General features: G+C 42.1%; 1 protein-coding gene across 1 annotated transcript; it reads right to left on the bottom strand.

Annotated features, from left to right (window-relative positions):
• Nucleotides 1–17,121: 17,121 nt before the first annotated feature.
• Nucleotides 17,122–58,483, bottom strand: rhcgb (Rh family C glycoprotein b). Its single transcript, XM_043677255.2, has 11 exons — nucleotides 58,016–58,483; nucleotides 52,573–52,765; nucleotides 48,650–48,800; nucleotides 46,121–46,262; nucleotides 35,490–35,656; nucleotides 34,113–34,250; nucleotides 33,345–33,481; nucleotides 32,258–32,382; nucleotides 28,341–28,414; nucleotides 26,507–26,600; nucleotides 17,122–23,406 (listed from the first exon to the last, which is right to left on the bottom strand). Exons 1-10 carry the CDS (start codon nucleotides 58,197–58,199, stop codon nucleotides 26,508–26,510), a joined length of 1,404 nt encoding a protein of 467 aa, XP_043533190.1. The 5' UTR covers nucleotides 58,200–58,483; the 3' UTR covers nucleotides 17,122–23,406; nucleotide 26,507.
• Nucleotides 58,484–72,089: the final 13,606 nt, after the last annotated feature.

Here is a 72,089-nt window from a genome sequence, read left to right as displayed (position 1 = left end):
CTAGTCACACATGAGAGCACTAGACCCACTAACCTCCAAACATTTTTTTTTATTCATGTACTTATCCAAATGTCTTTCAAATGTTGTAACTGAAATTGTATCCTCTGGAAGTTCATTGCACACATGAACCATTCTCTCTGGAAAAAAATTGCCCTTGTGTCTTTTTTGAATCTTTCTCCTCTTACCTTAAAAATATGCCCCCTAGTCATGAAATCTCCTGCCCTAAGGAAAAAACATCTGCCATTCACCTTATCCGTAAACCTCATGATTTTATAAACTTCTATGAAGTCACCCCTCAACCTCCTATGTTCTAATGTAAGTAATCCCACACAATGCAGCCTCTCTCCATAACTCATAGGAGGGAAGCCTGCTCCATATAATCTAGAGCAGATTCCATGTCATGCTATAACTGACACAGAAACTAGAAGTTTGTAAAATTTTGAGGGACATGGATAGGGTACATAGCCAAGATCTTTTTCCCAGGGTAGGGGAGTCCAAAACTAGAGGGTGTAGGTTTATGTTGAGAAGAGAAGGATTTAAAAGGGACCTAAGAGGCAACTTTTTCACACAAAGGGTGGCATAAGTGTCAAAGGCCAGAGAAAGTGATGGAGGCTGGTACAATTACAACATTTAAAAAGCATCTGGATAGGTATATGAGCAGGAAGGGTTTAGAGAGATATGGGCCAAATGCTGGCAAATGGGACTGGATTAGTTTAGGATATTTCTTCGGCATGGACGAGTTGGACTGAAGGGTCAGTTTCCATGTTGTACAGCTCTATGAATCGATGGACATGACTACTAACAAGGCTGAGATTCTTACAACCTTACAGCAAATAACACTGAAAAGTTAGATGGTTTTTGATAAAAAAGATATACTTGCATTGGAGGTAGTTCAAAAGAAAATGGCTCTGCTGATTCCTAGTATTAAGGGGTTAATTAATCAAGAATAGCTAAACAGGTTAGGCCTTTATTCATCAGGTTTAAAAGAAGTGCTCTTATTGAAGCATACAGGACACTGTGAGGTGTGCTTGACAAGGTAGATATTGAAAAGATATTTCCACTCATGGGGGGTTAATCAGTAAACTTAAAAAGTGGGATATATTTATTGATAAAGAGACACTCAGATGCGAAAGAATTTCATCTCCTAGAGGCAGTGGCTGCCTGGTATTCTCTACCCCAGACAGTTGTGGAGGTTAGATCACTCAAAATATTTAAAGATGAGATAGATTATTTGTAACTTTGGGTTATTGAGAGCTACATTCCCTCCAAGCTGCACAAATGCAAAGCTATTCCAATATTCCAAATACAGAACATCAACATGGATGACAGCATTGACATCAGTTCCAGAAATTGTTGCCCCGCACCAACCTCTGAGTTCTGTGCCCAAGGAAATGAAATTCGAGGGAATGTTGGCCAGGGGCTATGAGGAGCTGGTGCTAAAGAGAAGTTGAGGCCTGATGCAGATCAGTCATGACGTTGCGGAAGGACAGGATAAGCTTTAGAGTGTGAATGGCCTACTCCTGTTCTTATTTCTATGGGTGCTCCTAGCCTTACTTGTTTTACCTTGAGAGATCTTATCATGCAATGTTGGTGCTGCTAGAATGACTTGATGACAGAAGAGGAAAATGTTTAAAATGCACTGCCCCAACTCATCAAGGCTACTTCAATAGCATCACCAGGAACAGTGACCCCTAAAATCTCAAAGAACAAGGAAAGTTTGTGTAACAGAACACTATCACCTTCAAGTTCATATCCAAATGACATACTAGCCTGTCTTGAAAATATGCTATACCCCCTTCACTGTCACTTTATCAAATCCCACACTAACGGCATTGCAGATGTACCAATATCCCATGATATACAGTGACTGACCACCACATTCTCAATCTCAATTAAGGATAGACAGCAAGTTCTGGTCAACCCACCGAATGGCTAGTGGTGGATTAGCCTGAGGGTGACCACACCACAAGCAAAGGGAGAGGTTGAGAAGGTGAATCCTTCGTGGTAACTCAGGTGATGCGGGAAGTGAACCCAACACTTTTGTCATCATACTACATTGCAAACCAGCTGTCCAGCCAACTGAGCTAAATGATCTGTTTATCTCTGCAAATTGTCTCTTGCCAGTGATGCAACCTGCACATAGAGAAGGCTTTGGGAATCTTCGAGGCAGCATCTCGTTCCACAGGAAAACAGATTACCCTTGGAAGAAAAAATGAATTACCCCTCCAATGTCCTAATAAACACATTCAAATTGATTTAAACCCAATGATACAAGTTTTACTGGCTCAGTCATCGTAACAGAACAAGGATCAAAAGAGTGGACAAATGCATGGCAGATGAAGTAAAATCTGGATAAATGAAGTTATCCACTTTGGCAGTAAGTTTAGACATGACATTACAGACTTCCAGAGCAGGTGGAACATGAGCCCTCTAGTCCAAAGGTGGGAACACTACCCCTCCACCACAAATCCCAAAAAAGCCTGACGTGCTCTGTAACAAATTGTGTGATAAGATGCTTAGAGAAGTGTCAGCCACTAGAGGTCCCTCCTCCGGACACTATTGAGTAAATAATTACCCTGCATTAAACAGGAGTATGTAATTCAAATATGGGCTCAACGTTTGAACATATACCCATGGGATTATAATTGGATAGGTTACTGCAGGGGAACTCCTTTACAACCATTCAGATTCAATCACATCAATGTCTAACAACTCTATATACTCTTGGAGAGTCTCACTCTATTATTCAAGGTCCCTGGAGGGTCCTGGCCTACTGACCCCCCATGACCTAAAGGCAAAATCCTTGTGTCCCCACATTAACAAGCGTCTGCTCTCTTTAAAAGGTTCCAATGAATATTCAGTGAGTCTATTGAAGAGGAACAAGGATGGGGGAGTAAGGGATTGTTTGTGGGGGAGGCAAACAGCAAACAACACTTGCGACAAATGAGTGAGAGTGTAAAAAAACTGACCTTTGATTGAAGGCTTTGCACTGAGATTTAACCTGCTATGGGTCTTTGGGGAGGTGGGCTGGGTACATTGATATATCACTGGTCAGAGCTGGGCACAGAAGCCAGCTAGCTGTTTTTTTTCCAGTCAGTACTTGGTCCTGAATGCTGCTGAAAGTTGATGAAATATTAAATATAATAAAAATGAAAAATAACGTATGCTGGAAGCATAGTATAAAAACAAAAAGTGCTGTATATAGTTCATACCTTCTAAGTGAACAAAAAGACTAACACGTCAAGCCACAAATCAAAGTGTAACATCAAAGCTAATCATGATTTTGACAAATTCCACATACAGGTACTCTTGTCTGTAATATCCTTGGCCACTTTTGCATTCATACAACTTCTATATGTGTAAGTCATTTTTATTAAACTTGTCTGTTTTGTTCATTATACTCATGTCTTCAGGTCCCATTTGCTGCTCACACATTTGAGGGGGAGAGTGCACAGCATGATCCCAGCTTCGGGCTGACAGTCCATGTGGTTAGCCAGGGTTCTGAGTTGAAAACTATGGCTCTGAAAAAGCACAGCAGGTCAGATAGCATCCGAGGAGCAGGAGAGTCGATGTTTTAGGCATAAGCCCTTCATCACGAATGTGTGTGTGTGGGGGTGGGGGGGAAGGGGGCGAAGGGTCAGAGAGATAAATAGGAGGGTGGGGTGGAGCAATGGACACAGTAGATGAGGAGGTTGAACAGTTCATCAACTTCACTAATACATTCCATCCTGACCTTTAGTTCACCTGGACCATCTCAAACACCTCTCTTGCCTTCCTGGACCTCTCTGTCTCCATCTCCGGCGACCAACTCAACATGGACATCAACTTCAAACTCAAACCCACCGACTCCCACAGCTACCTGGACTACACCTCCTCCCACTCTGCCGCCTGTAAAAACGTGATCCTTTATTCTCAATTCTTCCACCTCGGCTGTACTTGCTCCCAGGAGGAGCAATTCTACTCCAGGACATCCCAGATGGCTTCCAAATTCAGGGACTGCAATTTCCCCTCCCATGTGGTCAACAATGCCCTCCAGTGCTTCTCCTCCATTTCCCACGCCTTCGCCCTTGAACCCCACCCCTTCCCCCCCAACCCCCACCAGTGCTCACCTTCCACTCCATTAATCTCCGGATACAGCACATTATCCTCTGCCATTTTCACCACCTACAATCACACCCCACCACAAGAGATGTAATTCCCTCCCCACCCCTATCTGTGTTCCACAGAGACCATTCTCTCCATGACTCTCTCATTAGGTCCACATTCCCCATAACCCACCCTTCACTCTGGGTACCTTCCCTTGCCACTTCAAGAGGTGTAAAGCCTGTACCCACACTTGCCCCTCACTTCCATCCAAGGCCCCAAAGGATCCTTCCACATCTGGCAGAGATTTTCCTGCACATTCACTAATCTCATCTACTGTGTCCATTGCTTTCGATGTGGTCGCCTCTATATTGGGGAGACAGGACACCAACTTACAGAACATTTCAGGGAACATCTCCAGGACACTTGCAACAAACAACCCCGCCGCCCTATGGACAACCACTTCAAATCCCCTTCCCATTCCACCAAAGACATGCAAGTCCTGGGCCTACACTGCCAAACTCTAGCCACTCGATGCCTGGAGGAAGAACCCTTCAACCACACAGCATCAACATTGACTTCACTATTTTCCAAATCTCCCCTTCTCACAACTCATCCCAGATCCAACCCTCCAACTTGGATTGACCTATCCTACCTGTCAATCTTCCTTCCCACCTATCTGTTCCACCCTTCCTACTGACCTATCACAATCACTCCTCCATCTGCATGCACCTATCACCTTCCCAGCTACCTTTCTCCCCCAGCCCCACCTCCACCCTCCTATTTATCTCTCAGCCCCCTTTCCCCCTCCCCCAACATTCCTGATGAAGGGGTTATACCTGAAACTTCAACTCTCCTGCTCTTCAGATGCTGCCTGACATACTGTGCTTTTCCAGTGCCACAGTTTTTGACTCTGACTCGCCAGCACCTGCAGTCCTCATTTTCTCCCAGGGATCTGAGTAGAGTTGGGATGCAATTCTTTAATCCTTGGTAACCTCATGTACAGATAACTTCAGTCTGGACCACATTTCAGAACAATATTGAGAGAATACTGGATACTCAAAGATGCTCCTTTTTGGATGTGGTGTCAAACCAAGACTGCACCTGTCCTCTCAGGAGGACATAATGGATCCCGTGTCACTACTTCTGAGAAAGGAAAAGGAGTTGTCCTTGTTATACTGGGAAAAGATTTATCACAAACAAAACAGACTATATATTTGTGATCATGTTGTTGATCATAGGATCTTCCTGCACACAACTTGGCTCTCACAATTCTTACATTTCAACAGTGATTACAGTCCAAAAAGTACATCATAGCCTACAAAGTGTTTTGGACATGAAATAAACGCAAGTCTTTCTTTCTCCCAGTCATAGTCTAATCCTTGTAAATTCTTAAAAGCTTGGAAGTCTGCACCTGTTCTCCTCATTGTAAATTATAACTTTAAGAATATGACTCAGGAACACCTGAGAAACAATTCAAGCACCATTCATTGTACTTTCTTGAGAATTCCATGGTCACCGACTCCTGGTACCTGTTGAAATGTTTTTAATATTCATTTGTGGGGCATGGGTGTCATTTATTGCCCATCACTAGTTTCCCTTGAGAAGGTGGTGGTGAGCTGCTTTCTTGAACCACTACAGTCCACGTGTTGTACGTTGACCAACAATGTCCTTAGGGAGGGAATTCCAGGATTTTGAACCAACAACTGTGAAGGAATGGCAATATATTTCCAAGACAGGATGGTGAGTGGCTTGCTTGGGAACTTACTAGTGATGGTGTTCCCATGTGTCTACTTCTTTTGTCTTTCCAGATGGAGGTAGTTATAGATGTGGAAAGTGCTTTGTCAAGATTAGATTAGATTCTCTATCGTGTGGAAACAGGCCCTTCGGCCCAACAAGTCCACACCCACCCTCCGAAGAGTAACCACCCAGACCCATTTCCCACCTATCACTATGGACAATGTAGCATGGCCAATTCACCTGAGCTGCACATCTTTGGACTGTGGGAGGAAACTGGAACACCCGGAGGAAACCCACACAGACACAGGGAGGATGTGCAAACTCCACACAGACAGTCACTTGAGGCTGGAATCAAACCTGGGACCCTGGTGCTGTGAGGCAGCAGTGCTAACCACTGCGCTACCGATCTTTGGTGAATTCCTACAGTTTATCTTGTAGATAGTATACACTGCTGCTGCTGAGCGTTTGTGGTTGAGGGAGTGGATATGGTGTTAATCAAGCAGGCTGCCTTGTCCTGGCTGGTGTCAAGCTTCTTGAGTATTCTTGGAGCTGCACCCATCCAGGCAAGTGGGAAGTATGCCATCTCACGTCTGATTTGTGCTTTGTAGATGATGGACAGGCTTTGGGGTGTGTGGAAGTGAGTTACTCGCTATTGTACTCCTCGCCTCTGGCTAGCTCTTGCAACCACTGTGTTTATGCGGTGAGTCCAGTTCAGTTCATTGAAGTCAATCAGAAGGCAATTGTAACTCTTTATAAATCTCGAGCTCCAACAAAGGGAACTCCTGTATGATATCAGACATGAGGCGATTTAACAGAACATGTTCAGTCCAGTGCTGGCTGCCTTAATCCTTGCTAACACAGAAGATGAAGTTAACTTGGCAATGCCATGCCAACAGCTACAATTTTCATCATCGAACATTAACTGAAATGATATATGCATCTACTGTAGTTTGTTCAATAGGGCCTTCAAATGTAAAGTTTCCATTCTGTTTATTATTTGTAAAACAATCATGAGAACATACAGGGATGCCAATGAATAGTTTACACAGAATCCTTTAAATACTTTGGAGAAACTCAAATTCTTTTTTTTTGAGTCTGTGCACAACTTTATTGAGAATTTAACTGATGAATAGAGCGCAGAGTACTTTAAAACAAATCACATTGACCATTTATCCAATTCCATCAGTGACACTAGTTCCCTAAAGATGTATCTTTAATTTGTGAAGGCTGCGCATGCTAATGGCTGACACTAGTTCCCACCAGCAACTGTGTTAAAATTATCCAAAAGTATTTTGTACTCAGCAGGTTAAAATACTAAATTATCTCATGGAGCGTTATATCATGACATGTTATAGTGGACTTTTATTGAAAAATGAGTTATAACACATTATGTACTGGATCAGTACATCATTGTAAGTTATTTTTAACGCTGTCCCCAGATGTGTTATAGCACATGCTCGTCAAACTAGAGGCAGATCAGGCATCTCATTAATTTGAGGACCAAGGTCAATTTTGCCCAACAAAACATTGTAAGAATATTTCATGTTGTCTGTAAGCATCCTCAGTGGCATTAATTAGGGACAGAATTCCTACTCTATGTGTGCAGCAGAAGAAACATCCATAATTTAACATGCAATACCAATTTCAGTCAATAAAGTCATTGAACTGTTAATATGATAAATAGGAAAAAGGCCCATAGGTTTGCAGTGGAGGATGGGTGTGATTCTGTTCTGATGAGGTTTGGACTGAGGAATACTGTAGGCTGGTGTTAGCTCATATCTAAACCATTCCATATTGGCTTGGCTTAGGAGATTGATGCGGATATGGGGATAGAGTTTGTTCCATTTCCAGTCTGTGCTACATCTAAAATGGAACTGCTTGATGGGACATTGAACTATATAGAATTACATACATAAAAATTACAACACAGAAATCAATGACATGTCCAAACCAGCCCATGTTGATTTCTGTCTTTCTCACAAGTAGTACTCCTTATCACATGTTCCTATCAGGTTTCCATATCTCTAATCCCCTTTATTTTTTAGCACTTATCTGTTAGCGAGCAATTCCATGAGCTAGCAAGTGTAATATGTTTAGCACTGATAATGTGAAAAAAGAGGATCAATTCCTTGGGGTAATTGTAACTTAATGTGATAATGTAAACACAGCAATGCCAAACTGACTCCTATTTATACACCATTCCCAGTTTACACTTTCATTTGTAAGTGCAAAGTTTCACTCTGGTCACTGACACAGAATGATTTCTGGGCACCATAGAGCCATAGAGATGTACAGCACAGAAACTGACCTTTCGGCCCAACTCGTCCATGCCGACCAGATATCCTAACCTAATCTAGTCTCACTGGTCAGCTCTCAACACCTATCCCTCTAAACCTTTCCTATTCATATACCCATCCAGATGCCTTTTAAATGCTGCAGTTGTACCAGCCTCCACCACTTCCTCTGGCAACTCACTTCATACACACACCACACTCTGTGTGAAAAAGTTGCCACTTAGGTCCCTTTTAGATCTTGCCCCTCTCACGCTAAACCTATGCTCTCTAGTTCTGGACTCCCCCAGCCAAGAGAAAAAGCTCAGCGAGCAAACCTACATCCAGAAAGACTTAGTCTATTTATCCTTCTATTTTGTCTATTTTACCAGTCATGCTACAACAGTGGGAATGATTTTTGTGAAGTTGTCATCTGATTGTTAAATGTAACATCTTGTTACATATATCCCTGAAGATTTCCCTTGGGTAGTATTTCCAACAGAAATCGTGAATCTGGTTTTATAAAATTGCAGCTATTGAGAATTTCCGTGACAGCAACCCAGCTAGCTCGTTGTGAAACTGCCTCACAGTTTCAGTTATAAACCAACTGGAGGAAACCTTTGTGTTTGCATTTGCATTACAACCATTTGTACCAAATCTCAGTGAAATATTTTCCCCCATTTCTCTGCTCTTTGGAATACCATTTATTTTGCAGCAGCGACAGTAAATTGCACTAACTTGGAAATGACTATATATGATGTTAGTGCAAAAGCATTTCAGCCACTGGTATCAAATTCCTTTCAATGCAACATTAAATCCTGTGTCAAAATGGCTAAGGCACGGTTGAACATTTATCCAGTACCTCTAACAGTTATTTCCAATCTATTTGTCTCTCAGTTTATTTGAACGTACACAAGAACACTTTGCAGCATCTTATGGCATTCCAGAATGAACACAGCGGGTATCCAGATACCAATTTAAAACAGTCTACCTATTTACAATTATAAAGAGCTGGAAGATTTGAGTTGCACTGCCAACTTCATATGGTTTCAAAGTGGAGCTCTTACCTTACATGCATGAACAACTTTTTTCAGCAGGATCTGCATTTTAAGTTAAATCCATTATATGCAGGTTAGACCGAATGACTTTTTTTGCATGTCATAACCTTTATGTTATATATAAATGTGAGGTGGCCATTTTAGCACCTAATTTTACATTTGGGGAGCTTTCGACAGTTAGAAGTGACCTCTTTAAAAGACAGAACATCCAAAGTGAATAGCTTTCCACTGGATTGCATTACTATCCTTTTAAATATCAGTCACTTTACTGTTCTAAACTGTTCTAAAGTGACTGTCATATTGAGACCTGATAGAATTTACAACAAAGAAATAAACCAGTTGACTACTAGTCTAGAACATAGAACATAGATCATAGAACATTACTGCGCAGTACAGGCCCTTCAGCCCTCAATGTTGTGCCGACCCATGAAACCAATCTGAAGCCCATCTAACCTACACTATTCCATTATCATCCATATATTTATCCAATGACCATTTAAATGCCCTTAAAGTTGGCAAGTTTACTACTATTGCAGGCAGGGCATTCCACAATCTTACTACTCTCTGAGTAAATAAACTACCTCTGATATCTGTCCTGTATCTATCACCCCTCATTTAAAGCTATGTCCCCTCATGCTAGCCATCACCATCTGAGGAAAAAGGCTCTCACTGTCCACCCTATCTTGTCCTCAGATCATCTTGTATATCTCTATTAAGTCACCTCTCAACCTTCTTCTCTCTAATGTAAACAGCCTCAAATCCCTCAGCCTTTCCTCCGAAGACCTTCCCTCCATACCAGGCAACATCCTTGTACATCTTTTTTGCACTCTTTCTGATGCTTCCACATCCTTCCTACAACATGGTGAGCAGAACTGTATGCAATACTCCAAGTGCGCACACTAGAGTTTTGTATAGCTGCAACATGACCTCATGGCTCCAAAACTCAATAAAAGCTATCACACCATATGCCTTCTTAACAACCCTATCAACCTGGGTGGCAACTTTCAAGGATCTATGTACATGGATACTGAGATCTCTCTGCTCATCCACACTACTAAGAATCTTACCATTCGCCTAGTATTTTGTATTCCTGTTACTCCTTTCCGCATTAAACCCCATTTGTCACCTGTCAGCCCAGCTCTGCAGCTTACCTATGTCCCTCTGCAACCTGCAACATCCTTCTGCATTGTCCACAACTCCAGTCTATGCTAAAGCTTATGCATCACATGTAGCTCCTGCTTGACTTACTTCACCTCACCCTGTCGACATATCTCTTCTTCCTTTGCCTTTTGTTTAGTTCAGAGGTTATGCATTCAAAGTCCACCTAGCAAGTAGTGAAATTAAATTTTAAAAATCTAGTAACCTGTTGATTAGCAATAAAACCTGCTGGATTGTTGTAAAAAGACAACATATGCATGAAAGGAAACCTGTCCACCAGTCTCCCTGGGTTAGGTCTTGCATGTCTCTGACTATGTAATTGACACTTAATGGTCTACGTAGTAGCAAGCCACTTAATTGTAATTGCTACTTCTGGTTCAGGACAAAATCCCCTCTTCAGGTAATGATAAGCAATAAATGCAGTCTTGCCAGTCGTTCCACATCCCATGAAACATGAGTGCAAAGCTGAGACTGAATATAAGTGCCTCCTCTAGCCTCTGCCCGAGTGTGGGCAACTTTTCAGTTTGTTATCTTACATGTTGTGCATAAACGTCAAGTGTGACATTGAAGTAGATTAGATCGTGCATAACTTACCCTGGGGTTTACGAGGGACAGAATCCGGAGGTGGTGCTGTGCTGAATGTGTACAGTCACTTAGGATATTGCCAGCAGATGGGACACTGGACCATATTTGTGTTTACTTGATCTGGTATTCTGAGCTGGTCAATTAAATATTGTGCATTTAATAAAATTCCATACTGTACTGTGAGGAATTCTTTAATGGCTATCGGTATTAGTTTTTGTCAGTTGAATGGCATTCGGAGGCTTCTTCTCTGGGTCGCGCTTGCTGTACTTGGCTCCTCTTGTCTCAGCAGTCTGCGCTAATGTTTTCTTACTGAATTAGCACATGAATAAAGGAGGTGTGCTTTTCAAAGCAAGGCCTATGCCTGAGCCCATCTGAACAGCCCTACTGTCCACTCAAGCAAACAATTTGGCCACCAAATTGACATAATTACAGAGAACAGTAGAAGAAAAGAGCCTCCCCTCAGTGGGACAATTTGCTGTGTAGACTGAGGCAAACCCCCGCAGTGAGATTTGAGGCCTTTATTCAATTCAGTGCCACGTAGTCATTAAAAATCTGGTGTACTCTCAATAGCCATAAGCATGAGGACCGATCTCTTCTAATCTGATTATAATTTAGAGAAATCTTCAGAGGGTCTGATGGTTTCACACACCAAAGGTTTGTTTTAACTGGACGGGTATATGATCTGAGTAGGCTGTCTCAATTTAAGAAGCACTGTGGCAGGCCATTCATGATGACGCAGATCTAAGCCCACCTGCTCTGCCCATTAACTGGAGGATTAAGTGGTACAGCTCTCGGGAGTTTTAATACCAGCCTCAAAACTGACGTCTTTACACGAGAATCCATTGACCTATTTTTCTGCTTTTTTCATAAGCCAAAGATCAGATGGATTAGCCTGAAGGGCAGGGCCCAGGACACTTGAACATCATTCTCCTCAGTTTTGCACCACCATCACCACTCTTCTCCTCCCCCCTCCCATCCCCATGGGAACTTACTCGGGATAGCCTCTGTCAACTTCAACTTCTCCTCCCATCCAATTTGTCAGGCTAATCCAAGCAGCCTGTCGTAGGCCGCTCCTGTTATCGCAGCTACAATGAAAAGTACTCCCTTTGTTTTGTCATTCACAGTTGCTGCCTTTCTTTGTCTCAATCTCAGTTAAAAGCTGTATAGAAATGAGCAAGGGAAGAAAGCTAATGAAATATGTGAGGTGTCTCCCAGCGGTCTTGTCCCTCCAATAAAACAGTGGTTTGAAGCCTTGTTAAATTAGTGAGAGTCATTTGACCTCTTGACCTTTGACCACAGGACACTATTGGGATCTGCAGCCAAATAAATGCAGATTGAAATGAAAGCAGGCTTTCCACCGATACTCCCATACTACTGTGGTAATTAATCACCAGAGAAAAAACAAAAGTAAAATGATTCCAGGCAAAAAAACAAGTTCAATAAATGAATTGAATGGAGCGAACCCTCCTGTGTAAGGGTTTATTTTGATTTGCAAAACTTTAAATCAGAGAAATTTAAATGAGTGACAAATCAAACTTCTCAAGAAACCAAAACCTGATCATCTTTTATAATCTTTATGATCAAGTTATTAATTTTTACTATGCAGGTACATTGTCAAGAAAGATCCTGTCTGGTAATCTGACTGAAAATTAGCATTAAAATCCTTGGTTTGAATGTAACTATAGCCAGGATCTTATTGTTAATGAACAAACATTTCCATTTGAATTATACTTTATTGTATTTCTCTGTAAAATCTCAAAGTGTTTTAAGAACAGTAGTCTCTCTACTCATTTGTCACTGTTAACAACAAGACTGGTGGAATGCTGATATTGTTTAAGCAATGCCTTATGGTTCAAGTAGTCTCCCACAGGATGTCCAGTGGAATCCCACGAACGCTCAGGGCATGAATTACATCTGAAGTGAAGAATTTACCTCAATAAAGGAGCAGCTGTTACAGCCAGAAATTTTTCCCGTCCTCCATCTTCTTTTATTGGTCAGAGTATTGAATGCAGGAGTTGAGAGGTCATGTTGCGGCCGTACAGGACATTGGTTAAGCCACTGTTGGAATATTGCATGCAATTCTGGTCTCCTTCCTATCAGAAAGATGTTGTGAAACTTGAAAGGGTTCAGAAAAGATTTACAAAGATGTTGCCAGTGTTGGAGGATTTGAGCTATGGGGAGAGGCTGAATAGGCTGGGGCTGTTTTCCCTGGAGCGTCGGAGGCTAAGGGGTGACCTGATAGAGGTCTACAAAATTATGAGGGGCATGGATAGGGTAAGTAGACAAAGTCTTTTCCCTGGGGTGCGGGAGTCCAGAACTAGAGGGCATAGGTTTAGGGTGAGAGGGGAAAGATATAAAAGGGACCGAAGGAGCAACTTTTTCACACTCAGGGTGGTACGTGTATGGAATGAGCTGCCAGAAGAAGTGGTAGAGGCTGGGACAATGACAACATTTAAAAGGCATTTGGATGGGTATATGAATAGGAAGGGTTTGGAGGGATATGGGACGGGTGCTGGTAGGTGGGACTAGATTGGATTGGGATATCTGGTCGGCATGGACGGGTTGGACCGAAGGGTCTGTTTCCATGCTGTATATCTCTATGACTATGACTGTATGAAGAAGAAGTGGTGACAGTGGTTAACCTTGCATTGAGAAGCACAGCTCCACCCCCTACAAACTCACCACCCACATCATACCCATCTTAGGACAAGAAAAGTCAACATGGAAAATAAAATAGGGTTTCGGTTGTTGAGGATCATATAGTTGTGATGACCAAATTCCATGAAGGTGGTGTAATGCCATGCCATCTCTTTATCTTCATCATCAAGTCTTCAGATCAATCTTTCTTCCTTTTTATATTTTTAAAGGGCCTATTGAGTTCAGAAAGTTCTGTTTTCCTTCCTAATTCCATAAGTTGCAGGGCAAAATTGTCCTTACTGTCAACCTTCCCCGAAGGCCATAAGGTGGCAGCTATGTTATAATAGGGGACATTCTTCTGTAGGAAGCCGGGGCACATTATTGTAGAAACATAGAGGGTGACATTTTTATCTAATATCTCTAGAATGTGACCTGGAAATTTGTGCTTGGTTCTTTAATCTGCATTTAAACAATGTTGTCCCTGTGTTTGACATTGTGGTGCTCTTAGAGCTGTGCTGCAACTCTAACCTGCATTATATTTTACCTAGGAGTGGTGCTATCGAGAGCATTAATGGGCTGCACTTAATTAGTGCAATGTCAGACCTGAGCAGGTTAAATGGAGAAGTGCTGACGAAACTTTACATTGTAATTCATGAGTGTGTACTTAACCTGAAAAAGCCCATTGAGGCAGTGTAGAAAGGGCTTTATTCTTCACATAAACTATAATGTAGTTGTTGAATTCCATTGGAATTTTTGGACGTTTCAAAAACTTCCTCACAAGTGTTCTGCATTTTATTGCACATATAGCATATTTGATCCATTCCGACTATAGCTGTCTATAGATGAGAAAGTCTCTGGGTTGAATTCCCTGAGCTCAATGGAGGTGGCTTTGGAAGCAGTGGCCATGTAGACATTTGAACACCATGTGTCCAGCTGGCACCACAATAAATCCCTGCTTCTGTCTTGCCACTTTATTCAGAGTTATACTTTCACCAGCAGCTGCAGGTCAGCAGTTAAGGCAATTGCCATGACATATCACCCTTATTTTTGAAATGTTATGAGTGCTACATGGGCCCCATTACTATGTCCATTGTCAACTAGTGAGAGGAGCCTCACTGTGAGAGACTGTTGTAATGTACTGTACATGTACCTCTAAGAGAACATATCTTAAAGTATTTTCCATCACTATCGAAGATGAGACATGGTTTATTGTACTATCCTATGAATCTGTAACAGTCCCACAATCAGACATATCAAAAGAGCCTCTCACTTAACACTGAATTCATACGGACCTTTCTTCAAATAAAGAACCCATATTGTTGTTTTACCAATCCTTGTTGTGTGATTGTAACACTTGCAATAAACAGAAGAACACAATGGTGATGAGAGCCCCATTAGCTTTGGGACTATTGAAGAGTCACCAATAGAAAATGGCAAGCCTGATGTCTGCCCATATCATAGCTTTTTCATTGAGTAATAAATAGTGGGAATAGATATCTCCATTTTTCATCTGCTCCAGTAATGCTGATGGTGAAGTGCCTCCCTGTACCTACCTATCTGGCTCTCACTCACAGTTGGGAGGGTGCTATCTCCACTGCAATGGGCCACAATATTCCTCATTGGATGGCCAAACAGGTAATATGCCACTTATTAGTTGTTGGTATTTAAATGAGGATGTTGTGGGTTCAGGACCCAGAAATGATCTCGGCTGAGGACACAGAGCTTTAGTGTTGAACATGCCACAGGGTGGGACATGGTTGAAGTTGCAAGCTCAGCTGGGCCTCCCTTCAAAACACAGTAAAGGAACTTGTCTGAGATCACAGTGCGAATATTTGAAATGCTGTAGGTGAACTCAAAACTCTGTAAGGACCCTACCAGCCAATACCCTAACATGGACCCACATGAGGACAGCACTGATTCCGACCTTTAGGGACTTGTTTTGCTTATCTGTACCCAGCCACTTCCATCTTTTGCTCCTCCATGTCCCAAACCCATTTCACATACCACCCGCTCATCCAACTCTCTTCCTACTCACTCAAATTTAGAAGAGCAATTATTGAAACATAGAAGGTTTTTCGAGGACTTGACAGGGTATTTGCAGAAAGGGTGCTTCCTCTTGTTCCAGAAGTCTAGGACCAGATGGCATAATAGACAATAGACAATAGGTGCAGGAGTAGGCCATTCTACTCTTCGAGCCAGCACCACCATTCATTATGATCATGGCTGATCATCCTCAATCAGTATCCTATTCCTGCCTTATCCCCACAACCCTTGATTCCACTATCCTTAAGAGCTCTATCCAACTCTTTCTTGAAAATATCCAGAGACTTGGCTTCCACAGCCTTCTGAGGCAGAGCATTCCACACACCCACCACTCTCTGGGTGAAGAAGTTTCTCCTCAACTCTGTTCTAAATGGCCTACCCCTTATGTTTAAACTGTATCCTCTGGTTCAGGACTCACCCATCAGCGGAAACATGTTTCCTGCCTCCAGAGTGTCCAATCCTTTAATAATCTTATACGTCTCAATCAGATCCCCTCTCAGCCTTCTAAACTCAAGGGTATACAAGCCCAGTCGCTGTAATCACAAAATAAGACAGAAATGAGGTTAAATCTCTTCTCTCGGGGATTGTGAATCTGTGGAATTCTTTACTGCAAAGGGCTGTCAAGTCTAAGATAGATTTTTAATCAGTAAGGGAATTAAGGGTTATGGGGAAAAGGCAGGAAAGTGGATTTTTAAAGTGTTTTGCCTTTATTCATTCACAGGATGAGGGCACTGCTGGCTAGGTAGCATTTATTGCCCATTCCTAATTGCCTATAGGGCAGTTATGAATCAACCACATTGCTGTCCAACTCGAGTCACATGGAGGCCAGACCAGGTAAGGATGACAGTTTCCTTCCCTAAAGAACATTAATGAACCAGCTGGGTTTTTTCCAACAATTGGCAATGGTCATCATTGGAATCTTAATTCCAGATATTTATCAAATTCAAATTCCACCATCTGCCTTGGCGGTATTCAAACCCAGGTCCCCAGAACATTAGCTGGATCAACAGTCCAGCAATAATACCACCAGGCCATCACCTCCCCAGCCATGATCTTGTTGAATGGCGCAGTGGTCTCAATGGGCTGAATGGCCTATTACTTCTCCTTTGTCATATAGTACTACTGCCTCACCCTTGCCAGACTGGGACCTCCATGCAAAGTGCCATTCCCTTCTTTCCCTCCATTGTCCCACAGAATTCAAAAAGGAAAACCATTCACCCCAGATATAACGACATGAAGAGAACTAGTTTACACCACCTTACATCTAATGTGAACTCTTGAAAGTTGGATGCAATTTAAAAAAGGCTAATGCTAATCACTATTCATGGCATGTTGGTGTAATACAAGTCAGAAAGTGCCCCAGGAAGGTGTGAGGTGCAAAACATGGAAATCCCCCCCCGCCCCCCCCCACCATTGACCCTTAATCTCTGCCTCTTAAGCCATCGGAAGAAAATTGAAATTTCAGTTCCTGCTAATTAATTTAGTCACTCTGCGTGTCACATGCTGTACTCTGGCAGACTCTCCATAAAAATAAAATTCACATGTGGTAGTGAAAACAATTACATTTTAATAAGTATTTCTCTTGAAGATATATCCTTTGAGTGTATAAAAGCAAAACTTGTGTTACAGTTACAGTATGATATATTTAAATTCAGACTTGCTTTAAAAATGTGCAAATATCTCATATTTTAGAAGGCAAACTTCAATCCCATCACTTGCATTTCCCTTTTGAAAATTTGAATATTGTGCTCAGATTAAAAAAAAGCTATGATGTGAAAATGGCTATGGACTGGGGTGGACAAAGTTGAAAATCACATGACACCAGGTTTTAGTCTAACAGGTTTATTTGAAAATACAAGCTTTCAGTAACTAGCTACCTGACGAAGGAGCAGTGCTCTGAAAGCTTGTATTTTCAAATAAACCTGTTGGTCTGTAACCTGATGTTGTTTGATTTTCAACTTGGTCCAGATAAAAGATGATGGTGGTGAGAGTTGTGTTTACCACAAAGCATAATTAATAAATGTACAAAGTTAAAAATCACACACCAGGTTATAGTCCAACAGGTTTAATTGGAAGCACACTAGCTTTCGGAGCAAGCGAGTGTGCTTCCAATTAAACCTGTTGGATTATAACCTGGTGTTGTGTGATTTTTAACTTTCTACACCCCAGCCCAACACCGGCATCTCCGAATCATTAATAAATGTACACATCCAAGAAACATTCAGACAAAGATTGCAGATTCTACCAATTTACTCTCGTGTCTGTAAAGCCTCCTCCACACACTGATAAATCAGAGGGCCCAAGGTTCAAACCTTGATTTGTGCTCATGTACTAAAAATGGTTGAGAAACTCAGCAGGTCTGGCAGCATCTGCAGAGAGGGAAAGCGAGTCAATGCTTCAGTCCAAAGGCTCTTCTTTGGAATCCAGAAGCACAGGTTTACATCAAAAACATGTTAATAAAATGTTCTTTTGCTGAGTATCCCACACACATTTGCTATAAATACTAATTAGATGAAACCTTTACTACATTTCTAGTTGTGTTCCACCTAATGAGTACAAGAATTCCTCCCAGCTTAAGCACTTGCTGTTGAATAGGAGAAGGATTGGAGAACCCACACGTGAAAACTTCACACTCAGTCCTTAGGTGCAGAATTATGATTATGACAGAGACAACCTCCACCATGTATGATACTACCTCTGCTCAAGTAGGGCACATACATATGAAGATCCAAAGACAATTAAGATGTCAGTTTTTGTCAGACATCAGGGCCAATGAAGCACTCACTCAAATCATGATGATGCCCTTCGTATTGTTTAGTCACTTTGGTTTCACACTAAGATGAATTCCTCTTCAAGTTAAAATGGTTACAGTCTGAAATCAAATTACACATGAGTAATCCAATTATAAGTTGTCCAGAAATGGATTAATTTATTACACTCAATGTTTTCAGCCTAAAATAAAATTACATCTCCAGTAATTTAGAGGCTTTAAGAGATAGACTAGGAACAGGCACATCCAGCATTTTGTCATCTAATTGCTGACTTCCATATAGCATGCACTTGCCTTTTGTTCCAATCTAAGTCACATCACTGACTGACGGAACAAATATGACTGATATAACCAGCTCTGAAAATCTGATTCTATAAGTTAAAGCAGCAATTGACAATGATCACTATAACCTCTTTCAGATTAGCAAGGTTTCTATGTTTCTCCAAATGCAAACCTCTTGCACATCCCGATTATCTTTATTACAGCTGTGCCCTCAATTGCCTGGGCCCTAATCTGTGGAATTCCCTCCCCAAAACTTTATGGCCCTGAACATCCCCCTCTTCTCAAACAGTTTCTCAAAATCAACTTTTTCTGGTCTTGATTTCTAATTTCAGTTGTGAAGCTCACTGTGGGATTCTTTTCCTCCAGATTAAAGCCTCCAAATGACTGGAATGTGTTCTATTCTGGTGCTTAACTTGAATGGATCAGAGAGACAGGTCAAATGTTTTATCTGTCAAATCTGCTGCACAGCTTGGAACAAGAAATCCTTGTTTCAATAGAAATGGAAAAATAAAGATTAAAAATAACAAAAAATGTAGTATTTCAACTTATCACCTGATCACACAATCCATGGACATCTTCAGAATTAAGCAACATGATAAGCATTTAAGGCCCAGACATTTCTAGACTGTTTGGATTTAACTGCAACATAACACGAGATCAGCAATGGATATTTTTCCTCAAAACATTGAGCATTAATTGATTTGCATTGGTTTTATGCTGCAACTTCACAAGAACCAAGTTTCCTTGACCACTTGTGTCACATCCATTGCCCTCTGCTGCTCCTTCACACACCAGGCTAAACAGCGACATGACTAAGCCTCCCACAGTTACTGCAGTAATACTCTAGTGTGTAATTACCTCAATAATTGAGGCATAATGCAGTCACCTATTATTGAACTAACTGGTAGAGTCACTGCATTTCTTAGTTTCAAAGCCTTCATTACTTTGAGGAAACATTACTCTGATAATGATTGATGCTTCTCATTTTGATACACCATCTTTACTTCCTTTCATACAAGTAATTCTAATTGTCAAGTAGAATCAGCATAAGCGATTCAAATACTTCTTCAAACTCCCCTCCAGTGAACCCTCAACTGATTTCAATTAATGTTCAACCTGACTGCATGAACTGCCTCCCCTGATTGAACTGCAAATACATGTAATTTCTTAAGCACAGTGGTCACAGACTTTAATTCTTTACCACTTATCTTTTGTCAACCTAAGCACCTCTGCAGAGATCCTACAATCAGTTATTTCATCATCATTATCTAATTTGTGGAAATGGAGATGAGAGGAACATGACGAGGCCAGTCAGCCCCTTTAAACCTGTGCTAAGTTTGTGGTTGTTCTGAGGTTTCCTCTCAACAAGAGATGGATTGATGTATTACATGGGAGAGTTTTTGAGTGTTGCGCACCTCAAATAAAGATCAGCCCAACTGTGCAATATAATGATAAAGAAAGTTGTAAGCAATTAAGGATTCTGGTTTTAGCTCCTACGAGGGTATGAACATATGAATTAGGAGCAAGAGTAGGCCATTCAGTCTCCTCCATTCAGTAAGACCATGGTTGATTTGAGTGTGTTTAGCATTCCACGTCCCCGTCTATCCTCAATAACCTTTGATTCCCTTGTCTAACAAGGATCCATTCACCTCAACAGATATTTAATGACACACCTCCATCTCCTTTTGAGGCATGGAGTTCCTAAGTTGTACAAACCTCAGAGAGAGAAAAAGTCTCTGTAACATTGATTAGGCCACTTTTGGAATATTGCGTGCAATTCTGGTGTACCTCCTAAAGGAAGGATGTTGTGAAACCTGAAAGGGTTCAGAAAAGATTTATAAAGATGTTGCCAGGGTTGGAGGGTTTGAGCTGTAGGGAGAGGCTGAATAGGTTGGGGCTGTTTTCCCTGGAGGCTGAGGGGTCACTGTATAGAGGTTTACAAAATCATAACGGGCATGGATAGGATAAAAAGAAAAAGTCCTTTCCCTGGGGTGGGGGAGTCCAAAACTAGAGGGCATAAGTTTAAGGTGAGAGGGCAAAGATTTGAAAGGCACCTAAGGGGCAACTTTTTCATGCAGAGGGTAGTGCATCTATGGAGTGAGCTGCCAGAGGAGGTGATGGAGGCCAGCACAATTACAACATTTAAAAAGCATCTGGATGGGTATATGAATAGGAAGGTTTTAGAGGGACATGGGTCAAAAGCTGGCAAATGGGACTAGATTCATTTAGGATATCTGGTCAGCACAGACGAGTTGGACCGAAGCATCTGTTTCTGTGCTGTACAGCTCTATGACTATCTCAATTCTGTGCTGTACAGCTCAATGACTATCTCAGTTAAAAATGGGTGACCCCTGATTTTAAACCAGCACCTCTTGGTTCTGGATTCACCCACAAGAGAAAACTTCTTTTCCATATCATCATATTAAGTCTATTCATGATTTTACAAATTTCGATCAAATCATCCCTCATTCTGCTGAATTCCAATGTAAACAAGCCCTGACCAATTTTGACTGGAAACAACAAACGCTGGGGATAACAGCAGGTCTGGCAGCTTCCATAGAGAGAGAGAGAGAATGCTGGCGTTTTGAGTCTAGACGATTCTTTATCAGAACTCTGATGAAGAGTCATCTAGACTTGAAACATTAGTGTGCTCTCTTCATGGCTGCTGCCTGACCCGCTATTATCTCCAGCATTTGTTGTTTTCAATACAGATTCCGACATCTGCAGTAATTTGTTCCTACCCTGTCCAATCTTCCCCCTATAAGATAAGCTGCTCATTCTGCATATCAGTCTGGTATACCCCCTCTGAAACACATCCAATGCATTCACATCCTTCATTAAATAAAGAGACTAAAACTGCTCAGTGTTTCTAAAAGATTCACAGTTCGGTTTCTTAACAGATTCTACTTATTAAAAGTTAGCATGGTGAACATCCATTTTATTTGTGCTATATTCATTTGTTTAAAGGAAAAAGGGCACAGAATGAAATATGTTAGTGTGTAGATGCGTAACAGCTATTTCGTTTATCAAAGTGCATCCGTAATCACAGAATGTTACAGCGCAGGAGACCATTTGGCCCATAATGGATATTTTTTGAACCAAGCTGTTCAAAGATGTTATTATGCACCTTGGATCAGGTGGGACTTGAACCTGGCTTAGGGGTATGGACATCGCCAGTGCACCACATCAGGCCCCTCCACCAGTTCAGTGTTGTTTGGAGACCCCTGGCCATTAATCAATGCTTTGATTTGCTTACTAACAGGGGTCTATGCAGATCGGACACTCACGGCTGAGGGATGAGGGTATAAACGCAGAACAGGAGCAGAAATTCTCCTCCACATCAGGCCTCCCTCATCTGGCAACAGCCACTGTGCCTCCCTCTTCCTTGCTGTTCCGACCAGAGAAATACTCACAAAGGTTAAATGTGACTCTCCAACATCTGGAGATTTTGAATATAATTTGAAGGTAAGTCTGTTCTGTTTAGATGCTTCTTGCTTTGTGGTGGATCTGATAATAAAGAGCCCAGTGGGAAATTCAGGATATGTGTTTCTATTGGCAAGACTGCTACAGTGCCTGGCATAAATTTGGTGTAATTTACGCAATGCCAACCAAGAAGTTCCAGGCTCGAGAGATGCAGGACTGCTATGGCATAGACAAGCTCAGTTACCAAATAACAATGATTTGCATCTATCCCAGGAGCACAAAGAACTGAATAATAAGAGAAATCTGGTCTTTTGTTGCCAAATAGTGAGTGGGTAGATGGAGAGGAATGCAGTTAAATTGAGTAGAAAATTCTCAGGTTTGTGGACCTGGCTTGGTGCTGAGTCAGTTGACCCTTTTCAGACCAGCTGAAGTGCAACAGGCTTTTGTAGTCTGAACTGGGTAGAGAAGGACTACAATCCAACAAGTGTCCTTTCCCTGGATCATTATCCATTGACACCCAATGGAATACAAGAGTTAAATGACTGGCTTTAAGCAGAATGGGCAAGGTATCCCAAGGAGGTGCAAATCAGCCCGTCCATGTCTTATCACCCCCAAGATATTTTCTAATCAACTTATTTAGAGATATTATTACACAACAGTGGAGCAGGAGGTACTTGAATTTAGGCCTGTGAGGTCAGGACACCACCATCATACCTTCAACAATAATAGGTGGCATTACACCTCTCCACCTCAGTGTGTATGGAATTTGACCGACACTAAAATGAGGCTTAATCGTGGTGTTAAGTAGGATGGTTAATATTTCAACAGTGAATGTACCTCTTAAAAAGGAAAACTTTAATGGCTGTGGGGTCTTTCAGGTGCATAGTGAAAGGCATTCCTGTCATACCCTGTGGGACTAATGAGTTGCAGCAAAGTGATCACCTTCAGGGAAGGTGAGGGGGAAAGACCAATGCAAAATTACAAAATCAAACAACCAGGCAGGAGAGTTGCTGGTGAGAGTCGGTGTCTACGTTGGTGCCCTTGACCTGAACGGATCTGTCCTTAAAACCATAATCGTTTTAAGACTTAGCACAGCCCTAAGGTGATAGCTGATGTTCTCGGTAGGACTAGATGAAAAGTTGGATATGATCCTGATCCCCACCAGGTTATCACGAGAGGATCTCAAAGGATTCCACCACCAGAGGCTTTCATATAGGGTTGAAAGGGAAAACATATTGCACAATTCTGAGTCAGTTCATTGATGGTGCTGTTTTTACTTGTAGCTCAGTTACAAACAGCACAGAAGTCTCCGGCAAATACTCTCCATATGTCTTCATGACAAACGAAGTAAAACAGGCTAAAAAGACAGAAGATCATTTTATAAGCAAAATGGAACTTAATAGGCTATTAACCTTATTTCATCTGATCTCTATTTTTTCTTAATATGAATTGTCACATTTTCCTTCCAGTCTCCTCTCAGATTACAGGTAATTTTCCTTAACCTTTTGCCCCCTGTGTACTACATCCTCCATAGCTTTCCCTTTGTTGCTCAGAGTGGAGCTGTGCTCCCTTGTGGCAGGCCAGTGAAACTGCAGCTGTTTAATCCTTTTGCATCTACAACCTTTACAACTACCCTGAAAAGATATTATTAAAAATCCCAAGAGCTTCTTTGAAGGTCTGATCTTACAAAAGAAGGGGGGGGGGCGAAATCAATAAGTTTAGATCACTTGATAAAATCACTAAGTTTAAAATCCTGCTCTTTGGTGCTCATTAATAATCTGATAAGCAAAGTTAACAATTTAAATCCAGCATATGTTCAGACTTCTCTTTCTCTAATAACAATTCAGCAGTTTTTAAATTTAAAAAATTGTACTCTCAAATGCTCATTTATTTTGGAAAAAGTATATGCTGGAGATAGGGGTCAGATCGATGGCTATGACGAACACATCAGCAAAAAGTGGTTTTCAGCTTTAGCATCTGAATGGTTGCCTGTGGGCTCAGCACAGCAAGAAAAGCCCAATGTTTCTTTCATTTCATTTAAATAGCCAAAAATAAATGACAGAAAAGATGTAGGAGGCTCTCTGGTGCCATGCCACAATGAACCAGTTGGTAAGGTCAAGCTCCAATCCCAGGGTTCCTCTGTAACTCTTTTCTTGACAGTCACATCACTGAGCAGTGATTAACTCAGAGGGTTACACAGCCACCCTCCTATATATAAGAAAACAGATAAATCATTTGCTGCTCCTTCATATCTAGTTTTAATTAAAATAATCGCCATGTTAATTTTTCAAAGAATATTGTTTCTTCCCGATTTACCCCCCATGCATGTCTTGATTATCTCTCAGATTAATGGTTCCAATGAACTCCTGTCTGATCTTGCACATTCTACCCTCCATAAACTTGAGGTTGTCGAAATCTCTGCTTCCTATGTTTTAGTTCAAAGCCAGGCCCTGCTGTCTTGTGCTCACTGACCCAACATGGCTCCTGGTCAAGCAACAGTGAAAGTTACCATCCTTGTTTCCAATTCCCTCCATGGCTTCATTCCTCCCTATCTCTCCATCCTCCTCCAACTCCATAACCATCCAAAATCTCTGCACTTCTCTAATTCTGGCCTTGTGTGTACTCCCAATTCTAGGTCAGAAGTCAAACGACACCAGGTTATAGTCCAACAGTTTTATTTGAAATCACAAGCTTTTGGAACATTGTCCCTTCGTCAGGTGAAGTGACTTCACCTGATGAAGGAGCAGCACTCTGTAAGCTTGTGATTTCAAATAAATCTGTTGGGCTCTAACTTGGTGCCTTCTGACTTCTCACCTTGTCCACACCAGTCCAATAGTGGCACATCCATATCATGACTCCCAATTTTAATCACTTCATCACTGGTTGCCATGCCTACAGTTGCCTAGGCCCTAAACACTGGAATTCCCTCCTTAATCCTTGCTGCCTCTTGACCTTGCTTGTTTCCTGATGTACCTCTGCATCGCACTTTAGTTTATAATGCTCCTGTGATCTGCCTAGCAATGTTATATGACAGGCACATGTAAATACAAGTTGCTTTTATCTCTTTATTTCTCTCTACTGAAGACTGCAAGTATGATCATGTTCTAAGTCCTGTTATATGAAAATTCATCCCCAGGATGTTGGCATTATTGGTACAATCAATATTTATTGCTCACTCCTTGAGAACAGCTAATAATCAATCATGTTACAGTAGTCAGGATTCACATATAGACAAGACTGGGTAGGAAAGGCAGGTCACATGCCCTACGGAATATTAGTGAACCAGTTGGGTTGTTAATGATATTCTGTCAGCTTCATGGTCATATTTTCTTTTTTTCAGACAAACTGTAATATCAAATTTTCAAGTCACCATGGTGAAATTTGAACTTGTATTCCCTGTATAACGACAACATGTTTAGTCGAGAGAAGTAGCTATCTCAATGCTACTCTATGTTATACAAATTGAAGTTCCTGAAAAAGTTAAAGTGAAGTTGCATTAAGCCTTACCCAATGTGCTAATGCCAGATGGACTTTGAGTGGAAACCCGGGCAGTCTACCAGGAGAACCTTATAGTCTTATGCAACTATGCTTAACTGGTCAGTGTAGTTCGTATCTTCTGCTCTCTTACCAATAAAATGTCTCATTATCTAAGGCATGTGCCTTCTTTTGTTAAGATCCATCAACAGTCCATCCTGTACAACTGATAATTAGGTAGGCGCTCAGAGACCATACAATGTGGAAACAGGCCATTCAGCCCAACAAGTCCACATTGGCCCTACAAAGAGCATCCTACTCAGACTCATCCCCCATCCTTTCCCAATAAAAGTGTATTTAACATGGTTAACACACAAAACCTACATATCCCTGAATACTATGGGCAATTTAGCACAGCCAATCCACCTTAGACACACATCTTTGGACTGTTGGGGGAAATCGAGTACCAGAGGGAACGCATGCAGACACAGGGACAATGTGCAAATTCCACACCGACAGTTACCCAGAGTGGAATCAAATCTGGGTCACTGGCGCTGTGAGGCAGCAGTGCTAACCACTGAGCAACCGTGCCCTAACCACATTCGTTAGTATAGAATTTAAAAGAATACTAAGCGGGATTGATGGTAACGAAAATTTCCCAACCACAAGCTGACAGCAGTTAGTAATCCAGAGCCCAATATAACAGATTGATGTATCAGCTTCATAAACCACACATAAATACTTCTGGAGTGAGACACAGGATTAATTGTATGATCATTTTATTTCATTGTGTGCAGGAATTTGATATAAGCTGATGATTCACTTGTACCTCTATAAATAGATAAAGATTGGAACTGTGATTATTGGATTAGGAGATATATGCTTGTGATATGTAATTTTGTTAATAATTATTGAAATGTGTTAAGATTGGTCCAATTCTACCCTTCATTGACTGGTTTTCTGGCATAGAACACATAGCTCACCTTATTGTTGGGTGTCTCCATTTGAATTAGGCTTTTTAAGTTCGTTGTTTTCATAGTGAACATTGCACAATGGAGCTTCTTCATCCACTGGCACCTACAGATTCAAAGATGGTGCCAAGAGTTAATTAGATGGTGGATGCAAAACCATCATGACCCATCAGCCTTTGTTGAAGAGATTTCATTTCAGTGACAAAGCAATATTTGCTTCAAAGACTTGCAGATTTTTATTTACTGACCACCAGCTGTATTATTTGTAGATATCAAGCTCATGGGGTTTGGAAGGAGGTTAGATAGAATGATTAAATTTCATTATCAGATAGTACATACATGGGCAATAAACAGAATAGGCTTTGTGGGCACAGTGATCTTCCTTTATTTTGGGAAGGGCCCTTGGATGGGAATTACGTACAGTTACAAAAATATTAAACAGCGTTACATATGAGCTTATACAAATTCTTAGTTCACAGGCCACTCTTAGAGAATGCCTGGTGAGTGATTCTCCATTGTATTAAAAACATGGTTTCCTTACATGGCCTCTGCTGCTTTGTCTAATCAACCCAGACCACAGGTTTTCTGATGACTGATTCTTCTACTGCTGGGAAGAGATTCTTAATTTAATTAATCAAGAAATAAAGCTTCAAATCGGGAATAGGGAGGAGTGAGACAGATGAGCTGACTGACTTCCCTCAGCTTTATAACAGTAAAAGATTGAGAAGGGTAGAAGAGAAGCCAAAAAGTGGTGCTTGGCTGATGTTGGGTTGAAGCACACAGAATGCAGGATGAAGGGGAGCCTGACTGACACAAGGGGAGTTCCAGAGATTTCAGTTCCTGGGAAAAAAGGAACCTGAGTCAAAAACTATTCTAATCCTACAAATGAGACACTCTGACTATGGTGAGCAGCTACTTACATTATATATGGCTGAATAAACAGAAAACTTTGTAATATGAACTGATACTCAATATTACTGAAGAATATTTTGGAAGAATGCTTTGGAATATTGCGTGCAATTCTGGTCTCCCTCCTATCGGAAGGATGTTGTGAAACTTGAAAGGGTTCAGAAGAGATTTACAAGGATGTTGCCAGGGTTGGAGAGTTTGAGCTATAGGAAGAGGCTGTATAGGCTGGGGCTGTTTTCCCTGGAGCATCAGAGGCTGAGGGGTGACCTTATGGAGGTTTAAAATAATCATGACGGCATGGATTGGGTAAATAGATGAGGTATTTTCCCTGGATTGGGTGAGTCTGGAACTAGACAGCATAGGTTTAGAGTGAGAGGGGAAAGATATAAAAGGGACCTAAGGGCAATGTTTTCACACAAACATTGGTGCATGTATGGAATGAGCTGCCAGAGAAAGTGGTGGAGGCTGGTACAATTACAACATTTAAAAGGCATCTGGATGGGTATATGAATATGAAGGAATTAGAGGGAAATGGGCCAGGTGCTGGCAAATGGGACAAGATTAATTTATGATATCTGGTTGGCGTGGATGAGTTGGACCAGAGGGTCTGTTTCCGTGCTGTACATCTCTATGACTCTAAGACTCATGCAGGGTATTAACTAAAATCACATAAAAACAAACATTTCTCATTAAGACTTTAATAGGTGCACTGATTAACTCTGACAGATGTCATTATAGCAAGAAGCAAATATGTCTTTTAAATGTGCTCTGTTTCAAAATTACGATTATGGGTTCTAGATGGGATTTACACAATTAGTCGAACATTCTACTTTTCTGGCATTCTAAGCCATTGGAAGAAAAAGAAGTTACAGATCCTGATATCATTGATGAGAAGTCACAACTTATGCCATTACCGTAAACACCCTGTTGAACCTACCTTCCAGTACACCTCATCTTCAAAGCAGTTTTCATCTGATGGATCACCCCAGAATGGCAACTTCAGAATGAAACCTTTGGGGCAAAGAATCATCAATATTGATGAGTGACTCTTACATCGATTTTAAACTATTAAACTAGTCTAATATCTGCATAAATATTTTCTAATCAAGAGATGTTATTACACACCTCTGGGGAGGATGGGACTGGTATATCTTGGCTCAGAGACAGGAACACTAACACTGCACCATCATTTGATAAAATTACATAAGGGGATTGTCAGGAGAGACTAATTATGTGGCATTAAAGAAATGGACCAGCATTCTTTTTAAATTAAGCAATAGACCATTCTCTTCCTTAGCTCATTTGGATTCATCCCTCTAGATTGTCAACCCAGCAACTTCTAAACTATAACAACCTCACTGACCACTAAGAGAATAATGACTCCAGAAAAGGGAGGGTACATTTAGCGGCCTCTACCATAAAGAATTTCTTTCTACAAAGTGAGAAACCAGAAGAGAAGCTGGTAACCAGGAAGGTGGATGAACCTATGTACAGCTATAGGTAGGAATGGGAAGGCAATAGGTTTGGTATTAGGAAGAATGAGATCAGCTGCATTTTTACATCCAAATTCAAACTTGCCAAATCAAAGTTACTTTCTACTTGTAATACTTTATTGTAAGCTACTATTCCAAACATTGGAATATCTTATCTCATGCAGAAAATACATTAAACAACAATCTTTATTCATTCTTTCAGATTAAGGTAATCCTAATTATATTCACGTTTCTTCGAGATTCTCATAAATACTCTAATGTGTAATAACTCATTAATACCACTAGGTGTCAGGCAAGACTTTGCGTTCTGATCACATCTTCAGAAACTCAGCTGTGATTTCTGAAAAGTGCAGCGCTTTAATGAAAAAGTCTGCCAATCTACTCCCTCTCTGGCTAACAACCACACAAAACCAAACTGAAAATAAGTAATCTGCCATTCAGAAGTACTGATTCTTAAAAATGTAATTGCTGAGCAGAGCACTCAGGTCTGGATATTGCAATGGTCCGATAATCCTTGGAGCAGCCGAATCGACTGTAGTGCATGGGGTCCCTGCAGAATTCCAGATACTACAGACTCCTTGGGAATTGCCCAGGAGATTGAAGACTTTCCCTGGCAATTCACGTGCTTCGGGAAAGCTCCAAAAGAAACAATTAAAGGATGAAAATTTGGATGGTTCTGCTTCAGTTGATAGTTACTGAGGGAAAGTTGGATGGTTAAAAACTTTGGTAAAAACAATGACTGCAGATGCTGGAAACCAGATTCTGGATTAGTGGTGCTGGAAGAGCACAGCAGTTCAGGCAGCATCCGAGGAGCTTCGAAATCGACGTTTCGGGCAAAAGCCCTTCATCAGGAATAAAGGTAGAGAGCCTGAAGGTGGAGAGATAAGCTAGAGGAGGGTGGGGGTGGGGAGAAAGTAGCATAGAGTACAATAGGTGAGTGGGGGAGGAGATGAAGGTGATAGGTCAGGGAGGAGAGGGTGGAGTGGATAGGTGGAAAAGGAGATAGGCAGGTCGGACAAGTCCGGACAGGTCAAGGGGACAGTGCGGGCTGGAAGTTTGAAACTAGGATGGGGTGGGGGAAGGGGAAATGAGGAAGCTGTTGAAGTCCACATTGATGCCCTGGGGTTGAAGTGTTCCGAGGCGGAAGATGAGGCGTTCTTCCTCCAGGCGTCTGGTGGTGAGGGAGCGGCGGTGAAGGAGGCCCAGGACCTCCATGTCCTCGGCAGAGTGGGAGGGGGAGTTGAAATGTTGGTTGATTGGTGCGGGTGTCTCGGAGATGTTCCCTAAAGCACTCTGCTAGGAGGCGCCCAGTCTCCCCAATGTAGAGGAGACCGCATCGGGAGCAACAGATACAATAAATGATATTAGTGGATGTGCAGGTAAAACTTTGATGGATGTGGAAGGCTCCTTTAGGGCCTTGGATAGAGGTGAGGGAGGAGGTGTAGGCACAGTTTTACAGTTCCTGCGGTGGCAGGGGAAAGTGCCAGGATGGGAGGGTGGGTTGTAGGGGGGCGTGGACCTGACCAGGTAGTCACGGAGGGAACGGTCTTTGTGGAAGGCGGAAAGGGGTGGGGAGGGAAATATATCCCTGGTGGTGGGGTCTTTTTGGAGGTGGCGGAAATGTCGGCGGATGATTTGGTTTATGCGAAGGTTGGTAGGGTGGAAGGTGAGCACCAGGGGCGTTCTGTCCTTGTTACGGTTGGAGGGATGGGGTCTGAGGGCGGAGGTGCGGGATGTGGACGAGATGCGTTGGAGGGCATCTTTAACCACGTGGGAAGGGAAATTGCGGTCTCTAAAGAAGGAGGTCATCTGGTGTGTTCTATGGTGGAACTGGTCCTCCTGGGAGCAGATACGGCGGAGGCGGAGGAATTGGGAATACGAGATGGCATTTTTGCAAGAGATAGGGTGGGAAGAGTTGTAATCCAGGTAGCTGTGGGAGTCGGTGGGTTTGTACCTAATTCTTGGATAACTATCAAGCTAACTCTTCAACTCACCATACACACAATCCAACTACAGCTCCCTTGACCAGTTAAACTCCCCAGACCCCTGATAACCATCGCACCCCATGGTCCTTTTATTATGATTCCCCACAGTGTGGAAACTGACCCTTCGGCCCAAACAGTCCACATCAGCCCTTTGAAGAGTAACCCACAAAGACCCATTTCCCTCTGACTAATGCACCTAACACTATGGGCAGTTTAGGATGGCCAATTTACCTGACCTGCGCATCTTTGGACTGTGGGAGGAAACCCACACAGACACGGGAGAATGTGCGAACTCCACACAGTCAACTGAGGCTGGAATCAAACCTGGGACCCTGGTACTGTGAGGCAGCAGTGCTAACCATTGGGCCACCATGTCACCAATGTGATGCAATGTATGTGATGTGTAAATGCTAGTGTAATTTATATACAGCTTGGATTTTAAAATAGTGATATATGGGATTGATTATTTTTCTGTAGGGTTTAAAAACAATCGAGGTCAGATAGTCTTCTGGAACAGTTACCCACTCCAGTATGTGTTAGACAACAGGAAGAATGAAAAGAAAATAGGAATACTACATTGAGATACAGGGTCAGCCATGGTCATGTTGAATGATCGGGCAGGCTTGAAGGGCCCAATTCTGGATCAGTGGTGCTGGAAGAGCACAGCAATTCAGGCAGCATCCGAGGACAGGCAAAATCGACGTTTCTGGCAAAAGCCCTTCATCAGGAATAAAGGCAGAGAGCCTGAAGCGTGGAGAGATAAGCTAGAGGAGGGTGGGGGTGGGGATAGAGTAGCATAGAGTACAATAGGTCAGTGGGGGAGGAGAAGAGCTTCAGGGCAGAGGAAATGACCTGGGAGTTGCAGTGGGAGAGAGACTCCCTGAGATTCTTGTAGAGAGAGGAGGAAAACTTCTTCAAGGCAGGCATCCTTGCAAGAGGATTCGCAGTAGGGTTAAAATCAACTAGGTAAAAACAATGACTGCAGATGCTGGAAACCAGATTCTGGATTAGTGGTGCTGGAAGAGCACAGCAATTCAGGCAGCATCCGAGGACAGGCAAAATCGACGTTTCGGGCAAAAGCCCTTCATCAGGAATAAAGGCAGAGAGCCTGAAGCGTGGAGAGATAAGCTAGAGGAGGGTGGGGATGGGGATAGATTAGCATAGAGTACAATAGGTCAGTGGGGGAGGAGAAGAACTTCAGGGCAGAGGAAATGACCTGGGAGTTGCAGTGGGAGAGTTTTTACCTTGAAGGACCCAATGGCCTACTCCTGTTCCTAGTTTTCATGACTCAATATGCTCCCATTAATTAAATGTGCTTACTGGCCTTTGCATTGTGTTCTGCTTCATTCCCTAAGATCAGGATCTGGGCAACTTACCTACAACAGCTCCCCCACCCACACTCAGAAGGAGTGTGACACACAGAGCCGCAGCCTGATAACCTCCCTGGACACTCGGCGTCCGATCCGCAAATCGCCCCTCAAAACCAAAAGCCTCGATTAACCTGAAGAGAAGGAAACAGATCAGTCACAATGCGATGCAGATTGCAAACACAAATAGCTCTCAAACAGGAAGAACTCGGGGTCCTTCTGGTGCATGCATGGGGCCATGACACATTGGCTAATGGATGACATTAGCTAATGGACCGCACGAGATTATCATACTGGGGCCCTAACACATATAAACAGGATGTGATGGAAATACTATGCAGGTCTGGCAGTATCTCTGCAGAGAGTAAGCTCAAGAGAGAGACACACAGACACAAAAACAGACAAAATTAATGGCTCACGTCAAACAGGACTCTGTGAAATTCTTTTTCTGCTCTGAAGAAGGGTCATAGCCAATTTGAAGGGTTAATTCTACACAGATGTTACTGATCTGCTGAATTCTTTTGATGTATTCATTTCAGATTTCCAGCTTTTGCAACATTTTCATTTTACCTAACTTTAAATCATTGGTTAGTATGGAAGGGAATAGTAAATCTATTTCTCTAGTGACAGTATTGTGAATACGAGGTACAAGGAGAAGTCATATTGAACTTAAAACATTAACAAGGCTTTTAATACATTATTCTACATAATATATACCAGAGAGATCTGGGTTCTTATTGAGACAGATATCTAGATGTTCATTAACTAACTACATGCACTAATATGACATCTCAGACTTCCACATATAGACTGGGTTTTATGCTTACATGGATCGCAATGACATCCCACACATAGTTGATTGTTTACAGCTTGATAACTCTACAGAGAGTAAGATGGTGACCTTTTATATTGAAGTGTCACATGTTATGATGTTCTCTAGCAGTTTTAAAGGTGGAGAACCTTTCTGAGATCCATGCAATTATACAACTCAGCGCATAGGGTCTCAGTGATTCTACTGAATCACATGCTGATTACACAAACATATCCTTGTTTACTAGATACCCCCTTTACTATAGTGCTGTCTGCTCCACCTTACCCTTCTCTGCCATACACTCCTTCAGTGGCGGCTGCAGCAGTGACAGCTCCAACAATGGCTCCCATCACGCCCGGCATACCATGCAGGTTGTGGATACCACAGGTATCTTGTATCTTAAGGTATTTTTCCAGGAGTGGCTTGAAACAGAAAATTACATCATGAGATCTTGCAAGAACTTTGCTATAAGTCCATGTCATCTCAGGTCATTGAGTTTGAGAATGGAAACGAACACCATGCTTCCAGGTGGTAAGGCTTTTTGCAGTTCGAGAGCTGCAAAAGACTTGGATTAGATTAGATTCCCTACAGTGTGGAAACAGGCCCTTCGATCCAACCAGTCCACACTGACCCTCCGAACAGCAACCCACCCCCCTCTGATTAATGTACTTAACACTACAGGCAATGGAGCATAGCCAATTCACCTGACCTGCACATCTTTGGACTGTGGGAGGAAACCGGAGCACCAGTAGGAAACCCATGTAGACACGGGGAGAATGTACAAACTCCACACAGACAGTCATCTGAGGCTGGAATACGAACCTGGGACCCTGGTGCTGTGAGGCAGCAGTACTAACCACTGTGCCATCATGCCGCCCGAATTTATTCAACAATATTTCAGAGAGATATCAATATCAACTTCAAAAGTGAACTAGCTGTCCCACAGGATTAGGGATTTTGATCACAGACATAGGCCTCACCAATTTATTTTAAAAAACATTATTACTATTAATCCTACAGCCCCACTAGCAAAGCTGAGATATCAGAACTCACCGAGAGGAAGATGAAACCTAATGTTGACACGGCTCCTGACAGAACTCCAACAATCAGTGACCCGTAGGGAGTAAGCATCATTTCAGCAGCTGTGCCTAGAGCCACTCCTCCTGCAAGGGTCGCATTCTGAACATGAACCTGGTAAGGCAAACAACACACAATTCCCACAATTAGGTATTCTTCATGACACCCATGCTGGCCAGTCTTTCAGTGAACACAGACAAGCATGGTCCTGTCCATGGTCAATCCTTGGTCACCTACGTGCATGTGTACACTTGAATAATGCACACACACACAGACATTTGTGGCAGTGTGTGTATATGTGCTAATGTGTGTATTTAAATGTGTCTATGTGTTTGTGCGCACACTTATACAATACACACACACTTACATGGACACACTCTCACATATACACACAGCCCCACCAATAAACCCATGCATAGACACATACATGCACATGCAGCTGGACATATGTGCATGCACACACTTGCAACCAAATGCATATATACACCTATACAGGTGTGCACACGCACACACATACAGACATGTTCATGGCACATACACATGTACACAATTACTTTTATGTGGGCTTTGAGTAAACGATCAGTAACACTAGCTGATTAGCCCCTTTCTCCTCCCTGTCCTGTCCTGTCCAATACGTCCCAATGGTTAAACAGGCAGTACAGCTCCCTTTTCCTTATTCCAATTTTGACTCATTGGAACAACAGGAGATCATTCAGCCTCTTGAGCCTCATCTGCTGTTAAAATGCATCGTGGCTTATTTGCGCCTTAACTGTATCTTCCCATTTCAGTGGCCTTGCTCAGTGATACGCTCCAACTCAATCATAATGGGCAAGATAGAGAAACATTGGAGTCATGAATTTGTCAGGGAGAAGAGTGTGTCGTTCCATTGGCTTGAGACAGAATTGAACATGGATCCTGGAGTGTTTGTCTGGGCCTAATAACAGGGGACAGGGGCTCTCGCAGAGGCACAGTGTTCATGTCAAGGGTGAGGGGTAGGGTCATGAGCCCTGCGTCAGGAGCAACAATGGGATCCATGATTTCAGCCCTCGCCTCTGCCCCTGCCTGGAGGTGAAAGGTCAGTGTCACGCCATAGTTTTCCATAAAATGGCATGGGTGCTGAATTTGATGTCTAGTAACATTCAGTCCCAATCCCAACGAAAAGACATATTGGACTCAAAACAGTTAGCTCTGTTTATGTTTTCACAGATGCTGACAGATCTGTTGAATTTGTCCAACATTTTATTTCAGTTTTCAGCATCTGCAGTGTTTTGCTTTTGTCTGTAAGATTTGGCGTGGTGTTAAAATCGAGTTATGACACTCTGTCCACCCAGGCCCAGTAAGGTGCTTTCTTACCATATCAATTTTGCCCTTCTTCTCAAAGAGGCTGGAAATGGCGATGGCAATGAGGACACTGGATGCCAGTGAGCAATAGGTGTTGATGACAGCACGATGTTGGGCATCCCCATGGTTTGAAATTGCTGAGTTGAAACTGGGCCAGAACATCCAGAGGTAGAGAGTACCTGAGGGGGAGAGCAAATCCCTTGTGAACCCTGAGCACAATGTCCACATTGTTGTACATTAAAAGGTAAAAACTTTCAGACAAAATCTACTTTCTGGATTCAGCTGACTCCATGGAACTTGCTGATAAAGTCGAATCTTCCGATGGGCAATTCTCTTGCATCTTAAATGTTATATTTGTACCAGCCTCCACCGCTTCCTCTGGCAGCTCATTCCATACATGCAACACAAATCTGAAGCCCATCTAATCTACACCATTCCATTTTCATCCATGTGTTTATCCAATGACCATTTAAATGCTCTTAAAATTGATGAGTCTACTACTGTTGTAGGCAGGGTGTTCCACACTGAAAATGTGTTGCTGGAAAAGCGCAGCAGGTCAGGCAGCATCCAAGGAGCAGGAGAATCGACGTTTTGGGCATGAGCCCTTCTTCAGGATTCAGTAGGGGTGTTCCACATCCCCTACTAATTAATTCACCAAAACCTGCTTGCCTTGTTAATTTTAATTCTTAGGCATTTAGCATCCTATTAACAGAATTAAATATTAATACAAACATTATAATAAGGTTTCTTACAGCTTTGTCTCTTTTAATAAAATCTATTCGGAATAAAATATGGAAAATGATAAAATATTGTAAGCTCAAAAGTGTCAGTAGGTCTGATTTTGTTAAATCATTAAACATTAACCCTGATTTCTCTCCATATTTGCAGCCAGATGTGCTGACCTTTTCCAGCAATTTCTGTTTTTTTTTTCTGATTTCCAACATCCACAGTTCTTTTGGGTTTTTAAAAAAGTAACAGATGATGTGTTGCATCATTATGCAATCGTTAACAAACCCCATATTCTACTGCAGCTTAAAAATGAATTTTTTTTATTCTTAGTTTAGAAGGCAAGGCATTTATCCCACTTCAAGGACATTTTTTTTGAATAAGCATCACTTCTTGTAAAGCAACCCAGTACAGTCAGAGTCATAGAGATGTACAGCACAGAAAGAGACCCTTTGCTCCAACCTGACCATGCTGATCAGTTATCCTAAATTAATCTACTTCCATTTGCCAGCACTTGGCCCATATCCCTCTAAACCCTTCCTATTCATATACACATTCATGCAGAATCCTGGATTCAGTTGACTCCATGCTCAAAGTCAAATCTTCTGATAGACAATTCTCGTACATTTTAAATGTTATAATTGTAGCAGCCTCCACCGCTTCCTCTGGCAGCTCATTCCATACACGCACCACCATCTGTGTGAAAACATTGCCCTTTTATATTTCTACCCTCTCACCCTACACCTGGACTAGTTCTGGACTCCCCACCCCAGGGAAAAGACCTTGCCTATTTATCCTATCCATGCCCCTCAGGATTTTATAAGTCTCTATAAGGTCACACCTCAGCCTCCAACTAGCAGATTATATTTGTCAAACCATTTTTTTTTAAAATCTCTTTTGTTTCAAACACTTTGAGTTGACAATGACCCAGGGTAACAATGATCAATTTAGCATTCTACTAGTACATTTTTTTCCTGATTGCACCCCCCCCCCCACCCCATAGAATTCCTTCAAAATTCTAATAGCTATATTGGTTGCTTCACCCAGTATAAGTGCCTCTTCAACTGAGATGCTTTTAATTACTCTTTTTCTTTCAATTTCTAATCTAATGGACATTTACCATTTTTTCCCATTAATAAAACATGAATCCTGCTGTACTTGAAAAACCGTTGATAAGATGAGCATGTTTAGGTGACACTAACTCCCGTTGTTTCAGGATCACCCAGGGATGGAAAGCAGAGTGTACACTGTTCTAAATTTAATGGCTCTAATGCCCCAATGGCCGGAGAATTGTTAGGGCAGTGTAGACTAGAGTGCCCATCGGGATCACGTGGAATCCTGGATTCAGCTGACTCCATGGAACTTGCTCACAAAGTCGAATCTTCTGATGGGCAATTCTCTTGCATCCAGAATCCTCCAAAGGAATCCTTTGAAGTCACAGGATTCAGACTCAATTGAACGTAATCAATACCCAGGAAAAATTAAAGGATTAAACACCTAGTCTGACTCCTGGCTAAGTACTAAACACTCTTCCTGGCTCACCACTGCCCCTGTATTACTACACCTCCTCACCGATCCCTTAGAAACCTCAGAGCCATGTCAACCAGATTCCCTAAAGACCCAAAACTATTCCAATCCCACTGGCACTCACAATGTGACCCAATCCAACCCTCCCCACTAAATCAACACTAACTGAAATATCCAAGTTAATATTTTGCATGTCTAATTTTCCTTCAGTACTTCTGCTACAGTAGCATGTTTTAACATGGCTTTCAATTCTAAAATGCATACATCTGGTCTGATTTGTATATGTAGCCCAATCAAACTTCTCAGCTGATCTGCCTCCTACTGAATTTAGCATCTTCCCTTTGTGAAGATCTGTTTCAACTTATCAAGATCCTACTAACATTCTCTAGACTAAGACTTGATTTGAAATTACCCTGAATTAATTTGTCTCATCTTATCTCATAACCTCTATTTTGAAAAGTTCTTGATGCCTGACTTACAACTTTGAATTCTGCTTTAAGTCCTTAAATGGTAATGTTTACAGATTTCCTACTTCCATTCCATGAAAAAAAAATACATGCAACATAAAGATGCCTGAAAATTTCCTCCCACAATGCCAAAACAACATGGCAGGGTATGCGTTTAATTGGAGACCATCAAACTTTAAAAGGACAGACCTTACTGAGATGTACCAAACTCTAAAGGCATGACTTACAGTAGAGCATTTGGAAGTTTCACAAGTGAAAATGAAAGTTTGGGCAAATGGAATTAGAAAGTTTCAAATGGGAAATTGGGTATTGGTATTGTTCCTTTTATAAGATGAATCTGTGAAAGTGAAAGTCAGTGGAACATACATGGTTAGGAGAATGAGTAAAATGATTTATCTGATCAAAATCATATTGTAGGAAGAAGGGTTGGGTTATGTCACATAAACATGCTGAAAAGCTATTGTTGCAGAGAACAAGAAAAGGGAGAAGCTAGCATGTCAGATGGTAAGAGCAGGGAAGGTGACGGAGACAATAAGAGTGATTGGAAAGAGAGGTAGGCAGTTTTCAAAATAAACATCATACAAATCTATTAGCTAACATAGAAATACTGGGACAGTTAGATGATGTGTACTCATATTTAGAGAAAGCACAATGGTAGGACCTTCTACAATAACTCAGAAAGTAATCTGTAAAGATACACCTGGATATGATACAGTAGCTGGGCATGACGTGTCACAGGAGTGTCAGCACCAATAAAACAGCATCCTTGTTGGTTGAGCCCAGATAAACATGTTTCGGTGAATTTTAGGAATGTTTAGGGTTTATTGGAAATTTGTGCACAATTTCAGCACTGTAGTTGTAATATTAATGTGTTTGTTGGAGGAGCAAGCAAACATGGTCTAGCGAACAGAATGCCAAGTTGCCCTTGAGAAGCTGAAGGTAATCCTAATAAATGACTACTCTTGATTTTTTCCAGACCTTTCAAAAGGGTGATTGATGCTAGTGATTTTGGGGTGGGTGCAGTCTTGATACAGGATGGTGAGTAGGGAATAGGTAAGTAAGTCAATGGACATTCCTCTAATAAACTTTTCAGAAGAAGTATTCTACTGTGGAAGAGAAGACTTTGGAATTATTATTGTCCTTCAGCACTTTGAAGTCTATGTCCAACATGGCAACAGAGAAATATTAATCTGCACCAATCATAATCCAGTGGTATTCACTAAATACACAAAATGTGAGAGTATTTAGGTATTTATACCACTACTTATTGTAAAACTTATTCACATTACTGGAAAAGACAATATAATTGCAGATGCATTGTGCCAATTATAAGATGATGAAATATGGTAAAGGCTTAAGAAATGTGAAGGTTGTATAAGTGGGATGAAGGATGAAGGGATACAAGCTTCAGGTTTTGTGGTTTTTGTATCACATATTGTGTGATGAGGTGTCTTTTTGACATGATATTTCATTTTATGAGGATGGAGGCATGCAAAGACCGTCTCTTTATTTTGTCTATATTTTGATTGTGGACTGAAATGATAAAAAGGAATGTTTTACAGCACTGAACAGAGGGAGAAATTGCTGTACTTTTAAAAGAAAGTTACTGAAACTCATTGTAAATCTCATGTTTACACAGCTGCTTTGGTCAAGCATTTGGGGAGGCTGTTTGTAAGCAAAACTGGCACCTGAGTACAGGTCACTGAATTTATTTGAGGCAAGGTTAGATGGAACTTTAATACACAAGAGAAATAGGGATTATTGGTGGAGGATGTAGAGGCAGGAGAGTGGATTTGAAACCATAACTTTACCAACCATGATCTATTGATGGTGAAGGAGGCTCAAAAGAGCAATGGTGGACTCCTGTTCAGTGTTCCCATGTTCCTAGTTCCACTCTATGTGAATTTGGCTGCCAACTGCCTACACTTGAAATATACCTTTCCGGCCTTGTTATGGAACTAACTTACCTGATTCTCCAATGATGTTTGCTCAGGTGAAGGTTGAAAACAATGATTGCTCAATGGACCAAGAATCTTGGCCCATTCACATTTCATTGTAGGATTTTCAGCCATTTAGCCTTTGCTCAGAGGCTGTTTTCTTTCCCTTTATACATTTCAAGTGACTGATCACTTGGTTCATTGGGAGTACACTGGTGTGGTGTGAAAGCCAGGAGTCATGGGACCCAATCTGGGTCCAATAAAAAGGGAATCAGCAGAAGAAGTGGCAGCCAGGTATCCAGGAATTATTTGAGAAAAAGATAACAAGCAAACCAGAATGGGGTAGAGACACAGAACGGCAAAGCCACCACTCACAAGATATGACTGATAGAGAAGTCAAAGAAGAGGTTCCAGGCAGCAAAGCAGTACCTTGTACTAGCTCCAGGTGAGTGGGACCATGAGAAGCCCTGGGGAACGCAGAAACTGGTGTCTCAGTCTTGGAAATCAGTCTTGAAAGATGAGGGTAAATCACTAGGAGGTGCACAGGTGTTCAGGCACTCCAAGACTGAGAGACTGGGAGTGGTGTTCAGAAATGGAACCTTCAAGAGTGCAGAAATCCTTCTGAAGAATGAGTAAACATTCAAAAATTGTTCTACCTCAATGATCACTGACCTTTGGTGATCTGCTAACAAATATAAGATAAAGTCTGCCATTTAATATGCAGGGTATTGCATTTGACCACAGCCTGCTTACTAATTCATATTTACCTTGTGCTAATGTTGGATGTTAGCATGAGACTAATGAGACTAATATTGTAAGTTATTTTACTTTGATTCGTTATGGTAATGTTTACGGTTGGTAACTCAAACCAATGGAATCCTGGATCATTATTCTGTTGCTAAGGATTTGGGATTGCCAAACTTCATCGAACCGAATGAACTAGTTAGTAGTTTCTAACCAGATCATAACCAAACTTGGGGATCTAATCTGGAGTCATTCACCCTATTTTCTCCCATGGTAAACTCACTTCGTAAATCTTATTGATTAATTCCTCAATCCAAGCTGAGAACTTGCACAAGCAAAGATGAGCTGTCCAGCTATGGTTTCTGAGATTTCAGTGAAAACATCATGATTAGGGATAACTAGTGATTTTCATTTTGAATTGAACCCCAACAATTACTGTCCATAATTTGTGTTTTGTGCTGACTTACAGAGTTAGTAATTGCAGATGTTTGCCTGCTTTAAACATAAGAACAATAAAGCCAGGAGATGTATTCTCATCCGAACCTCACGTAACATGGTCAGTTGAAGTAACTGGTAAGTGGGGCTAAATTTTACCAGCCTTTCAATGGTAAATTAGGAGGCAGGAAGGTTGACAAAATGGCATGAGAAAGAGAGACCTGGGCTTTTTACAGAAATAACAGAGGATGTGTGACACAGAGATATGCCCTCTACACTGCAAAGGCCGTGGGATCTGACAACATTCCGGCCATAGCACTAAAGACCCGAGTTCCTGCACATGTGCACCCTGAGCAAAGCTAATCCAGTAGTTACATTGTCTACCTGACAATGTGGAAAATTGCCAAGGTATACCCAGTACAAATCCAACCCAGCCAATTACCGCCCCATCATCAGTAAAGTGAATGGAAGGGGTCATCAACAGGGCTATCAAGCAGCACCTGCTCAGCAATAACCTGCTCAGTGATGCCCAGTTTGGCTTCTGGCAGGGCCACTCAGCTCCTGACCTCATTACAGCCATGGTTCAAACATACACAAAACAGCTCAATTCTAGTGGTGAGGTGAGAGTGACTGTCCTTGATGTCATGGCCACATTTGACTAAGTATGGAATCAAGGAGCCCTAGTAAAACTGAAGTCAATGGGTATCGGGGGAACATTGGAGTCATGCCTTGCACATAGGAAGATGGTTGTGATTGTTGGAGGTCAATCATCTCAAGCTCCAGGACATGTCTGCAAGAGTACCTCAGGGTAGTGTCCTAGGTCCAAGCATCTCAGTTGTTTCATCAGAGACCTTCCCTCTGTCATAATGATAGAAGTGGGAATGTTCGCTGAAGATTGCACACAATGTTCAGCTCCACTCATGGACTACTTCAGTTTCTGAGTTATGTCCAAATGCAACAAAATGTAGACAATAACCAGGCTTGGGCTGAAAAGTGGCAAGTAACATTTACATTATACAATTACCATCTCTAATAAGAGACAATCTAATCATAACCCCTTGATATTCAACAGCATTACCATCACTAAGTCCTTCACCATCACTATTTTATGAATTGCCATTGACCAGGAACTGAACTAAACATACCATATAAACACAGTGGCTACAAGAGCAGTTCAGAGACTGGGGAAACAGTAGGAAGTAACTCACCTCCTGATACTCCAAAGCCTGTCCACGATCTACAAGACACAAGTCAGGAGTGTGACGGAATACACTTCACTTGCCTGGATGAGTGCAACTTCAACAATGTTCAAGAAGCTTGACACAATTCACGAAAAAGCAATATGCCTGATTGGCACCACATCCACAAACATTAGCCAATACACTATTGACACTCAGTAACAGCAGTGTGTACTATATACAAGATACACTACAGAAACTCAAAGATCCTTAGACAGTACCTTCCAAACCTACCCCACTTCCATCTTGAAGGACAAGGGGAGTAGAAAAATGGGAACACCACCACCTCCAAGTTCCCCTCCAAACCACTCACCATCTTGACTCAGACATACCTTTGCCATTTCTTCAGTGTCACTGGGTCAAAATCCTAGAATTCCCTTCCTAAGGGTATTATGGGTCAACCTACAACACATGGACTGAGGTGGTACAAGACACCTACCACCAGTTTGTCAAAGGCAACTAGGAATGGGCAATAAATGCTGACCAGCCAGCAACACTCACACATCCACATTCTATGAGTGATGAAACAAAAGGGCTACATTGACAAACTGTAGCATAGTATACTACTATCCATCAAAGAGGCATCCCCACCAACCCCCACATTGCCACACTTTCAATAACAGCAGTGCAACCTTTGACACCCACACAAGCAAAAAGCCATCCCAAGGTTTTCAATTGGCAAATCAGGACTTTGTCAAAACTGAGGGACAAATCTCTTTGGTGTTTTGAATTGGATGCTAGTTAAAACTTCAGAGGCCTTCACTGGTCATGTAAATTAATTAGAGATTGCCCAAGTTGTCAATGAAATCTTTCAGTTCATCTAACTTTTGCATTATGCATCAAGAGGAAAATGGTGTATGATGAGATCTGGCAGAGTTACATTAAAAGAGTGATTAGAGTGATTGAAAAGTGTCAAAGATCAAAATTTCTTATTGAAGTATGGGCTTCCTGAACATATATTCTGCCTTATTGGAGTTCCCCTTTCTCTTTGAAAGTCCTTAAATTCACCACGATGTAAGTGAGGAAGTTGCAGTAGAAGGTACAATGAAAGTGTCAATATTTGTCATCATTACTGCTCCAAAACCGATAGTAATGCATGGAGTCCCGAAAAGCACAGTTAAATGTGAAAATCTAGAAACTGCTGATTTCCAGCTGACTGCAAACAATTAGAAATCACAGAACTTACAAGAAATACTCCTCTTACACAATAACTTCACTGTTAAAAACCTCCAAAGAGTTCTGTTCTGGTAAATAAAGCAAAGTACTGATAACAGCGTTTCAAGTTATAACTACTGTTGAAGAAACTCATTGGCCCTGAAAAACTAATTTTACATCTTTTATTCTGTGTAAAATTCTAAGGTTATTTTGTTCATTTATGATGCTTCAGTTTCTAATACTCAAATATTCATATTACTCAGAACACATTTTATAGCAAGTGAAATATAATTAATTATTCATATGCTTTGGTGTGGTACATGTGAAAAGACTGCTTAACCTGTTTGACAATATCATATTGATGAACACCTGGATTCCCTTGACTTGACAGCAGAATAAAATTAAGTTGCATTTAGTGGAAAACCACACCCTGGCGATCATAAGAATCGCTTTAGGAAACTTTCTTTAAGGTCAGCAGTATGTGCAGTCTTTTCACCACTGATGGCAAAATCCAGGTTATTACATTTTTGGCATTTCTGACTTTACCCCCTTTAGCTACCTTCTTGTACAAAGAATAAGAAGGTCCCATGCTCCTTGAAAACTAAATGGGGTGAAGGAACAGAAGGATCCGGAGCTAAAAATGCATAAGTCATTCAAAACAAAACACAATTTACTCATAACATAAAAAGCGAACAATGCGCTGGCAATCATGTCTTAAAAGTTGGAATGAGATTCAGGGAAGTTTTATGTTTGGATTAGAATGTGGAACTCACAACTACATGATAATAACATAGATGATTTAATGACCTGTTTAATAGGCTCAAAGGACGGAGTGACCTACTCCTTCTTCCGAGTCCTAACGATTTAAAAGAAAATATAAACAAACACATGAGGGAGAAAATAATAGGAAGGTATGATGATGGAGATAGATGGAGAAGTGATGGGGAGTGCTGCATGAGAGGATTCTGATGGAACACAAACTCTGTCATGGAGCTGTTGAGCTGAATGGTCTGTTTCTCTGTTGGAAATACTTCATAAAATACATTACCAATAACTTGGAGGGAGTTACGGTGGCATTGTAGTAATGTCTCTAGACTAGTAATCCTGAAGCCAGGCTATTACTCTGTGGACACTGGTTCATTTCCTACCACAGCAGCTGGTGAAAATTACATTCAACTAATAGCTCTGGAATTGAAAATTAATCTCAGTGACCAAAGAACAATCTTTCACTGCCAGGGAAAACCTAACTGGTTTACTAAGTGAAATAAACATGCCATTCTTACCTGGTCTGGTCTACATGTGACAACATGTCTGGTCTACATGGTCCACAGGAATCTGGTTATCTCTCAGATGTCCTCTGAAATGGGCATCAGATGTTAACCTTACCTGCAGGATCGATGCCCCACATAAGAAAAAAAACTGGTGGAAAATTGAACATAGCTGCAAATTATGTTACAACAGATTCCTGATACACTATAACTATGCCTTGTTGAATGCTTCACAAGAAACAATTGGGGCTTCACTTAGCAAAGCGAAAAGAATTAGGGGATGTAATCCTGAAGTCCATCATTACTAAAAATATTTTATTAATTCAGTCACATTGAAGCAGTGGCTTGGTCACTGATATTTGATCCAGAAAGTTATGGCTTTCAGTTTTTCTAAACGTTTAGGAATCTTCCAAGGGTTGTTGCTTCATATCTTAGTGGGAGGCTCACAGAGAAATTGCGAGGATACAGTGATTAAACCTTTACCCCTGGATGGCTAATAACTAAAGACAATTAATGAGCAAGAACAGATTATCCACAGCAAACAAGTACAAACATTTGCTTTTCTCTGCAATACCTCCCTGCAATAAACTCACCATAGGTAAAAACAATGACTGCAGATGCTGGAAACCAGATTCTGGATTAGAGGTGCTGGAAAAGCACAGCAGTTCAGGCAGCATCCAAGGAGCAGTAAAATCAACGTTTCAGGCAAAAGTTCTTCATCAGGAATAGGGCAGAGTGCCTGAAGGGTGGAGAGATAAATGAGAGGAGAGTGGGGGTGGGGAGAAAGTAGCATAGAGTACAATAGGTGAGTGAGGGAGGGGATGAAGGTGATAGATGAGGGAGGAGAGGGTGGAGTGGATAGGTGGAAAAGAAGATAGGCAGGTAGGACAAGTCATGGGGACAGTGCTGAGCTGGAAGTTTGGAACTGGGATGAGGTGAGGAAGGGGAAATGAGGAAACTATTGAAGTCCTCTTTCTGTGCCTCAGAACTGTGCAGTAAGTTATCCCTCCCTTCACCTACGATGAATTAACGCTTTTAAAAACTCAACCAGACAGAACTGCTCCACCAGACTCCTCTTTGTAGATTTGGTGATGAGCCAAGAACTGACAGCTAGCATTCTCAAGACTAAAAGGACAAAACACTCACCAATCATGGCGAAGAGGTCAGAGTGGTAAACTGATTCATTCTTCGTTTGATCCAAATTTGTCCTGTATAGGATACGTGTGATTGTCAGTCCAAAATAAGCACCAAAAACATGGATAACCATTGCACCACCAGCATCTTTAGCCTTGGAGAGAAAGAGATTTGAGGAACTCCGTGTTAAGTGTTTGTTGTTTATTGACTTATGGGAAAGCTTCTTCTCCTCAGTTTCCCAAAAGTTTGGATCTTAACTAGAACAAGAGCCATCACTCTATATCTCCTTAAGAGATCAAATCCAAAATGTGTGCAACACTAACAGGCATTTGTATAGGGTGGGGCTGAAAATAGGCTGCAGGTATCTCAATTGACTACCGTGAAAAGGACACTACAGGAATGAGCCATGAAGGTGGCTCAGTGGTTAGCACTACTGCCTCAGTGCCAGGGAGGTTCGATTTCCCCATCGGGCAACTATCTATGTGGAGCTGGCACATTCTCACCATGTCTGCATGGGTTTCTGCCAGGTGCTCCAGTTTCCTCCCACAGTCCACAAATTTGCAGGTCAGGGTGGATTGGTCAAGCTAAATGATCCCATATTGTTCAGAGATGTGCAGACCCAGGTGCCTCACTCATGGAAAATGCAAGGATACGATGGGGGGCAGGGTTTGGATGCTCTTCGGAGGGTTTGTGTGGATTCGATGGGCTGAATGGCCTGCTTTCACATTCTCGGGGTTGTATGATTCTATGAAAATGCTGATGAGGGTTTTAATAGCAGTAAAGAGAAGTAGGAACATGAGAGGTCAATCTATCAGAAATGAGAGGTAGCAACATCAATGACTGGTCAGACGTGAACTGTAAAGTTCAATTTGGATTCAAACAGGATTCACAGAATGAGTTTAAGACTTAGGAGTTTGAGTCCAAAACAGTCAGATAAACATATGAGTACAAAACAACATTGCTCTTTGAGCTTTAGGATTTGATGCTGAAATTCTAGAGCTTAGGGACTATGCCACCAATGGTTTAGTAGTACAAGGGAAAGCCTAATGTTGGAGAGCATGAGAGGGAAAAGCACAGCTACACTAGACAAAAATTGCAATAAATTTGAAGACGAGGATTAAAGGTCCATCTTGTACCTTTCTTGTCATTAGTTTCTAGGTATTTCATTCAGAAAATAGGTCTTTAGGAAAACCAGGGTTTTTTTGTTCCTTTCGATGAAGAGCTGAAAGACCAGTAGACACAAGTTACAAATCGAGCAACTAGGGAGAAGGGATTTTCAAAGAAATATGCCAATTGAAAAATAATTAGGCTGGACTTCCTTGTAGGTTTTGGGATCCCAGCATCTGATCCAATGCTGGCCCCCCTGGAGGGAGCAGACCTGGAGAGCAGGTTTACTGGAAGAATACGCCTAGTTCGCCACCTCAATGTTCACTGAATAGTTAAGAGCACTAGGTAGGTTCCCAATGCTGCTGACCAAATCACAGGGAGCTCAACAGTCCCAACAAGAGTGAGGTGGCACCTGAGATAGATTGGAGAATGTGAGGGCCCTTCAAAACCCAGACCCCCTTGGAGGCGGTGAGAATAAATAAATTTCATTAGGAATCAGGCCCTTCAGAAGAGAGGGAAAGCCCCTCCAGCAGCAGATTTTGGGACAGCCTTTGCTGTTGGTAGCCCTCTCTCTTTGGGGGATGGAGCCTCTGAGTTTAGTGACCCCTTTCCACATAGAAAGGCTACCTCCACATTTGCCAGTAAGGTGGGATGGGCTGCAAAATGTGGGTGAGTTTTCTTAATGAGACCTAATTGTAGCCTTAAATAAACATATTGGCTGACCCAAAGCTAGGAAACTCTGCAAATAGAATTTGTGCAATCAATACCGCAGAAGGACACTGAAGCAGACACCGCAGATGTCCCAGGTACAAAATGAGCAAAGAGCAGCATGCAATGTAATCGAACTATGTACAATGAAATTGGGCAGAGCCAATGCTGTGATGAATCACATTCAATGAAATGGGTTTCTAGAGACAGATGAGATTGAGGGCAATGCTTGGTCCTTAGAGCCAGTCTGGCAGACAGCTGATTTCCCCTAACAATTGTTACATGTTCCAACATTTCTCATACTCTGTGATCAAAATCTTCAATTGGTTCCTGCAGTGTCACTTGTGACAGGAAAGACAAGGGTAAGTGATGGCCTAGATAATTAATTAAAAGATAATCAGTCCAAAATATTAATCCAGAGATTAAGGTAATTTTCCTGGGACCCGGGTTGGAATCCCACCATGGTGCAATTTGAATTCAATAAAAATTAAAATCTGGATTTAACTATCTAATGACGACCATGAAACTGCTGTTTGTTGTCAGGAAAAACCCATCTGGTTCACTCATGTCCTGGCCTACATGTAACTCCAGACCCACAATGTGGTTGACTCTAAACAGTCCTCTGTGCAATTAGGGATGAGCAATGCATGCTAGTCTGCACAGTGATGCCAACATCCCACGAATGAATGAAAACAAAACAGAAAATTATAAGGTAAGATAACTCACCCCTAAAACGGTCAGGATGATAAATTCGTTCACTGCATACAGAGTTACTTGAAACAGTGACATGATCAGCAGTTGGACTGGACTCACTTTTCCAATAACAGCTCCAAATGCGATTGCCACTGAGGCAGCAGAGAAATCAGCATTTATCAGACTGGGAAAGAGAGAACAAGATAGCGTGAAGGCACAGATACATCAGGGCTGTATTGGGACAGGGTAAACTATTCACCATGTTTTATCAATGGCCACAGGCCAAGCCTCTGCATCCAAGAACCAGAGATTGCAGAAGCTATTGAATGAATATTTAACACGATTGCCTCAAAATCCTCTTTCTGCTATATCTCTTAATAAAGTCTGGATTGTTACCAGTAAAGCAGGTTGAGAATTGAATTTGACAAACACGTACATCACCAACAATTATTTCCAACCTTCAACATTGCTGCCCACTTTAGTTTGGTCAATCTCTTTCCCTTTCTGCCGAACAGCTCCCTTGGTCTCCTTTCTAACTCATCATTTCACTCTGGCTTTCTATCTGTAGCTTCTGCTTTCTGTCTCTTACACTGTCTTTCCATTTCTCTCAGTTTACAGTTTTCCCTCAATATGAACACATGAATTACGTGCATGAGTGAAGATCATAGCAGATTGTAACCTCAACTCCTCTTTCCTGCCCACCCCAATATTCAATGACCCTGCCTCCAGTCCTCTCCAGGAAAACAGAATTCTGGAAACTAATGAAATGAAACAAAGAATTGTGGATGCTGGAAATCTGAAACAATAACCAGAAATTGCTGAAGAACCTCAATAGATCTGGCAGAATCTGTGGAATAGAAACAGAATTCGTGTTTTGAGTCCAGTGGCCCTTCTTCAGAATGTTAATTTTGTTTCTCTCTCCACAGATACTGCCAGACCCACAGAGTAAAGACTGTCTCTTTGTTCATCTGTCTCTCTCTCTCTCTCTCTTTCTCTTTCAATCCATCACTCCTTCCACATTTCTGATTTATTTTCCTTGTTACTTATCTTTCTCTCTGCTTCATACAAGCTCTGTCATGGGCCTCAGTAATGCTTTAGATTTCCAAAATCAGAAAGAGCAGAGGGCAGCATGCAATGTAATCTAACAGTATACAGTGAAATTGAGTGGAGTCCATACAGAGACAAACCGCATACAATGCAGATATAGCTTTATAGATAGTGACTGCATCTTATTTTGCTGAAAATAATAAAATCATGGAACAACTGTAAAATAAACCTCTGAATTCATGTTTCCAGCCTGGGCTAAGTCACAGAGTAGCAGAAGTTCTATTTCTAATAGACTGGTCCAGCATCTACTGCAGCCACTCTTTGGCCAACTGTGAAGTCAGCAGGGATCAAGAACTTGCCTGCTATACCTTAGGAGTGCTTTCTTTAAATGCAGAAACCAAAACCAAAATCAGCCAGCCATAATACATGGACTTTTATCACCAACGCCAAAACGCAGCATCTCTATAACCTGCCCAGCACTTCCCAATAGTCATTCACCAATGGCAGTGCAGTTCTTGAGGCACCTTGAGCTACTAGTTTGAGAAGTGGCTGTCTAAATTCACAATGACTTGATGGCCATCCATCCTTTGTGTGGTTCATGGACACCATTTGTGGTTTCCAAATTCAAAAATGTTGTGTGTAATAATTTGGGTGATCTTATTCTGGAGTGCGAATATAAATGAAAACCACCAGTCTTTCAGAGAGGAATCGGTGAATGGAATCTTGGGTGCTGTCTCCGCCTAGTGGTTGAATTTGGATCCTACAAGGAAATTTTCAATGCTCACACAACCACTCCCTCACTTCATTCCATCATAAAATGGGTGTTGATAGAAAGCAGTTTAGTTTTAACGGGAAATCTCTTGAATTGAACATGGGCAGGAATTAGTCTCACCTTCAAACCAGCCTCTGCAAAGCTGCAAAAGGTCATCTGCAAAGTGTTACAGAGAACTGTAGTCTAGAAATGACTACTGCATACATAGGGGACTGATTTTAAAAAAATTATTTCAAGGCGACATGACCATCATTGGCAAGGCCAGAATTTGTTGCACATCTCTCATTGCCCATGAACTGAGTGGCTTACTAAGCCAGCTGACAAACCACACACCACTTGGGATGAGGAACCTAAATGGACAATGGAGATATAAATTATAAGGTTACAAAACTAGAAATCTTGAGATCCAAGCTAATGCTTTGGCACCAGGTCAAATCACACTTTGGTAGGTGGTGAAAATTAAATTTCAACAATAATCTGGGAATACAGATAAAAATTCACAGGTGGTCGCATTAGAGAGAGAGAGAGACAGCTGATGGTGATTTAACCTGAGAATCACCATACTTCATGTAAGGGGTGTGATTGAGAATTACAGTCTGTTGTGGTAACCTCAGTCAGTGTGGAAATTGAACTTATGCTGTTGATATCACTCTGAATTGTAAACTAGTCATTCAGCCAACTGAGCAAACCAACCCACACCAGCTAAGGTCATGTGAAAGTTATGCCTTCTCAATCTCATCCCTTGCTTGAGAAGTGGTGACCCTCAGCTTACACACCTCACCACTAGTCATCTCTCTCTAATGAGAGAATAGTCCAATGGGCCTCTCCATCTTTGGCGCCTTTATAAATGGGGAATACATCACTGGTCGCAGTAAAGGTGAATTAATGCCGGTTAGGGAAGGAAATCTGCCATCCTTTCTTTGTCTACACTGTAGGTCCATAATAACGTCACTGACTCCTAAATTGCATCAGAGTCACTTAATTCAAGGGGAATGATGGATGGGTAACACATGCCTATGTCAAATGCAAAGAGGAGAATTTTTTTATTTTAGATCAGCCAATCTGATCTGTAAAATAGCAGGAGGACAACTGATTGTCAGCTGAGGTGAATTTCAGAAACACTACATTTGAACTCACGGAATAAAAACTACAGCTTGTAAGATGCTGCAGTCTATCTCTGATATGGTCAATGGAATTACTGTTTGATGGAGGGCTGCCTTGCCCTCTGCTGGATGGAAAAATATGACATTGTTCCTGTCTGGAAAACCAGGTTGCCCATTCAAACACAGATATTTTCTAATTAACATCTTCAGAAATGTTGATACTCACACCTCTGGAGCTGGTGGGGCTTGAACACTGGCTCATAGATGTGGACACTTCAATTGCACCTCAAGACCATCACTAAGAGTTGCTAAAGTCATCAAACTCCTTCTTACTCTGCTCTCTGGATAACAAACTGCCAAGTACATGCACAAAAACAAAAGCATAAGTTGTTGGAAAAACTCAGCAGATCTGAGCATCTCTGGAGAGAAAGCAGAGTTGACATTTCAGGTCCACTGAAATGTTGCTCGACTTGCTGAGTTTCTCCAGCAGCTTATGCTTTTGTTTCTGGATTTCCAGCATCCACAGTACTTTGGGTTTTTTTTGGTTAAGTACATACTCAACTTAGGTTCTGAATACTTCCAATTAAATATTAATTGAGGATTTTTACTTTTTCTATTGATAACACTGATTTCAAATTTTGGCTTCTTTTCCCACATCAGCAGCAAATCATTTCTCCCCATTAGTTTCCCAACTGTGATGTGACCAGGGTCTAAATCATTGCTTCCAATTTATGGGTTAAAACAGACACAATGATAATCACTTTTGCACAGCACAGGCTCATGTCTGATCCAGACAGGAATATGGATCATTATTTAATTGGTCACAGTCTTTTATTTAATTTGCTCATTGACATTCCTGTTTTCACTTTGGATCCAGACTCCTGGATCAAAACTTGGGACACAGAAACTGAAGCTGGCATTTTTTGGGCCCTGTCTATATTTTTCTATGCATTTACAGACCACACTCTTGACCATCTTTCTCAAAAACTTCAAGCTCATAGTTGCCTGCCTGGCGATCAGCTTTCATCACTTACCTTTCCACACCAATTTTGATTTTCCCATCGCTAAAGTCTAAGGAGTGAAACCAGCCCTGCATCAGCAGAGCCCATTGGATGCTGAATGAAGCAATGAGGAAGTTGAATCCAACACTTCCAAATCCGTATCTCTTCAGGAAGGTCATCAGGAACCCGAATCCCACAAAAATCATCACGTGGACATCTTGGAAACCTGAAATCAAAGCAAAGGAATGATCTGAATTCCAATTCAAGCTCTTTATAAAGCTCCACCCCCACCCCCAACTTCAGAAAATGATCACTGTCTGCAGCTGTATAATGCTGATGGCAAAAGAAATATCTTCACATCATCTTTACAGATTGAAGGGCAGCTAACTTACATGCAGCAAGATCTCACAGAGAGCATGTGATGACAGTGGAGGGATAAAGCTGAGCCTGGACACCATGGGGAACTCATTTCACTTTGAATGTTAGCTTGGCATCTCTGATATCCATCTGAGAAGGCAGACTGGGCCATGAATTAATATTTCATCCAAAAGAAAGTCTACTAAGATCATATGCTAACATCTGAGGTCAGGAGTGTTTAAGTTGTCCAATTTCAATCTGAGAGCAGCTATTTCCTAATTAACCTGTTCAGAAATACTATGACAGGTCTGAAGCAGGTGGGATTTAAAGCTTGGTCTCCTGGCTCAGATGTAGGGACACTACCACTGCAACACAAGAGCACCCTCCAAGTTGAGAGCATTATGCTGAGTCATGCTGACCCTTCAGACATGCATCAATTTGTCAGATCTTTGATTAGAGTTCAGGATGAGGAAGTAATTTAACGGACCATTGCCTCAAGTGATTAAATGGGTTGGAACAGAAAATGTGATCGGGTCAGCTATAAAGGTGTGTTGAAGCAAATTAAACGAATGGTGGCAGACACAATTTCCTACTTTAGAAAAAGACATGGACCATCTCACTGATCTTCCAAAGCAGAATTTGTTCCAAAACACAACTTGTTCAAACCACAGCAAAGTCTTAGGTCATATTCCAAAATGGAATTGCTTGATTGCTGTGATTTAAAGCAAGTTTAACAGTTGCTAAAAACAATTCCACTATGTTCTGATCTCTTACTTTCACTCTCTCCTTCTATCCAATTGTCTATTGATATCACTCTCTCAGACAGCCTCACTCTTTCTCTAATGCTCCCTCTACGTTATCTGTACCTTGCTCTTTCTCCCATTTCTCCCTCCTCTCCTTGTCATTTTGTCTATCCCATTATGAACACTAACATTCTGTGGCATTTTCTGTTACACTGTTTCCCCCCCGCCTCCCCTTCTTGCCTTGATTTCTTTTTAAGGGTGTACATTTGGTGATGCTTCTTGCAGTCCCTGGACTGTTTCTTCCTGACATTGCCTTTCTCTGTCATATTCTTTCTCAGTGTATCTTGCTATTTCCTTTACTCAGTGATGCTTTTTGCCTTTGACCCTGCTCTGCCTTCCTCATGTCATGTCCTGCCTTGTACTCAGAGCATTCAATGGTGTTTTAGTGTGCATTCTTGCCTTTGCTATGGAGTCTCTGTCCCTCTCTGATATCCCAAATCTTTCAGAACAATGTCTGCCCTGCTTCCACTTCCACAGAACCCCCATGTTTTAGCACTTTTACAGTCAAATTCTTCAAATGTGCCTGTAGCACCTTCAGGGTCCACTATTCTAATGCTGCCTTGGTCCAAATCCCATCTTTCACCCTGCATCAGTTCATTAAAACTGTTGCCTACCATATCCCGCTCACCACCAAGTTTCTCTCCCTCAGTACTCATTTCCACAGTGCCCTCCCAGTCTCTCAGATTCCAAATCAAATCTTTTGTGTTCAAATTCAAAAAGTGTGGCGCTGGAAAAGCACAGCAGGTCAGGCAGCATCCGAGGAGCAGAAGACGTTTCAGGCATAAGCCATTAAAGCCTGAAACATCGACTCTCCTGCTCCTTGGATGCTGTCCAACCCGCTGTACTTTTCCAGCACCACACTTTTCGACTCTGATTCTCCAGCATCTGCAGTCCTCATTTTCTCCTTTGTGTTCAAATCTCTCCTGTGTGTCAGAGAAACAGGCCCTTCAGCCCACCATGTCAATGCCAACCCAAAAACTCTAATCCCATTTATCTGCACTTGGTCAATAGCCTATTATGGAGAAAGTGAGGTCTGCAGATGCTGGAGATCAGAGCTGAAAATGTGTTGCTGGAAAAGCGCAGCAGGTCAGGTAGCATCCAGGAAACAGGAGAATCGACGTTTCGGGCATAAGCCCTTCTTCAGGAATGAGGAAAGTTTGCCCAGCAGGCTAAGACAAAAGGTAGGGAGGAGGGACTTGGGGGAGGGGCGTCGGAAATGTGATAGGTGGAAAGAGGTCAAGGTGAGGGTGATAGGTCAGACTGGGGTGGGGGCGGAGAGGTCGGGAAGAAGATTGCAGGTTAGGAAGGCGGTGCTGAATTCGATGGATTAGACTGAGACAAGGTGGGGGGAGGGGAAATGAGGAAACTGGTGAAATCCGAGTTCATCCCTTGTGGTTGGAGGGTTCCTAGGCGGAAGATGAGGCGCTCTTCCTTCAACCGTCATTTTGTTGTGGTCTGGCGATGGAGGAGTCCAAAGACCTGCATATCCTTGGTGGAGTGGGAGGAAGAATTGAAATGTTGAGCCACAGGGTGGTTGGGTTGGTTGGACCGGGTGTCCCAGAGGTGTTCTCTGAAACGCTCCGCAAGTAGCCGGCCTGTCTCCCCAGTATAGAGGAGGCCACATCGGGTGCAGAGGATGCAATAGATGATGTGTGTGGAGGTGCAGGTGAATCTGTGGCGGATATGGAAGTTTCCTTTGGGGCCTTGGAGGGAGGTGAGGGGGGAGGTGTGGGCGCAAGTCTTGCACCTCCTGCGGTTGCAGGGGAAGGTGCCGGGAGTGGAGGTTGGGTTGGTGGGGGGTGTGGACCTGACGAGGGAGTCACGGAGGGAGTGGTCTTTACGGAATGCTGATAGGGGAGGGGAGGGAAATATATCCTTGGTGGTGGGGTCCGTTTGGAGGTGGCGGAAATGACGGCGGATGATGCGCTGAACATGGAGATTGGTGGGGTGGTAGGTGAGGACCAGTGGGGTTCTGTCCTGGTGGCGGTTGGAGGGGCGGGGCTCAAGGGCGGAGGAGCGGGAAGTGGAAGAGATGCGGTGGAGGGCATCGTCGACCACGTTGGGGGGGAAATTGCGGTCCTTGAAGAAGGAGGCCATCTGGGTTGTGCGTTTTTGGAACTGGTCCTCCTGGGAGCAGATGCGGCCACGAGGAGGTTGAACAGTTCATCCACTTCACCAACACCTTCCACCCCGACCTCAAATTCACCTGGACAGTTTCAGATTCCTCCCTCCCCTTCCTCGACCTTTCTATTTCTATCTCAGGCGACCGAATCAACACGGACATCTACTACAAACCGACCGACTCCCACAGCTACCTGGACTACACCTCCTCCCATCCTGCCCCCTGTAAAAACGCCATCCCATTCTCCCAATTCCTTCGACTCCGCCGCATCTGCTCCCAGGAGGACCAGTTCCAAAAACGCACAACCCAAATGGCCTCCTTCTTCAAGGACCGCAATTTCCCCCCCAACGTGGTCGACGATGCCCTCCACCGCATCTCTTCCACTTCCCGCTCCTCTGCCCTTGAGCCCCGCCCCTCCAACCGCCACCAGGACAGAACCCCACTGGTCCTCACCTACCACCCCACCAATCTCCATGTTCAGCGCATCATCCGCCGTCATTTCCGCCACCTCCAAACGGACCCCACCACCAAGGATATATTTCCCTCCCCTCCCCTATCAGCATTCCGTAAAGACCACTCCCTCCGTGACTCCCTCGTCAGGTCCACACCCCCCACCAACCCAACCTCCACTCCCGGCACCTTCCCCTGCAACCGCAGGAGGTGCAAGACTTGCGCCCACACCTCCCCCCTCACCTCCCTCCAAGGCCCCAAAGGAAACTTCCATATCCGCCACAGATTCACCTGCACCTCCACACACATCATCTATTGCATCCTCTGCACCCGATGTGGCCTCCTCTATATTGGGGAGAAAGGCCGGCTACTTGCGGAGCGTTTCAGAGAACACCTCTGGGACACCCGGACCAACCAACCCAACCACCCTGTGGCTCAACATTTCAATTCCCCCTCCCACTCCACCAAGGATATGCAGGTCTTTGCAGGTCCATCACCAGACCACAACAACACGACGGTTGGAGGAAGAGCGCCTCACCTTCCGCCTAGGAACCCTCCAACCACAAGGGATGAACTCGGATTTCACCAGTTTCCTCATTTCCCCTCCCCCCCACCTTGTCTCAGTCTAATCCATCGAATTCAGCACCGCCTTCCTAACCTGCAATCTTCTTCCCGACCTCTCCGCCCCCACCCCAGTCTGACCTATCACCCTCACCTTGACCTCTTTCCACCTATCACATTTCCGACGCCCCTCCCCCAAGTCCCTCCTCCCTACCTTTTATCTTAGCCTGCTGGACAAACTTTCCTCATTCCTGAAGAAGGGCTTATGCCCGAAACGTCGATTCTCCTGTTCCCTGGATGCTGCCTGACCTGCTGCGCTTTTCCAGCAACACATTTTCAGCTCCAATAGCCTGTTATGTCCTTGCACTTTAAGTACCCATCCAGAACCTTCTTAAATGCTGTGAGAGTATCTGCCTCCACCACCCTCTCAGGTGACATGTTCCACCTATCTACCTTTACATCAGATCTCCTCTAAACCACTTACTCCTCACCTTAAACCTCTGGCAACCTTAAGGAGAAAATATATCAGAAACCAAATCATAGAAGCCACTCAATGAGCATCAAAACATAACATTAAAATATACACAAAATTAAACTGGACAGAAATGCAGATAGCTAAGACTGCAATTCGACAACAGGTCCATTTGAACCATCAAGATTAGAGAGCATGCTGAGATTTCTCCTTCTCTTGCCTGTGGCTCTGAACCTAATTATAGAAATTCAAACCATCAAACAGTGCCTTGACTACAATCCAAGGACAGAGCCTGGTAACTCCCTGCTCTGCTGTGGTGTAATATTACAAATAGAGACAAAGTCAAGATAATGCAGATGCTGGAAACCTGAAACAAACAGATAATGCTGGAGAAATTGTTCGGAAGAGCAGTCAGACCAGACTCGAAACGTTTGTCTCTCCGTAGATGCAGCCAGACCTGCCGAGTTTCTCCAGCATTCTCAAATGGAGAGTTTACCATGGATGTAAGAGGTACACCTGGGGCATTTCCTTGTCTCGATTCCCTCTCCAGCAGTTGCATATTTTTATTGAATTGTTCAAACTCTATTTCTGGGAGGTGAAGATAGACAATGGATTAATAACAAAGTGGACGAGGGTATCTAGACCTGAGTTGGAGACTGAATGGACCAGTTAAGGGAGAGCGGTCAAGTCTAAGAATGACACTGTACTTACTGGGGTACCTGAAGTAGAAATCGTTTTCCAACGCGCTGGTGATATTCCGAATTCTTCTGATGGCATTCCAATGAGCGTTGGCTTCCTCGTCGTATCGAATGAAGACCCCGAAGAGGATAATCATTGCTAGCTGCCAGATGAAGCAGATTATGGGCAACTTCCATCGCATCAATGTGTCCTTCATTCTTTCAATGACCAGGTAGAGTAAACCAAGGAGCAGCTTGGGGAGACCGTGGGGTGCAGCCTGCAATATGAGGGGGTGCTGGTGGTTTGAGAAGAACTACTCACGGTCCCAGCAAATTTAAAGTTTCTGAAGAGGGAGGCGGAGACTGTAGTTGCATTCCATCAAAAGAATTAAATCCGACTGGCTGACCCAAAGTGCTTTATTTGCCACTCAGAAAATTGATGAATTCAAAAACAAATCACAATTTAAAAGAAAACAAACCTAAAGCACTTTGGCTATTGAGTCGCAGTTTGGTTGGGTAGGTCCTTGTGGGGTGGGGGCGGGAAAAAAGAACTTGCATTTATGTAGCGCCTTTGATAACCTCGTGAACGTGCCAACGGGTTCTGCAGCCAATTATACTTCTCTCTGATGACTTAGTCACTGTTGTTATGTAAGAAGCGCGGCAGCTAGTTTGAGGACAATGAGCAACCACTGAAGAAAAAAAATGTTTGACGGTAAAATGATGATCAGAAACCGGATTGGGTAGGTTGCCTGGGCGGTGTAGAAAAGATCTCTCCTGTTGCTCTTCCAAGATGCGACTTTAATCTTTTAATGTATATGTTACTACAGGACATAATGACAGGCAAGAGTATTTACTAAGACAGGTCTGAATGAGTCGTGTGTGTACATGGGTTGAGACTTCACATTTGACCCAAATATCAGCAGCTCAACTGCAATATCCGACCACCAGCATCCCAATCCCCTCCCCAGCTAGATTTAGCACAGAATTTGTGCTTAATTGTCAAAAATTATATTCACACTTTGACTTAGCAATAAAGACACTCCCCACAGTGCTAGGCATCAAGTGTTCACCTGCCTGTACTTGTTCAAGATGGCTGCCTGGCAACACTCCACCTAAGCTGCGGTCATATTGACAAAGCATTGAATAAATCGTTGGAGTTTTGCTGTCCAGAAGATCTAATTGGCAAGCTGGAATCGCCAGTTTTAATCAAAAGCCTCCTGGCATCTGCCTGTAAGACACTGGGCCCCACCGGTGGTGGAAGAAGAGCCTTAACCAAGACCCCAGCCAATGTCCATCAGCATTGTCTGAACGAGCATCGGATGAGGAGCGGGACTAAACCATTAGACAAACAACTGGGCACTGAGAAGAAAACAGAAAAGACGAGCTGCTGAACCAGAAATACCTTAGCTATTGCTGTAATTTCGTGTAATATAATCAGAGATCCAAGATGGGAGTGGGGACTGGTGTCTTTTTGCGAATAATGCACAAAACAATACTTTGCACTGTATTTCGGTTACATGTGACAATAAATCTAATCTAATCTAATCTAATATCATTTATGTATGAATCAGAAAGTCAAAGGCCCATGACCTACTCCAAGACTTCAACATAAATATCAAAGCTTCCAATCCCAATGTCATGTTGTGTGGGTGCTGCCTTTCCAATGAAGGTCTATCTGACCTCTTATCTAAAAGAAACTGTGGAACTTTGAACAGAATAGGCAAATTCTTGTCAGTAACAAGCATAAAGAATGGTGGAGAAACTCAACAGGTCTGGCAGCATCTGTGGAGGAAGAAACGATTAACATTTTGAATCTGGCATAACTTTTTCAGAGTCATACCAAGCTCAAACCGTTGCCTTTGTTTCTGTCTCCTCCGATGCTGCCGACCTGCTGAATTTATCCACCATTCTCAGATCTCCATCATTTGCAGCATTTTGTCTTTATTCAAGTTCTCTGATAATTATTCTTCAATCAACATCACAGAACTGATTATCTGATCATTAGGACAGTGCTGCATGCAAATTGGCTGCTGTATTTCCTACGACTGTGACAAAACTTCAAATAAAGTGCTTCATTTGCTTTAAAATACTTCAGGGGACTGGTGGTTGCACTGTGGGGGTAGCATCCTCTGGATACGTAAGGTGCTACACAAATGCATATTTTCTTTGAATAATGTCATAAATGCTACCTGACCTGCTTGGTGTGTCGGGCATTTCTGTTAGTGCGTCAGAATACACAGTAGTGACTGCACATGGTTTACCTGGAATGCTACTCCTGTAATTCTCAATTTTATACATTTTATTGTTGTAGATTACTTCAGCTACACTGACTGACAAGAATAAAGGTCTTTGCACCAGGAACAATCATCATGCATTTTTAAAACAAACATGTTTACAAAATATGAATAATCTAGATTCCAGCAGATTGTTAGCAACAATATTGGGTGAGAGAATGTGTAAAATTATTTTATTTTAGTGTAAAATTTGTAATTGATCTTTCAGATATTTCCAGAGACTTTAACTTACAGAGTAGCATTCCAGGTAAACCAATTAAAGCCATGTCCAATAATGCCATAATGCGAATTGAATATTGTTTAGGTAAGAGGCTGAGAGTTATAAGTGCAACTTGGAGATTACTGGGGCTGTAGAGACCTGACAACAGCGGTGTAGTTAGTCATAAAGTTACACTGCATTCCTCTGAATGCCCAGAGATTTCCCACAGTGATAAGGGGTGGAAGTTAAAATTTTCTACAACACGCTGTGTGGTTAGTCATGGGTCTGTGATGCATTTCTCTGACAGCCTAATGACTATCTACCCAATGTGATGTAGAAAATTGCAACACCCATTCCTTAATCATGGTGAGTTCGCTCAGCTCATAAAGGGTAGTCCTTGGGATGTTATATTTCACAAGATAGGATTCTCAGTAAGAACCCTTCATGGGACATGGGTTTCACCTTACAGCAGAGGTTGGTTACATCCCTGTTCTTGCCTGATTCTGCAGGGATGGAAATGGATTTTGAAGGGGAGAAAAAAATTAGGTGATGGCATCTTCTTTCCCAACTTTGCCCAATGTTCTTTCAGTACTGGAAAATAAGACACCCTTCTTATTTGCTTTTGCTGACTCTGTACTAATGTGTTTGTAAACTGTACAAACTGTGGAGTTTGTAAACTCCACACAGTATGTGTGGAGGATGGAGGGGAAATGAAAAATCATGTTCCATTGAGATAATCTCCATATTTGAGTACCTGTCAAGCAGCTTATCAACTTGCTTTGTCAGCACTTTCCAAACCCACAGTCTCTACCAGCTAACAGGACACGTAAAAATGCCACCTGCAAGTTCCTCTTCTCGTCACACACCGTACTGATTTAGAACTATGTCACTTTTCTTTCTCTGTTGCTCGGTTAAAATCACAGAACTCCCTCCCACAGCACTGTTGATGTACCAGCTCATCACAACCTTCTCAAGGGTAATTAGGGATGGACAACAAATGCTGGCCCAGCCAGTGAAACCCATGTCCCATGAAAGAATGAATTCAAAAAGTCCAGTTTACAAACACATTAGTACAGAGTCAGAAAAAGCAAATAAGAAGGGTGTCTTATTTTCCAGTACTGAAAGAACATTGGGCAAAGTTGGGAAAGAAGATGCCATCACCTAATTTTTTCTCCCCTTCAAAATCCATTTCCATCCCTGCAGAATCAGGCAAGAACAGGGATGTAACCAACCTCTGCTGTAAGGTTGTGGTCCTGGATGTGACTAGCGCTGTCCAAATGCACAGAGGCTTTTATTTCCCAGGAGAGGTGAAAAACCTGTCTAGTCCCTTTCCAATCTGCTTAAGTGATCAAATCTAGCCTCAGCATCAACTAGATCCTGAATTATACTGTAGGAAAGTGTGGTGCTGGAAAAACATAGCCTGTCAGGCAGCATCCAAGGAGCCCCAAGTGGTGTAGTTAGTCACACACTTACACTGCATTCCTCTGACTGCCCAGTGACTTGCCACTCAATAGGTCTGACAGCATCTGTGGATCTGGCATAACTTCTTCAGAATCATACCAAGCTCAAACCGTTGCCTTTGTTTCTTTCTCCACAGATGCTGCTGTCCTGCTGAGTTTATCCACTATTCTCAGATCTCCATCATTTGCAGTATTTTGCCTTTATTCAAGTTCTCTTCAGTGTCCTGGCTGATAATTATTCTTCAATCAACATCACAGAACTGATTATCTGGTCATTAGGACAGTGCTGCATGTATTGGCTGCTGTATTTCCTACGACTGTAGGAAACTGTAGCTACGAGGAGCTCCTTGGATGCTGTCTGAGTGGCTCAGCCTTTCCAGCACTACACTCTTTGACTTTGATCTCCATCATCTGCAGTCCACATTTTCTTCTTATACCGTAGGAGTTCTAACTTTGCAGAAGATTCTTATCTGGCCAGACACAGGTCCTAAATGAACAGACTGATTCAGCATTCGCTGCACAATATTGATTCAGGGCAGCACAGTGGCTCAGTGGTTAGCATTGCTGCCTCACAGCACCAGGAATCCGAGTTTGATTCAGACAACTGTCAGTGTGGAGTTCGCACATTTTCCATTTGTCTGCATGGGTTTCCTTTGGGTGCTCCGGTTTCCTCCTACAGTTCAAATATGTAATGTTTAGGTGGGTTGGCCATCCTAAATTGCTCAGAGAGTCTAGGTTAGGGAGAGGTTAGATGGATTAGGCTTGGGAATGTAGGGTTACAGGGAGTAAGGTTAGGGGGGGCTGGAGTGTGGGTGGGATGCTTTTCAGAAGCTCGCTGCAGACTCCAATGGGCCTTCGGGTAATCAATAGACTAACTTAGTTCTGCTCTTGCGTGACTCATAAGAATTTGCTGAGAAAATACTGTGATGTACCTTATGAAATTTTTTCTGGAAATCCAAACGACACAAGTCTGATGAGTTACTCTCATCCACTAGCTTGGTAACTCCTTCAAAAAAATTCTACCAAATTTGTAAGACAGGTCACTTTTTTCAAGAAGCTGTAGTGACTGCCTTTGCACAGGGCTTCTCTATCTCATTGGTTTTATGGGGTATCTCTAGTGATTCATTCAAATGTTTTGCCTCTCACTTGGAGTCAATTCAATAGGTCTATGGATTACTGACTAAAATTGATTACTTTTTATGTAGAAGTGATAAATGTTATGAAGACAAATAAAACAGTAGATATTAGAACACCAGTTTTCTTCATTGTTCGGCATTTGATATGGTTGGTTACTTTTAGAATATAAACATGTTGAACTCATGACTTATTCACCCAGCCTCACAGAATGTTCGAGACAGGTGAAAGACTTTTAAAATGAGTTCCTATTGGCTACAGACCCGTGATGCAGGAAGAGATAAAATGAATCATGAGGATGAACACACACTCAAAAGTCAGAGCACTTTTATCATTTGAAAACATGGCATTTTGATTTGGAGGAATGTCCTCGTCAGCCAATGGGGCTTAGAGCTTTTTTATAATATGCTATGTCAGAAATTCATGGTATGTAGTCTGGATCATAACATATACAAACATGATGCAAAGATACATAAAGCCAATGTATAAGACACTGTTAGAGATCATCTATTAGAAATGTTAGAGATAATCTTCTACTGTCCTTGCAATTTGACAGGGCAAATGGGCGCAATGCTTCCTACATGCTTAGTGAGGAAGATTACCCTTTATGGGACTTGAGAGATCTATTGTTAGCCTGTCAATTTCCCATTATTACATGGACCATTCTTACCTTCTTGGATAGTGGTCTCAGTGTGCAACGGATTGTCTGAATTGTGTAGTCTGCAGAAGGATTGGCTAAAATCAATGCTAAAGCATTGAGTTTGATCTTGTCACCACTCCCCACTGATGTGCAAACGTAGCAATCAGAAGTAAGCACCCTGGCTGATTTTTAAGTTCAAGTTCCAATCCACAGAGCATAGTTGCAAATTTGGATTTGTCATAGGCGCAACCTATGTTTCAGTGGTGTTAAGCACTCCCAAGATTTTATATCTTAGTTTTACAAGTGTACTAGTCACGCTGGCTTCTAACTATTTGTTCAGCAAATTTGTTCAACCACAGAGACATAGTAGTAGTATCGTCGAATCATATAAAGTGAGTATTCATGCCTTCAATCCCTCTGAAGGCAGACTGAGATGGCATGCTGGTTTAAAACAATTTTTTTCACACAGCAAGTCAGAAGGGCCTGGAATGCATCACCTGTAAGTTTGATTGAAGTAGGTTCAACTGAGAGGGCATCAGATGATTATTTAAATACAGGTTGTTCTGCTATATTGGAAGTTGTGTTCCTCTGCAATCTCATGCTAGAGAAAATCATGCTATGGGAAACCACTACAGAAGTTGCGCTGTAGAAGATCACGCCATGGAAAACCCAGTATACCCGTTCATCAGAAAATTTGCATTATGCAAACAATGTCCATAATTCATCACTTGTGTTATAGCCAATTTGCACTGACAAAACACATGTTATAGAAAAACCATCTGTAGAAACAATGTGCAGGACAACAGGAAAAGGCAGCACAAAGACACCAAGTTGAAATGCTTGGTGAACTAGTGCAGACAAAATGGGCCAAACTGCATCTTTCTGTGAATTTGAATCATTGTTTAATTGAACATTGATATGTAAGGTACAGAGGGGCAGGTATGATCAGTCATTTAGTATGTTTGGCAGATTTTAGGTTAACATAGTGATATAAAGTGAAGAATACCTCATAAAGCCATTACACTGGTGACTCATCTTATATGACTTCTGTTCAGGCCCTAGGAATAATTCTGTCTTCTTGCATCTGCCTTGTTTTCTGAAGTACTTTTGTGCCTGTATAACCTTTTGTGTCTTCACTTTATAGGTTTATGGTTCTGTTTATGTCAAAGTGGTTATCTTGTTGCTACCTCACAAACCGATGATCAAATTACTTTCAACACAAATGGCAAAAAGTACACAGACAAATTAATGAATCAATCATTGTTTGGTCACTTGGAGAAATCAAACATGTAACTTATTAATCATTAGTTCTCTGTGCCCAGGACTATTTTGACTTAGCGCATTTATGTTAGTAAATTGAAGTTCATCACATTAAGAAGCAGGAGAAATGGAAAAGAGGCCTCCAACTTTCAATTGCACAACTTCAAAAGCACCCCCAAATTGTGAGAATATACATGTATTTTTAAACCCTAATAGTTAGAGTATACATTCTGTACAAAAAATGCCAAAATATTCACAAACATGACCTGCATTGAGGCCAGTTTTAAGTCCACAACTATTGACTCAGTGAGATCAGCTGACCTCAACATGTGACCAATACACATTCTGATTCCTGTACAGGTAGTTCTCCTATAACATGCGTTTATTAAATGTGATTTAGTTGCAACATGATTGGTGAATTGCGGATCTTTTTCTCATAAAGTGAACCTCCGTTCGCTGTTACGCAACTCCATCCCTGGCACTAGCTGAACTGCAAAACCCAGCCTCAAGATCCTCTGTCTGCAAATTCAGTATGTTCAGCTAAAACAGAAATGCAATTAGCTTTCCAAGCCTTGAAACTTAATTTGAAACTTGGAATTGTAGTCTACATTTAGAAGGAACTTTATTTCAAACCAGGGGGAGAATCTTGGGGAGAACTAGAATTCCGAGTTGGCATCGTGTGGTCAGTCGGCTTGTGCACTTTCTGGTGAAGTGCTTCGTAAAAGCTACAGTGCTGTTGTCAGTTATTTTAGTGTTAAAATGTTAAATCTACTGTATTATTTCATTAAAATATATGATTTAAAAGTTTACTTAGACCGTACTATCATTTGTGTTAGGCTAACTACTATTTTTGTTTCGATTTTTACAGTTATTTTTAGTGGTTCACCCCAACTCTGTTTTTCCCATAGGCCCCATTATTATGGTTATTGCGCAATTTTCTATAATACGCCATTGCACTGAAACCCAACTGCCATGTTATAGGAGAACCATTTGTAGCTTGTTACTGGGTTGTGTCAAGTTTTTTCCTACGTTGCCACCAGGGGGATCCACAGCAAGCTACCATTTCTCCCTGAAAATAGTTGAGAGGTTGTTGATCATTTGGAAGGAAAATTAAATTCAATCCTCAAGGACAATTGTGTCATCAAACTTGAAGGAATTTTAGCATCTTATTTCTCAGAAGTACTGCATCTTTGAAATGAAAGATTGAAAATAAATCAAGCTTACTTGTTGGACTCAATTGATCGAGTACCTCTTTCCCTGCAGTTTAATTCAATGACAACAACAACTTGAATTTATACAGTGCATTTAATGCAGTGAAAAATCACAAGGAGGTGTAAATGACATTGGGTCACAGAATGGGGTATAAAAGACCAGAAAATTGGACAAAGATGCCAGTTTTGAAGAAGTGTTTTAGTGGTGGATAAACAGTCTGCAGGAGTGAAGAGTTTGGGTAAGGGGCAGTGAGGGTGAGAGGTCTAGAGCTTAGGGCTTCACAATTTGAAACCCTAGCAGCTAAAATGGGAAGGCCCAAGAGGCTAGAGTTGGAGGAACATACATTGCTTGGTGGACTATAAAGCTGAAAAACACAGCAGGTCCATCAGATTCTGGAATTTCACCTTGTGTATAAATGCTTTCATCTGATCTTGCATCAGATCTTGAATTTTTCATTTGGGTACCATGGAGTCAGAGAGCTGTACAGCATAGAAACAGATCCTTCGGTCCAACTTGTCCATGCCGACCAGATATCCTAAATTAATCTAGTCCCACCTGCCAGAACCTGGTCCATATCCCTCTAAACTCTTCCTATTCATATATCCATCCAGATGCCTTTTAAATGTTGTCATTGTACCAGCCTCCACCACTTCCTTTGGCAGTTTATTCCATACATGCACCACCCTCTGCATGAAAACGTTGCCTCTTAGGTTCCTTTTAAATTTTTCCCCTCTCACCCTAAACCTACGCCCTCTAGTCCTGGACTCCTCCACCGCAGGAAAAAGACATTGTCTGTTTACCCTATCCATGCCCCTCATGATTTTATAAACCTCAATAGGGTCATGCCTTAGCTTCCTATGCTCCAGCGAAAACAGCCCTAGCCTGTTCAGCCTCTCCCTCTAGCTCAAATCCTCCAACCCTGGCAACATCCTTGTAAATCCTTTCCGAACTCTTTCAATTTTCACAACACCCTTCCAATAGGAGGGAGACCAGAATTGCACACAATATTCCAAAAGAAGCCTAACCAATATCCCTGTCCAGCCACAGCATGACTTCCCAATTCCTGTACTAAATGCTCTAACCAGTGAAGGAAAGCATACCAAACACCTTCTTCACTATCCTATCTACCTGCAACCCCACTTTCAAAGAACTATGAACCTTCACTCCAATATCTTTTTGTTCAGCAACACTCCCCAGGACCTTACCATTAACTATATAAGTTCTGATCTGATTTGCCTTTCCAAAATGCAGCACCTTGCATTTATCTAAACTTCATTTACCACTCCTCAGCCAATGGGCCCACCTGATCAAGATCCTGTTGTACTCTGAGGTAACCTTCTTAGCCGTCCACTACACCCCTAATAATGCTGTCATCTGCAAAGTTACTAATTATACCTTCAATATTCACATTCAAATCATATATATAAATGACAAAAAGCTGTGGACCCAGCACCGATCCTTGTGGCTTCCGGTCTGAAAAGCAACCCTCCACTAGCACTATCAGTCTTCTACCTTTGAGCCAGTTCTGTATCCACATGGTTAGTTCTTCCTGTATTCCATTAGATTCAACCTTGATAACCAGTCTATCATGAGGTATCTTGTTGAACGCCTTTTGAAAGTCCATGTATATCACGTTCACTGCTCTGTCTCCATCAACCCTCTTTGTTACTTCTTCAAAAAACTCAATCAAGTTCGTGAGATATAATTTCTATTATTTTGCTGATCATGTTCCCTAACTCTAGCAGAAAATTTGTTGAAAATGCTTAAAGTTATGTCAGTAAGGCATAAATAGAAAAACACTTGCCTTTGATAGAAGAATCAAGGGATGAGGAATCGTGGCTTTAAAATGAAAAGCCAGGAGAGAAATTTGGAAGCACCTTTTCACCCAAAGAGCAACAGAAATATAGATTTTCTTTTCATTATAAATCACTGAATGTTGAGATAATTGTGTTTTCAACCGTAAGATTGATAGCTTTTGTTCAGTAAAGGCAGCAAGGCATATCGACTCAAGTGAGGCCAATAGGGTGAACATGCAGATCGGTTAAAGGTAGGTGATGGACAAGTGGTATTATTGCTAGACTATTAATCCCAGAGACCCAGGTAATTTTCCAGGAAATGCTAGGTTCAAATACTGGCATGACAATGTTAAAGAATCTGAATTCAATAAAGTATCTGTAATTAAATCTACTGATGACCATGAAATTGTTGCCAATTGTTGGGGAAAACTCCATCTGATTTACTCATACACTTTAGAGAAGGAAATTGTCTTCCTACCTGATTTGGCCTACATGTGACTTCAGACCCACAACAATGTGACTGACTCTTAACCATCCTCAGGGCAATAAATTGACTCAGTTGGCAATGTCCATATCCTATGAATCAAGGGGGAAAAAATGATCTAATTGAATGATAATTTGAGACAGCACAATGGAAATATTGTTTCACAACAGTATGAATTGAAGTTTGATTTAGTTGCTGTTTCGTCAACAAAGAAAGCATAACATTTGTGTGGAAAGTTGCCACATTAGATTCTACCTGGCATGAGATGACTACTAGTTCAAAACTAGACACGGGATAAAACCTTCTGAAATCCTTACACTCTCCCATCATGGTCTTGCCTTGAAAGAGATTGGAAATGATTTTATGTGCACAAGTAGATGTCAAGTCAGCAATCCAATGAATCATGTTGGAACGTTTTAACCCTGATCTATTCATTGCTGCAGCACTAGTAGATATCCCATGGCTCACTCCAAACATGGAGAACTAATTAGTCAGAATTCAAGACTGCTTGTGTGTGTGTGTGCGCATAGTATATTTATGTCACTTGCACCAGAATAAGAGGAACTAGAGTTGGGTCTATTTCTGCTGTCTTGTTTTTCATTTTTTAAAATTTATTAATTTTTGTGGTAAATGGGCAGCATTTATTGCCCAACCCCAGTTGCCCCTTGAGAAGTTGGCGGTGAGCTACGTTCTTCAACCACTGCAGTCCACCTGATGTGGGTTGACCCACAATGCCATTAGGGAGGGATTCCAGGAATTTGATCCAGCGGCAGTGAATGAACAGCAATATATTTCCAAGTCAGGATGGGGTGTGGCTTGGAGGGGAATTTGAAGGTGGTGGTGTTTTCATTTATCTGCTTCCCTTGTCCTTCTACGTGGAAGTGGCCTTGGGTGTAGAAGGTGCTGTCTGACAACCTTTAGTGAGTTTCTGCAGCGCATCTTGTATATAGTACACACTGTTGCTACTGAGCATCAATGGTGGAGGGAGTGGATACTTGTGGATGCAGTGCCAATCAAGCGGACTGCTTTGTCCTGGATGGTTAAAGACAAAAACAAAACTGCAGATGCTAGAATCCAAGGTAGACAAGCAGGAGGCTGGAAGAACGCAGCAAGCCAGGCAGCATCAGGAGATAGAGAAATCAATGTTTCAGGTGTAACCCTTCTTCAGGACTGGGTGGTGTCAAGGTTCTTGAGTATTGTTGGGGCTGCACTCATCCAGGCAAGTGGGGAGTAGTCCATCAGTTTAGCACTGCTGCCTCACAGCGCCAGGGATCCGAGTTTGATCCAAGCCTCAGGCGACTGTCTGTGTGAAGTTTGCACATTCTCCCCGTTTCTGTGTGGGTTTACTCTGTGTGCTCCGGTTTCCTCCCACATCCAAAGACATACAGGTCAGGTAAATTGGCCGTGCTAAATTGCCCACAGTGTGAGGTGCATCTTTCAGAGGGAAATGGGTCTGCGTGGGTTACCCTTCATAGAGTCGGTGTGGACTTGTTGGGCCAAGTGGCTTGATTCCACGTTGTAGGGAATCTCATCGTCTCACTCCTGACTGTGCCTTGTAGATGGTGGACAGGCTTTTGGGAGTGAGGAGATGAGTTACACGCCACAGTACTCCTAGCCTCTGACCTGCATTTATGTGGTGAGTCCAGTTAATTTTCAAATAAATGATAACTCCCAGAATGTTGATAGTGCGGAATTCAGTGATGGTAACACCACTGAATATCAAGAAACGATGGTTAGCTTGTCTCTTATTGGTGATGGTCATAGCCTGGCATTTATGTGGCACAAATGTTACTTGCCATTTGTTAGTCCAAACCTGGGTATTGTCCACATCTTGTTGCATTTGGACATGGACTGCTTCAGTATCTGAGGAGTCGTGAATGTTGCTGAAATTTGTGCAATCATCAGTGAACATCCCATTTATGACCTTATGATGGAGGGAAGGTCATTGATGGAGCAGATGAAGATGGCTGGAGAAAGTGAGGACTGAGTATTTTGCATCAGTGTTTACTGTGAAGAAGGACATGGAAGATATAGAATGTAGGGAAACAGATGGTGACATCTTGAAAAATGTCCATAATACAGAGAAGGAAATGCTGGATGTCTTGAAATGCATAAAAGTGGATAAATCCCCAGGACCTGATCAGGTGAACCCTAGAACTCTGTGGGAAGCTAGGGAAGTGATTGCTAGGCCCCTTGTTGAGATATTTGTATCATCGATAGTCACAGGTGAGGTGCTGGAAGACTGGAGATTGGATAACGTGGTACCACTATTTAAGAAAGGTGGTAAGGACAAGCCAGGGAACTACAGACCTGAGAGCTTGATGTCGGTGGTGGGCAAGTTGTTGGAGGGAATCTGAGGGTCAGGATGTACATATATTTGGAAAGGCAAGGACTGATTAGGGATAGTCAACATAGCTTTGTGTGTGGGAAATCATGTCTCATGAACTTGACTGAGTTTATTGAAGAAGTAACAAAGAGGATTAATGAGGGCAGAGCAGTAGATGTGATATATATATAGACTTCAGTAAGGCATTTGACAAAGTTCCCCATGGGAGACTGGTTAGCAAGGTTAGATCTTATGGAATACAGAGAGAACCTGCCATGTGGATACAGAACAAGGATCGGTGCTGGGTCCACTACTTTTCACCATTTATATAAATGATTTTGATGTGAGCAGAAGAGGCATAGTTAAGAAGTTTGCAGATGACACTAAAATTGGAGGTGTAGTGGACAACAAAGTAGGTTACCTCAGATTTCAACAGGATCTTGACCAGATGGGCTAATGGGCTGAGGAGTGGCAGATGGAGTTTAATTTAGATAAAAGCGAGGTGCTGCATTTTGGGAAAGCAAATCTTAGCAGGATTTATACACTTAATGGTAAGGTCCTAGGGAGTGTTGCTGAACAAAGAGACCTTGGAGTGAAGTTCATAGCTCCTTGAAAGTGGAGTCGCAGGTAGATATAATAGTGAAGAAGGTGTTTGGTATGCTTTCCTTTATTGGTCAGAATATTGAGTACAGGAGTTGGGAGGCCATGTTGCGGCTATACAGGACATTAGTTAGGCCACTTTTGGAATATTACGTGCAACTCTGGTCTCCACCTATCGGAAGGATGTTGTGAAACTTGAAAGGGTTCAGAGAAGATTTATAAGGATGTTGCCAAGGTTGGAGGATTTGAGTTAAAGGGAAAGGTTGAAAAGGCTGGGGAGGTTTACCCTGGAGCGTCGGAGGCTGAAGGGTGACCTTATAGAGGTTTACAAAATCATGAGGGGCATGGATAGGATAAATAGACAGTCTTTTCCTTATGGTAGGGGAGTCCAGAACTACAGGGCATAGGTTTAAGATGAGAGCAGAAAGATATAAAAGAGACCTAAGGGGCAACATTTTCACATGAATGGAATGAGCTGCCAGAGGAAGTGGTAGAGGCTGGTACAATTGCAAAATTTAAAAGGCATCTGGATGGGTATATGAATAGGAAGGGTTTGGAGAGACATGGGCTGGGTTTTGGCAGGTGGGACTTGATTAGGTTGGGGTATCTGGTCGGTATGGACGAGTTGGACTGAAGGGTCTGTTTCCGCGCTGTACATCTCTATGACTCTGAGACTCTACAGATCCTGGAGATCAGAACTGAG

The sequence above is a fragment of the Chiloscyllium plagiosum genome, unplaced genomic scaffold, assembly GCF_037043375.1.
Source record: "Chiloscyllium plagiosum isolate Xiang-an unplaced genomic scaffold, Cpla_swu_hap1 HiC_scaffold_39, whole genome shotgun sequence".
NCBI lineage: Eukaryota > Metazoa > Chordata > Chondrichthyes > Orectolobiformes > Hemiscylliidae > Chiloscyllium > Chiloscyllium plagiosum.
Note: the sequence above shows the minus strand (reverse complement) of the source record. Positions and strands in the feature narration are given on the sequence as shown.

What these genes read in the sequence shown, in the direction of transcription:
- rhcgb (XM_043677255.2), bottom strand. Translation starts at nt 58,199, where the DNA reads ATGAAGGACACATTGATGCGATGGAAGTTGCCCATAATCTGCTTCATC. An exon ending in TGACCTCTTCGCCATGATTG is followed by an intron (nt 35,657 to 46,120) that starts GTGAGTGTTTTG and finishes TCTCCCCCTCAG; the next exon opens with GTACTCTCTACCTCTGGATG. An exon ending in AAGATGAGGTGTACTGGAAG is followed by an intron (nt 26,601 to 28,340) that starts GTAGGTTCAACA and finishes TTGAATCTGTAG; the next exon opens with GTGCCAGTGGATGAAGAAGC.